General features: G+C 38.4%; 1 protein-coding gene and 1 pseudogene across 1 annotated transcript; both read right to left on the reverse strand.

Annotated features, from left to right (window-relative positions):
* Window positions 1-26,158: 26,158 nt before the first annotated feature.
* Window positions 26,159-27,803, reverse strand: LOC136392093 (phosphatidylethanolamine-binding protein 1-like; annotated as a pseudogene).
* Window positions 27,804-28,409: 606 nt separating this feature from the next.
* Window positions 28,410-30,478, reverse strand: KPLCE (KPRP N-terminal and LCE C-terminal like protein). The gene is made up of 2 exons (XM_066366120.1): window positions 30,459-30,478; window positions 28,410-29,389 (listed from the first exon to the last, which is right to left on the reverse strand). The coding sequence occupies exon 2, from the start codon at window positions 29,367-29,369 to the stop codon at window positions 28,551-28,553; it is 819 nt and encodes a 272-aa protein (XP_066222217.1). The 5' UTR covers window positions 29,370-29,389; window positions 30,459-30,478; the 3' UTR covers window positions 28,410-28,550.
* Window positions 30,479-72,089: the final 41,611 nt, after the last annotated feature.

The raw sequence follows: 72,089 nt of genomic DNA on the forward strand, positions 1-72,089 counted from the left end.
CATGGGTGCGGGGAGGTGGTGTTGCAGGTAAGACATCAAGGACAAAGAGCAGTGCTGCAAGAAGAAACTTTATTTTTCCGATGTGGAATTTAGGGATTGATGGTCCCATGGAGGTGTGCATGGGGTTAGGCTTATGTGAGGAACAGGGAGTTGTGCGGAGCTCTGTGAGAAGACATCAGTGTTTTGGTATCTCAAACTCCAGAACAAAAGAAAGGAAATAAAGAGAGGGAAAGTTCAGACAAATATACCCATTTTCTTTGGATCTTCCTATTGCTGCTCCTCTATGGGCAAGACCCAGCTCAGCAGCTGCCTCCAGAGCCATGGTAGCAGCTGGAGTCCCCCAAGGGTTCAGAGTCTCAGAAGTTGGGCTCTGGTGTTGGTGCCGGTGGAAGAGATGAGGTCTGTGATGGCTCAGGCAGCAGCCACCACCCCCAGAGCTGGAACCACAGAAGCCGCCAGAGCTACAGCAGGAAGAGACTAGTGGGAGACATGGAGCTGGGCACTGGAGTGGGCACTTTAGAGGGCACTTAGGTGGGCATTTGGGGTGCACTTGGGAGGGGACTGGCACTGCTGTTGGTTCTATTGACAGGACATGTCAGAAGTTCAGTCAACCTACGAGAAACAAAACAGAAATCAGTGTATATGCTCAATTCATTCTCATCATTGCCTTTCCCATGACTTTCAAAGAAGCCTGCCCTTCACAGCAAGCTGGTTTGTGAACTAAGTTCTACAATGGCATTTGGAAACTAATATGGAGGAAAACAAACTGTAGTAGCTATTCTCTGTTCCAGTCTACTTTGCTTTCATTATGTTTGCTGACCATCTCCCTACATAGGCTCAAAAGTCACCTTGTCATATATCTTCTTGTCCCCAATGGATACATGATAATGTAATCAATTTCTGACCCTTAATCTCAAGAATATCAGATAGATAAGATATATCCCAGAACATTTGTTTTCCAAAGAGTATATTAGGAGATGATAATACTAAGAACCAAGACCTATGCAAGTTGCAGGACCCTCCACATCTAACACCCAATGTTCTTACTTATAAAATCAATGGAAACCAAAATTATGTATTTTACAGCGTTGTGAGAAGCAGATGAGAATACAATTTAAGTTATGAATATGACACTTTTGGGAGAAACAAGGACTTTAAATGTATAGAATGGGAGAAATCAGAATTCTTGGACCATTATGCACTGTCATCATTGCTCCATGCATGACCCACATAATTATATATTTTGTTGGTCTATCTGTTCATTAATTAATTCATTTATAATTTTAATAATAAAAAGAACCAAGAACTCACTGAAGTAAGAGCTAAGATGTTGACAATATCTTATCTCTAATCCCATGTTCCTACCCCAACACAGCACACGCTGCTCCTTCCTACCCAAACTACCTACTATTCAAAAAAAGTTTTTCATCCATATCCCATTTTCAATTTCATGTAGTTTATTTTAAACCATATGTAAAATAGCTAAGACTATATAGTTCATTGCCTTTTAACTTATAAAAGGGTGTCTTGCTGCATGTAATGTTCTGGGAGGTGTTTTTTTCACTTATCTATGCATCATGTGAGGCTTCAGTCCATTCTTTGAAGTGCTGCATCACAAACACCATGTGTAAATGTCTAATAACATCTCACCTTCCAGAGAGAACATTTTGCTTGCTCCCAGGTTTTCTTTGTTGGGTACAGTACCAGCATTTTTTAAATCAATCACTTAATATTAGCACTTTGAAACATTATTATTGTTATTATTAATAAAAATAGAATAGATTAACAGATATAAATTTGGAGAAAACTCAAGTATTCCCACAGAGGTGAACATTCTCAAGAGGCAACTAGAAACCTAGAGTGGTCCTGTCTGCATGTAGAATGGGTCAACCAAGATCTCTCCAGGGCCATCCTGGGAGTATACACTGGCCAGCTGACATCCACTCCTGAGCAGGCTTCCCTCCCCCGGCAAGGCGGGGCTCCACTTGCTAACATGACTGTGGGATACTGCTGGTAAAAATAAGCAAGAAACAGGTAGGCTCAGTGAGGAAGGCTTTATTATTTTTAACTAGAAGAAAAAGGAGCCAGAAATATTTAGGGAAAAGCAGAAGGCTCCACTGGAAGATTTCAGCAGCCCCAACTGCAAGACACAGAGGAGAGAAAATGAAGGAGGAAGAGGAAGAGGTGAAGGAAGGTCTTAGCACTTCTGTTCTTCCATCCTTATTGTTGGAAGTCCTCCTGGTTAAGGTCAGCAGAAGCCCCCAGAGCAGCAGCCAGAGATCCCAGAGCCGTGGCAGTAGTCAGAGCACCCAGACTGCTGGTGACTGCCATTGCCAAAGCAGTCAGAGGTGTGATGTCCGCTGTAGTGACACCTATGGTGACTCAAGCAACAACCAACACCCCAGAGCTGGATCCACAGCAACCCCCCAACCTGGGACCACAACAGCCCCCAGAGCTGGAGCCACAGCAGGAAGATATTGGGGGTAGACATGGGGCTGGACATTGGAGTGGGCACTTAGGTAGACATTTGGGGGAACACTTAAGGGTAGTACACTTGCAAGGGGGGTGACATTGTTGCTGGCTTTGTTGGCAGGACATTTTAGACAGAAAATCAGCAAACCTAGGGAGAAAATTAAAAAACCATTGACACACAAGACATGAACAGATGTGTCATTTTCTCTGGATTTTAATGGCCTCTCATCCAAGAGAAGCTGCTTTGTGAACAAGATCTATAAGCAAAATCCGGAAATTGGTAGGAAGTAAAACTCACTTCAAAAAAAAAGCGCTCTCTCACTCTCTCTCTCTCTCTCCCTCTCTGTTTTTGCTGTTTCTCAGTCAAAGATACTCTTCTTCTCTGAACCCTAAAGTCATCCCTGGCTTTCCCAACCCTTGGAAACATCTTTGGCCTTAATTGAATATCCTTCCCATGATGAGTATGTTATTCTCAAGCACTTCCAGTGGATACGCTTCATCTCTGACCACTTGTTGGAGGGGGAGGCAAAGGAAAGACCTTGCCAGCCCAAACCTTTACAGTTCAGTCCATGTCTGCTGCTCTCTCTTCCTCTCATCTCCTTTTGTCCCATAGACCACAGTGCAGATCCCATTGAGATTCTCTCCTGAACCTATAGCACACCCAGCCCCATGGCTTCCTTCTTGCCAAGTACCTAGTTGACCAAAAGAAGCCAGGAGAGGATACCCTGACAAGCTCCATAGACAGCCTGCAGGTTACAGGACCCCTCACACTGTTCCTGCTCTGCCCCCTTCCTCCCAGTGACTCCTTTCTTCTCCCTGCCTTCTTCTGCCTCTCTGTCCTCACACTTCTGACCTCCCGGAGCCTCCTTAGTAAGCACTCACCTGGGCAGTGGAGGAGGCAGGATTTGTCACTGGCATAGCTGGGGACTGAGGAACCCAGTACTGGAGCCCTTTTATCCTGAGCCCAATGTCTTCTCAGAAGTTAGACACAGCCTGTGCATGCAGAGCAGTCACTTTCACAACCTGCGATGAGGTGACTCTCCTCACTCACAGCACAGGGCCACAAGTAACCCCGTCAGGCAGAGACTGCCCAGACGTCTGCTTCCAGCCTGCTGCAGGCTGGCCAACTGTCTGCATGCGTTTGCTCACTCAGTATCAGTAATTCAGGAAACATGCATTGTCTATCTTGGGCCCAGAATTTTGTAAGATAACAGTGACACAAAGATGATGCAGCTTGCTTTTAGGAGCTGATAGTCTCGGAGGATGACTTTGTAAGCAGTGAACTGTATGTTATGCATCATGTGATTTGATCTGTTGTTCACGTTCCTATTTGTTTGGACCTCAGTGAAGTCTCACAGTCTTTCTACATGTCTGTCTAAATTTGGAACCCTTTGGAAGCTTTACATGTTTTATACATCTCCCTACTTTCTGTGTGGTATAGCATCTGGCACAACTTAGGAAACTTAGGAAAGAGAAGGGTGAGTGTTTATGAGACACTGAGGCAACTCAGGCAGGCACATGGCAGCCTGATGGCCTCCAGGACCCTTTGTAGAAAGATGGTTCCCCAGGAAAGTGTGCATGATTTTTACTAATACCAGATCTTAGTTCCCAGACATATACGAAAACACAGTTCTGTGGAATTACGATCAGGTGGGCAGAATGCCGACTGTGAAGACTCTATAAGGGGCATGAGAAGTGTGGTGGTCCCTGAAGGGCAGGAGACACGAGGAGGGGATAGTGCTCTCATCAGAGGTTAGAGGGAACCTGAGATGCGAAGGAGCTTGAAAGTTCTAATAGACTTTTTTCTTCAAAACTGACAGCAGAGCTGGAAGTGCTTATGAACTACAATAACTGTGATATTGAGCGATGGTATTCTATAGGAACCACTTACAGAGAAGAGAAATAAAATCAGACATAAGTGGATTTTTTAAAATTGATATTATTTAAACAACTATTACTTAGCAAACATAGGATTAAACTGCTATGAATAAGGAATCACCACTAAGGTTAATGAGCTCACATCATAGTTGGAATATTTTTTTCAGAGAACAGAGAAATATTCTGAGAGGGGTTTGCCAGGGTTTACTACTCATACAAACATGGGTCTGCCTAACACAAACTGGATTGGTTCCTTGGTAATTAAACAACCACTTTAAGGTGGGTGAGTGGATAAGGCTGCTATGGGAGAGAGCATGCCGAAAAAGAAGAGAGACACATAGTGAAAAATAGAACTGGGCACAGAACTCTGGGCTAGTCCAACTTTTAATGGGTAGGCAAAGGAAATGTAAAAATTTAGTATTCTAAGAAGTTTAGAAAATAAATACAAAATGAAGTTTCAAAAAAGAAGAGGGTACCCATGTTGTCAAATCCTATAGATGACATCCATTAAATTTGGTGAGTTTTAGGGCACTGGTGATTTAGAAATAGTAGTTTTATTGGTGAGGGCTGAAATTATTTATAACTTAGGAAAGAAAAAGTAAAAAAAAAAAGAAATCACTATTTCAGCAAATGTAAGAAATAAATGATTAAGAAAGTGGAAAAATAACATGAGAAAACCACTACTGTAATACATAGCTGTCAAAATAAGATCATGAGGCCATAAGATGTATGGTGTTGATTCACCATACAGCAGTTCAAACAGAGGAGACCTTGATTTACATTGAAACTTTTTAAATGGTTTATTCAAAAACCAATGCTAATTAATGAAAGTGAAAACAATACTGAAGTTAATCAAACCTCCAGTCAAGATAGGCTAGAGCTGACACTGGAGAAACAGAGGGCTGTAAGAAGAGATGGTACTGACTAAAGATAAATAGAAGATGTTTTAGAGTATTTGTTGAAAAGGACAGTCTTGAAGTCAATATGTAAATTGGCATTCTCAACCATTCCATGGGCAAGCTGTGCCATCTTCAGCAAGTTATATTTTCTAAGCTACAGTTTCATTGTCTGGAAAATAGTGATCATAGTTTTTCTGCTCATCTGTAAGCAACAAATGAGATATCGCCTCTGAAGCTAAACATAGTACCACATGTGTGGCTGAAACTCAAAAACTTGTATCTACTTCTACAATTACTATTGCTAGTATTCTGATGAACATTATTATTTTACATGTTTTGGTATTTTAATAAACATTATGCTGCCTAGCGTGATTTTCTTGTCATTGAGGAAAACTGATATTGCAGACATTTTATTGTCCTATTTTAATTGTTGTACTTAACTGAGGCCATAGGTAGAAACTTCTGAAGATAAAGATGGAAGAAGAATGAGAGTTAGGTGTGTCTCATTCTGCACCACTTATTAAACCTGTTCAATGAGCAAAGTATTGCACCAGATGATAAGGTGGATCCAGAGCTATAGGAAACCAGTCTTATCTTCAAAGATGGACTTATAAAAACTTATCATCTAGAAGGCCCAATAGAGAAGTACTTCATAAACTTTAACATGAGGCAGACAGATACTATTATAAACAAGGCTAGTCTCTGTGAAACCAAGGTGTGACTATCTGAAGGTAGAGTTTGAGCAATGTACATGAACAAAGGTAGAGAAGGAAAAGGTTGATGCAGAAATGTAAAGCTTGTATTGACAGCTACAGTGTGTAAGAGTGAGGCATAGATATATGAAAAGTAAAAGGTATTTTGGAGTGAAAGTCTTCTATATACTTAGAGTAATAATAATATGAAAGTAATTCATTTTATAATAGAGAACAGGTGATGATATGGGGTGATGATAGATAAGAGATTTACAACTCTTTGCATTTAACATGAAACTAAAGGATCACATATTCTCTATTAAATTAATGTTGAGGGAGTTCAGAGAAAGAAATAATTATTTTGGTTAGAAAAATTAAATTTGTTTTTAAAATTATAACTAATGAAAAATACATTAGGATTTATATCAGTAGTGGTTAAATTTCCATAGGTCAATGGACTCAATCAGGTCAAGGATGGTATAAAATAAATTTAGACTAGCTTAAATAGTTTCTATTATTTCTTATTACAGTAAGGATTTATTTTTTTTACTAAAATATGTATTTGCCAAACTCACAATTAAAAGTGGAATTGTTACAAGAGAGAGCCCAAGTGAACCACTTAACTTCACACCTTAAGGAACTAGAAAAAGAAGAACAAAGACAACCCAAAACCAGCTGAAGAAAGGAAATAATAAAAATCAGAGCAGAAATAAATGAAATAGAGAACAGTAAAACTATAGAAAAAATTAATAGAACAAAGAGCTGGTTCTTTGAAAAGATCAATAAAATTGACAAACCCTTGGCAAGACTTACCAAGGAAAAAGGAGAAAGAACTCATATAAACAAAATCCAAAATGAAAGAGGAGAAATCACCACGGACACCATAGATATACAAAGAATTATTATAGAATACTATGAAAAACTTTATGCCACTAAATTCAACAATCTAGAAGAAATAGATAAATTTCTAGAACAATACAACCTTCCTAGACTGAGTCATGAAGAAGCAGAAAGCCTAAACAGACCTATTAGTAGAGAAGAAATAGAAAAAAACATTAAAAACCTCCCCAAAAATAAAAGTCCAGGCCCTGACGGCTATACCAGCGAATTTTATCAAACATTCAAAGAAGACTTGGTTCCTATTCTACTGAAAGTCTTCCAAAAAATTGAAGAAGAAGCAATACTTCCAAACACATTTTATGAGGCCAACATAACCCTCACACCAAAACCAGGCAAAGATGGCACAAAAAAAGAAAACTACAGACCAATATCTCTAATGAATACAGATGCTAAAATACTAAACAAAATACTAGCAAATCGAATACAACAACATATTAAAAAAATAATACATCATGATCAAGTGGGATTCATCCCAGAATCTCAAGAATGGTTCAACATACGTAAAACGGTTAACGTAATACACCATATCAACAAAACAAAGAACAAAAACCACGTGATCTTATCAATAGATGCAGAAAAGGCTTTTGATAAAATACAACACAATTTTATGTTTAAGACTCTCAACAAAATGGGTATAGAAGGAAAATATCTCAACATAATAAAGGCCATATATGATAAACCATCAGCTAACATCATATTAAATGGCACTAAACTGAAGGCTTTCCCCCTTAAATCAGGAACAAGACAGGGTTGTCCACTCTCTCCACTCTTATTTAATGTGGTACTAGAGGTTCTAGCCAGAGCAATCAGACAAGACAAAGAAATAAAAGGCATCCATATCGGAAAAGAAGAAGTAAAGGTATCACTTTTTGCAGATGATATGATCCTATACATCGAAAACCCCAAAGAATCCACAAAAAGACTACTAGAAACAATAAGCCAATACAGTAAGGTCACAGGATACAAAATTAACATACAGAAGTCAATAGCCTTTCTATATGCCAACAATGAAACAACTGAGAACAAACTCAAAAGAATAATCCCCTTCGCAATTGCAACAACAACAACAAAAATAAAATACTTAGGAATAAACATAACAAAGAATGTAAAGGACTTATATAATGAAAACTATAAACCCTTGTTAAGAGAAATCGAGAAAGATATAATGAGATGGAAGAATATTCCTTGTTCTTGGTTAGTAAGAATAAATATAATCAAGATGGCCATATTACCCAAAGCAATATACAAATTTAATGCAATTCCCATCAAAATTCCAATGACATTTTTTAAAGAAATAGAGCAAAAAATCATCAGATTTATATGGAACTATAAAAAACCCCGAATAGCCAAAGCAATCCTAAAGAAAAAGAATGAAGCTGGGGGCATTACAATACCTGACTTCAAACTATATTATAGGGCCATGACAATCAAAACAGCATGGTATTGGCAGAAAAACAGACACTCAGACCAATGGAACAGAATAGAAAGTCCAGAAATAAAACCACATATATATAGTCAAATAATTTTTGATAAAGGGGCCAAGAACATACAATGGAGAAAAGAAAGCCTCTTCAATAAATGGTGCTGGGAAAACTGGAAAGCCACATGCAAAAGAATGAAACTGGACTACAGTTTGTCACCCTGTACTAAAATTAACTCAAAATGGATCAAAGATCTAAACATAAGACCTGAAACAATAAAGTACATAGAAGAAGACATAGGTACTAAACTCATGGACCTGGGTTTTAAAGAGCATTTTATGAATTTGACTCCAATGGCAAGAGAAGTGAAGGCAAAAATTAATGAATGGGACTACATCAGACTAAGAAGTTTTTGCTCAGCAAGAGAAACTGATAACAAAATAAACAGACAGTCAACTAAATGGGAAATGATATTTTCAAACAACAGCTCAGATAAGGGCCTAATATCCAAAATATACAAAGAACTCATAAAACTCAACAACAAACAAACAAACAATCCAATAAAAAAAATGGGAAGAGGACATGAACAGACACTTCTCCCAGGAGGAAGTACAAATGGCCAACAGATATATGAAAAGATGTTCATCTTCATTAGTTATTAGAGAAATGCAAATCAAAACTGCAATGAGATACCACCTCACCCCTGTTAGATTAGCTATTATTAACAAGACAGGTAATAGCAAATGTTGGAGAGGCTGTGGAGAAAAAGGAACCCTCATACAGTGTTGGTGGGAATGTAAAGTAGTACAACCATTATGGAAGAAAGTATGGTGGTTCCTCAAAAAACTGAAAATAAAACTACCTTATGGCCCAGCAATCCCTCTACTGGGTATATACCCCAAAAACTCAGAAACATTGATACGTAAAGACACATGCAGCCCCATGTTCATTGCAGCATTGTTCACAGTGGCCAGGACATGGAAACAACCAAAAAGCCCGTCAATAGACGACTGGATAAAGAAGATGTGGCACATATACACTATGGAATACTACTCAGCCATAAGAAATGATGACATCGGATCATTTACAGCAAAATGGTGGGATCTTGATAACATTATACGAAGTGAAATAAGTAAATCAGAAAAAACCAGGAACTGCATTATTCCATACGTAGGTGGGACATAAAAGTGAAACTAAGAGACATTGATAAGAGTGTGGTGGTTACGGGGGGAGGGGGGAAAGGGAGAGGGAAAGGGGGAGGGGGAAGGACACAAAGAAAACTAGATAGAAGGTGACAGAGGACAATCTGACTTTGCGTGATGGGTATGCAACATAATTGAGAGACAAGATAACCTGGACTTGTTGATCTTTGAATATATGTAACCTGATTTATTGATGTTGCCCCATTAAAAAAATAAAATTATAATTTTAAAAAAAAGTGGAATTGTTCTTTTTAAATAATGATTTTAAAATACAATTTTTGATAGAACTTTATAATACATAAATTGGGTTTTCCTTATACAAGGAGACTTTACCTGCCCTTTTAAAGATATTTTATTATGTGTTAAAAAAGAGGTGAGAGTTTCTCTCCTCGCCCCATTCTGAACCATGAAGACACCTTTATTATTTTTAAGACATCTACAAGAATATGAATTTGTACCAAGGCACAGACATGAAGATGCAGGAGAATGAGTGAAAGAAGGACACTTTTACCTACTCCCTGTTCCAGAATCAGGTACCTCTTCTCACTGAGGACACATGGTCAAATAGCTCCACCCATTAATAAAGAATACAGTTACTTTTCCATAAATATTTTTATTCATGGGAAGACATTCATCATAAAAAAGAAAATGAGTGGGGAACAAAAAAACCTTTCTGATGTACCACTGTGGGCAATAAGTCTAAGAAGTGACAATTCGCAATAACCAAGGTATAAAAATGACCTAAGTGTCTATTAGTAGATAAACTTTAAAAAAGTATGATATATATGTATATATGTAATATTAAATGTATATATTACATATATACATATATATCACATATTATTCCAGTGTGTGTATGTGTGTATAGTGGAATAATATTTATTCCTTAAAAAGAAAAAAATTCTATCATTTGCAACCACATGGATGAACTTGGAGAACATTAAGCTATATAAAATAAGCCAGGCATAGAAAGCTAAATTCTGTATGATCTCACTTATATCAGAAGCTGAAAAAGTTGAACTGATAGAAACAGAGAATAGAATAGTTACCAGAGGCTAGGGATGAGGAAAATAAGAGGTGTTGGTCAAAGGTTATAAAGTTTCACTCATAAAATTCATAAATTTTAAATAAAATCATAAATAAGAGAGAAGACATTACAACTGATACCAAAGATTTATAAGAGATGACTATAAATAATCACACACTGACAAATTTGTCCACCTACTGAAATGGATAAATTTATAGACACATATGACCTACCAAGACTGAACCATAAAGACATGAAAAATCTGAACAGATCAATTACTAGCAGTGTCATTGAATCAGTAGTCAAAAATCTCCCAACAAACAAAAGTCCAGGACCAGATGGCTTACCTGGATTTCCAAAACATTCAAAGAAAAATAGTACCAATTTTTCTGAAACTCTTCTAAAATGTAGAAAAGGAGAAAACACTTTCAATATCATTTTGAGGCCATTGTTATCTGGGTACCAAAACCAGAAAGGACATCACAAGAAAAAAAAAATTATAGTCCAATATCCCTGATGAACTTAAAGGCAAAATTCTCAATAAATTAATAGCAAAATGAATTTTTTAATAAAGGATCATATACCACAATAAAGTGAGATTTATTCCAGAAATACAAAGATGGTTCAACATCCACAGATCAATGAGATACACAACATTTACAAAATAAAAGACACAATTCACATAATCATCTCAATAGATGCAGAAAAAGCATTTGACAAAATTCAATATTTATGATAAAAAAAACTCAGCAAATTGTATATAGAGGAAACATACCTCAACACAATAAAGGCCATACATGACAAGCCCACAGGTAACATACTTAATAATGAAAAGCAGAAAGCTTTTCCTCTGAAATTAGGAACAAGACAAGGATGCTTACTCTTGCCACTTTTATTCAACATAATATAAATAGTCCCCAGGTTATGAATGAGATAGGTTCTGTATGTTTGAAAATGTTTAAGTATTTATATGCACAGAACGGTAATAAATAAATACTTTGTTAAGTCAATCATGTCTAAATTGCATTTAACAGATAAATGTACTGTTTCAAATTACATACTAATTTAACTTAAAAAGAAACCTACAGAACCTACCATAACTCAGGAACTTCCTGTATTGGAAGTCCCAGCCAGAGAAATTAGATAAGAAAAAATAATAGAAGTCATCCAAATTGAAAAGAAAGAAATAAAATTGTCACTATTTGCGGATAACAAAAAATAACAAGTGTTGGGAGAATATGGCGAATAAGGAACCCTTGGCTGTTGTCAGCTAGAATGTAAATTGGTATAGCCACTATGGAAAACAGTATGGAGGTTCATTAAAAAATTAAAACTAGAACTACTATATCATCCAGTAATTCCACTTCTGGGTATACAGTATAGCTGAAGAAAATGCAAACACTAACTAAAAAAGATATATAAACCATTATGTTCATTTCAGCATTATTTACAATAGCCAAGATAGGAAACAACTTAAGTGTCCATTAACAGATGAATGGATAAAGACAATGTACTACATATATAAAGTGGAATATTATTTGGCCATAAAAAGAATTGTCATTTGCAACATATGAATGGACCTTGAGGGCATATTCTAAGTGAAACAAGTCAGACAGAGAAAGACAAATATAGCATGATCTTACTAAATGGGAATGAAAGAAAAAGAAAGAAAGAAAGAAAGAAAGAGAAAGAGAGAGAGAGAGAGAGGAAGGAAGGAAGGAAGGAAGGAAGGAAGGAAGGAAGGAAGGAAGGAAGGAAGGAAGGAAGGAAGGAAGGAAGGAAGGAAGGAAAGAAGAAGGAAGGAAGGAAGGAGAAAAAAAGAAAATAGGAAAGAAAGAAAGAAAGAAAGAAAGAAAGAAAGAAAGAAAGAAAGAAAGAAAGAAAGAAAGAAAGAAAGAAAGAGGGAGGAAGGGAGGAAGGGAGGAAAGGAAAAAAGAAAGAAAGAAAAGAAAGAAGGAAAGAAAAGAAAACCAAGTTCATAAATACTGACAACCTATTGGTAGTTGTCAGAGATGAAGGGATAAGGGAATTGAAACAAGTGAAGGGGGTCAAAGGTACCAAATTCCAGTTATAAAATAAACAACTCATGGGAATATAATGTACAACATGATAACTACACTTAATAATGCTGTAGTCTATATTTGAAAGTCACTAAGAAGTAAGTAGATCTTAAAAGTTCTCATCGCAAGAAAAAAAATGTTTGTTACTGTGTATGGTAATAAATGTTAACTAGACTTATTGAGGTGATCATTTTGCAACATATATAAATATTGAATTATTATGTTTACATGTAAAACTAATATAATACTACATGTCAATTATATCTCAATTTCTTAAAAAAGGAATAAAACGTTATCTTTAGGTAATGTTCACTGAACCAGCAGGCAGTACAGATAAACTTGTACTCTAGAAGCATTTGACTCCACAGCCTGTGCTCTCTCCACTCTACCACACTGAGGGGGACTTGCAGTGTCATCTGGGTCCGATACACTTCATATTACAAAGGGACTAGTATTTGGATACTTGGACTTGGGAGGGTACCTATCATTTGCCTTTTGTGGGGAATTTTGATTAATTATAATTGAGTTTAAACAATGGGAAACTCCTAGCCAATGCCCAACGCATAGTAGATACTCACTTTTTTTTTTCCAGCATCTATGATAAACATCAACAAATACTTTCACATCTGTGTCATGAGATGGCTCCATTAAACATCTAATGGCCCAGAAACAGCCCCAGTTGGTGAAACTGTGTGATAATTTAAAGGTCATAAGCATTGGCAATATGTGGGGGCTTTTTTGGATCTCTATTAGGTACTAGCTCAGATCTTTAAAGATGCAGCACTTTCTGAGGACACCACTTGGTGCTGTGATGTGGTGGTGGAAACAGGTATCCTCTTCTTGGGGAAACTCCTCCACAGTCCATGTGTTCAGTTCAGTATTTCTGTAAATGTATATGACACTGTTACACGCACACACACACACACACACGGTGAAGTTCTATAATCAAATTAGTTTAAAAACATGAAGTTTTATAAAGTAAAACTGCTTTCTCTGTAGCAAAACCTCAGACCTTTTAGTATGTAATCACAGACATGTAGCTCAGTACAATGCAATGTTTCCTAATGCAGTTACACATGGAAACCATTCTTTTTACTAAATTTTATGGAAATAGAATGTAGAAGACTCTTATCTAACCTTTGGGTTTCAATAATGGTGGACTATATTATTCTAATAAACTGCCCTAATAAAATAATTAAAACGATGACTAAAATCTATTTCTTTATATTCACATAGGTACATATATAGTCCTCAGTCTCACATGTACACACATACACATGTGATAACAATATAAATTACCAGGTGAAAACTATAGGAAAATGAAAGAAAATAAAAGTTAGAGAGATTATACCTGAGTAAGGAGTTGCTTTTGCCCTAAGGGTCAAAGCAACCTAACTGATGTTTCTTTTTGACTCTGTTCAGTGAGGAAGGCAAAAATCAGAGCCCAGGTGTCTCCAGGCTGGGAGCTCTGCTGGTGGGCAGGCTCAGGATAAGGCTGAGCCAGAGGGAACCAGCTGCACAGACTTGCTGCTATGCCCAAGCCCCTTCTTCCACGATGCCTCTGCATTCTTGGTTTTCAATTGTTCCTAAAAGTACATGTTTAGGTCAGTGACTGCCTCCTACCACTGCTCCCTCATTGGCTGAAGTCTTGCTCATCTCTGGCCTAAATTTTATAATAAACTTTTCATAGGTTGCCCTGACCCTAGCCTCCCCTGCCAAGCCAAGGTAAGTTGAGTGTCTTTCTTCTGTGCTCCCATAATGCCTTATTTATTATACTTATTATATTACCTTTGCTGTTTGATGTGCTGCCTCTTCCAAAAGTCTGTGAACCTCTCAAAGGCAGAGACCATGCCTTCTTCATCCCGTGTTCCCAGCACTTAGCACTGCTCCTGCACCCAACAGTGGGGATAGCCGATAGTGCTTATACAGTGAGTGAATGAAGCTTTTCTGAAGGTGTGGAAACAGCAGGGGAGAGGTCCAGGGTGTGACTAAGGCAGGTAATTGCCAGATGTAAGGCCCTCTGCTCTGCCTTGGCTTGCCGGAACCTCCTTGGTCTATCCGCAGCTTGTAGGTCTCAAATGTAGGGATGATGCAAATGTAGGCCTTTAAGAGGTTTGTCTTGGAAGGAATAAGCTTATTTTGAAGTACAGGAGAGTCAAGCAGGACAAGGAACAAAGGATGAGAAAATAAAAGAATATAGGAAAGAGGGAGACCCAAGTGAGCAACAGCTGTCATGAAAATGAGAATGAGATCTGTGTACAACACACCTGGTTGGCATCCTGCCCCTCCACACAGTAATCATCTGGATCAAGTAACTCAATCTCTCTGAGCCTCAGCCTCCTCATCTGTTCCATTGAAGTAATAATATCATAATATCAATCCTGTTATATGTAGCTGTTTTTTAAAATGAGATAATGGATTTAAAATTAATTTGTAATTTTTTAAAAAGGCTTGTAAATGCGATTTTTGCATTACAGTTTTTGAATGTTATTAACAGTGAAGTTTAAAAAGAGACCTGGAGAGCCTGACCTGTGGTGGCGCAGTGGATAAAGCGTCGACCTGGAATGCTGAGGTCGCTGGTTCAAAACCCTGGGCTTGCCCAGTCAAGGCACATATGGGAGTTGAAGCTTCCTGCTCCTCCCCTCCCTCTCTCCCCCCTTCTCTAAAATAAATAAATAAAATCTTTAAAAAGAGACCTGGAGAGCAGAGAAAGCTCAGAAGTGAAGTTGAAGACAAAAATACACTATGATAGAAGCAAATTCTCAACTGTCATAAAGGCACTGAAGCCCTCCATAAGTGGGAACTCAAGTTCTAGACTGGAGGGAAGAACCATGTACAGGCTCAGAACAAAGATTTTAAAGTAAGTCTAAGCAAAATCTAAGCTGCTGTTAGTGTGACTTTAGATCAGTTTTTTATTAGAAAACTCACTACCCTCAGATAGACAATGAGGACAAAACAATTGTATCTACCTTTTAGGTAATGGTGAGGATTAAATGAGATTTCATCCTTTTCCCAATAAATATGTATGAAATGTTATGTGCCAGACATTGTTCTTGGCACTGGGGGTACAGCTGTGAATGACATACAAAAGACCCTGCCTTCAGGGAGTTTTCAATCTAATGGGAAAACAAAACAATAAATAAATGAATGTATAATGTAGTATTCAGTAATTAAATGGTCTAGGAAAAAAAACAAAGCGGAGTAGGGTAAGGAGCCAGGACAGGGCAGTAGCTGAGACTGGCGGTTGGAGGTGTGATATGTGGAATGCTTAGCGTAAGATAGGCTCAGTGAGCAGCGGGTAGTATTTAGTTTGACATTTTTCTGATGGAGCAGTCCAGAGAATCTATGCCTATGAGTCTTCTCTAGTGTTCCCTAGGTAATCACAATGGATTCAAATGATTGAGCAAATTGGCATAGGATAGGCACATAAATAAGGAAGTTTCATTTTTTTATTTGACAAGAATATGTTGAGTTCCACCTTGTACCAAACTCTGGGGTCATAAAATTCAATGGGACCTAGTTCATAGATCCTACAGAGTGCCTGATCTAGTAGGTTAGGATGAACAGGTATCCCAGAAGACCATCTATGTGAGTTGAACATGAGGGCTGACCATGAAGATCTCTGAGATTATTAATCACTATCAATCTTTCTCATCACTTTGGTATTGTACACATTATTCCACCTCCTCTCTTTTCTCCTATGGCCCAGGCCCCTCCAACACCCACCTGCCTCACACAGATGCCTTGCTAATCAAGTTGTCAGAACCATCAGCTGGGTGGAGATGCTTACAACAATGGCAAGGAATGACATCTGATTGTGATATTTTCCCAGCCAACTCCTGTCTGAAGACCTGGCCTATATTTCCTTCTTGTGAAGCACTGAGCCTGAAAGAGGAGCTTTTCTCTTATCTGGGTCCCCAACTCTCTATGCCCATTGAAAGAATAGAACTAATTATCCATGAAACCATACCCTATTTTTATATTTTAGAAAGATGCTTCTATGAATTTTGAGGTAGAGCCAAAGAATTGAAAGTATAGACTGTCAGCAATATAAAACATCCTTAGTGATTGTCTTATCCAACTTCTTCATTTTATAGAGAAGAAAATCGAGGTCCAAAGAGGTGAAGCAGCTTATTCAATGTATGAAAAGAATTGTGGCACAACCTGAATAAGAACAGAGATGGGCTTGACCAGGCAATGATACAGTGGCTAGGGTGTTGGCCTAGGATTCTAAGGACCCAGGTTTGAAACTCTCAGGTCACTGGCTTGAGTGCAGGTTTACTAGCTTGAGTGTGGGGTCACTGGCTTGAGCATGGGATCATAGATATGACCTCATGGTCACTGGCTTGATGCCCAAGGTCGCTAGCTTGAGCCCAAAGTCGCTGGCTTGAACAAGGGGTCAATAGCTCAGCTGAAGCCCCCTCCCCCCAGTCAAGGCACGTATGAGAAAGTAATCAATGAACAACTAAGGTGCCGCAGCTATGTGTTGATGTTGCTTATCTCTCTCCCTTTCTGTCTGTCTGTCTGTCTCTGTTTCTCTTGCTAAGAAGAAGAAGAAGAAGAAGAAGAAGAAGAAGAAGAAGAAGAAGAAGAAGAAGAAGAAGAAGAAGAAGAAGAAGAAAAACAGAGATGAGAGAAGCTGGAGGACAATAGACATTTATAATGCTGAGTTACTTGTTTTTATAATTTTATCCACAAAGAAACCTTCTCCCATTACATTTTATTTTAGAACTATAAAAATTCAGACCATGAGAATCCTTTAATTCTTTTAATTTTATATTGTCACTCTCTTAACTTTTTAAGTTGCTTTTCAGGTTTATGAATAAAACCCTTCTAATCAGAAACATAAAAATGGCTTAATGTATTGTGAACCTAATATGCACTAGGTATATTTTAAGCAGTTTTATGAGACACTGTGCTCTGAGTGGAGAGATTATATAACTTTTTTTTTCTTAAGTGTAAGGCAGGAAGCCAGGGAGGCAAGGAGGCAGACAGACTCCCACATGCCTCAACTGGGATCCACCTGACAAGCCTCCTCCAGGGCAATGCTCTGCCCATATGGAGCCACAGCTGTGCTGCTTGGCAACTGAGCTATTTAAGCATCTAAGGCAAGGCAGTGAATCCATCCTCAGCACTGGAGGCCAACTTGCTCAAACCATTCAAGTCCTGGCTGTGGGAGGGGAAGAAAGAGAGAGGGAGGAGTGGAGAAGCAGAGAGTTGTTTTTCCTGTATGCCCTGACTGGGTATCAAATTTGGGACTTCCACATGCCAGGCCAATGCTCTACTGCTGAGCCAACCAGCCAGGGCCTGCATAACTTATCTAAATTCATAGGCTCAGGAGATTAAACTGTTTGACTTAAAAGCCCTGATTTATCACAACACTGGTGGTTGCTTCCCCCATACCTGCCTGGCCGTTTACATCAGTCATCATTGCTCAGATAAAAGAGTGTACAGTGACTTCAAAAAATAAGGGGTAATTTTATCTGCCTTCCCTTTAGGTGTCAAGAATAGATTTGAGTTATTTTTCTTATGGGCAATTAATAACATAGGCTATACATTCATCTACAACATAAACAATGTAAGATACAAAAATTTAGATGTATATGACTATATATATTTTGATTAATTGTGGAAAATATGAACTCTATCTCTATGTATTAACCTGCCTTTGTCAGTAATTTTTCCTAGGCATTTTCCTAAAAAAGAAAACATCATAAAAAATATCTAACACCGGGAAGTGAGGTTTAAATTCTATTCAGCAGATATTTCTATTCTAGAAAAATTGTGGTGTTTTCGAGTGATGTCACAGAAATGGTGGCATGAGAGGTACTCCCTATCTCTCCCCATGAAATTTCAACAAATTCAACAACTAAACACAGAGAAAAAAAACCTTAGGAGCACCTGAAGTTTGCACATACCAGACAAAGCTATCATTGGGTGAAAAAGTGGCTGAATATATAAGACGGAGGATGGGGCATTTCACTTTCTGCACCGATCTGAAGTACGGACACTTGTTTGAGCAGGACAAAGAGGCGGGCTGAACTAGTGGGGAAGGAGTTGAGTTAGGGAAGGCACCCAAACAAAAGAAAGAACACACCGGCTCTGCCTGAGATCACGGACACTGGGCGCACACAGAGGCAGAGGGATCCACCTAAAATTATCAGCACAGGGTGCCTGCATGGACCAGCATCTTTGTGTATTCCCAGCTCCAAGAACACCGGTGCAGCACTAGTGGCTGCACCTAGTATCACCAGCACAAGGAGCCAGAGTGAGCAGGAGCATGTGCACGGGCCAAGGTGCTTAGCCTGAGATTATCGATGTTAGGCACCTGTGTGAGCACCAGTGTCTTCAGGCACTCTCAGCTCCACAATCCCCAGCACGGGGCGTGCGCAGGGACCAAAGTACTTAGCCCAAGATTGTCAATGCTGGGTTCCAACAAGATCAAATAAAAACAAGAATAATCTGTGACAACAAAAAAGTGGAGAAGACAAAAAATTAGAAGTAACAAAGGAGGATGGAGTGCAGAAGCACTCATAAGATAATGGACTAGAATGAATATAATATATATTCTTTTAATTACCTAATGGTAATCACCTCTAAAAATACCACTACTGAAACACATGGATTAAAAAAAGAAGAAACAGAGGAAAGAAATATGAAATACAACAACAAAAAAATTACAGAAAAACAAAAGAGAAGAACAAAACAAGAAATACAGCTATTAGAAAGCATTATATATAATGGCAATAAAAAACCCTCAAGTGTCAATAATTACATTAAATGTAAATAGATTGAATTCACCAATAAAAAGACACAGAGTAGCCAAGTGTATCAAAAAAGAAAATCCAACTGTATACTGCCTTTAAGAAACACATCTAAGCTACAAGGATAAAAACAGACTCAAAGTGAAAGGCTGGAAAATGATTTTCTAAGCAAATAATACCAAAAGAAAAGCAGGTGTAACTATATGCATATCTAACAATGCTGACTACAAGAAAACAAAGGTAATCAGAAACAAAGATGGTCATTTCATAATGATAAAAGAGACATTGAATCAAGAAGATATAACACTTCTTAATATATATGCACCAAACCAAGGAGCACCAAAGTATAGAAGACATCTACTAACTGATCTAAAAATAAAAACTGACAAAAATACAATCATACTTGGAGACCTCAATACACCACTGATGGCTCTAGATCATTCATCCAAACAGAAAACAAATAAAGAAATATTAACCTTAAACAAAACACTAGAACAGTTGAATATGATAGCCATCTATAGGACATTTCATCTCAAAATGTCAGAGTATACATTGTCTCCAGTGTACATAATACATTCTCAAGAATTGGCCATATTTTGGGACACAAAGCTAACATCAACAAATTTGGAAAGATTGAAATTATACCAAGCATATTCTCTGATCATAGAGCATCTATTGATAGGATAATATGGTTTTTGTGACATAGAAGACCTTGGAGTATGTCAATTTGGGTTTAGGTAACTCGGTGTTCAGTTTGCTTCTTGGATTCAAGACTCTATATCTTTTCACAAGCTTGGGAAATTCTCATTGATTATTTATTTTAATATGTTCTCCATTCCTTTTTTCTCTGTTCTCCTTCTAATATACCCATTATTCTTATATTGATCTTTTTAATGGAATCTGACAATTCTTGTAAGGCTTTCTCATTTTTAAAAAAATTTGTGAGTTCCTCTCTTCTTCTTTCTGTAGTATCTCTAGTTTCCTGTCTTCTAGTTTCAATTCTTTGAAACTAGAATTCAACTTCAAAAAAGAAGTAAACAAACCCCACAAAAATGTAGAAATTAAACAATGTACTTTCAAAAAATGAGTGAGTCAAAGAAGAAATAAAAACAAAGAACAAAAGATATATACAGACAAAAGAAAATGATAACACGACATATCAGAATCTCTGGAATGCAGCAAAAGCAGTAATAAGAGAAAAGTTCATATCATTACAGGTTTATATGAACAAACAAGAGGGAGCCCAAGGAAACAACTTAACATCACACCTTAAGGAACTAGAAAAAGAAGAATAAAGGCAACCCAAAACCAGCAGAAGAAAGGAAATAATAAAAATCAGAACAGAAACAAATGAAATAAAGAATAGAAAAACTATAAAAAGTATCAATAAAACAAGGAGCTGGTTCTTTGAAAAGATCAGCAAAATTGATAAACCCTTGGCAAAAATCACTAAGGAAAAAAGAGAAAGGACTTATATAAACAAAATCCAAAATGAAAGAGGAGAAATGATCACAGATATCATAGATATACAAAGGATTATTATAAAATACTATGAAAAACTATATGCTACCAAATTCAACAATCTAGATGAAATGGATAAATTCCTAGAATAATATAATCTTCCTAGACTGAATCATGAAGAAGTAGAAAGCCTAAACAGACCCATAAGCAGGGAGGAAAGAAAAACAACTATTAAAAACCTTCCAAAATATAAAAGTCCAGGGCCAGACAGCTATACTAGTGAATTCTAGTATAGACATTCAAAGAAGATTTTATTCCTCTCCTACTCAAAGTCTTCCAAAAAATTGAAAAAGAAGCCATACTTTCAAACACATTTTATGAGGCCAACATAACCCTCATACAAAGACATGGCAAGGACAACACAAAAAAAGAAAACTACAGACCAATATCTCTAATGAATACAGATGCAGAAATCCTAAACAAAATACTAGCAAACCAAATACAACAACACATTAAAAAAAATTATTCACCATGATTAAGTGGGATTCATCCCAGAATCACAAGGATGGTTCAACATACATAAAACAATTAATGTAATACACTATATCGACAAAACAAAGAACAAAAACCATATTATGCTATCAATAGATGCAGAAAAGGCATTCCATAAAATACATCATTTTATGTTTAAAACACTCAACAAAATGGGTATAGAGGAAAAATATCTCAACATAATAAAGGCCATTTATGACAGACCATTAGCTAACATCATATTAAATGGCAAAAAACTGAAAACTTTTCCTCTAAAATCAGGAACAAGTCAAGGCTTCCCACTCTCTTTACTCCTATTCAATGTAGTGATGGAAGTCTTAGCCAGAGCAATTAGACAAGAGAAAGAAATAAAAGGCATTCATATATGGAAAGAAGAAGTAACGGTTTCACTCTTTGCGGATAATATTATCCTGTATATGGAAAACCCCAAGGACTCCACAGAAAGTCTATTAGAAACAATAAAACCAATACAATAACGTTGAAGGATACAAAATTAACATACAGAAGTCTATTGCTTTCTTATACGCCAACAATAAAACTTCAGAAAATGAACTCAAAAAAATACTCCCTTTTATAGTTGCAACAACAACAAAAAATACCTGGGAATAAACATAACAAAGAATGTAAAGGACCTATATAATGAAAACTACAAAGAACTGTTAAAGGAAATCAAAAAAGACACAATGAAATGGAAAAATATTCCTTGTTCTTGAATAAGAAGAATAAATATAGTAAAAATGACCATATTACCCAAGGCAATATACAAATTTAATGCAATTTCTATTAAAATTTCAATGTCGTTTTTTAAAGAAATGGAACAAAAAATCATCAGGTTTATATGGAACCATAAAAAATCTGAATAGCCAAAGTAATCCTAAGTAAAAAAAAAAAAAATGAAATAAACCCACAGCTCTATGGACAACTGATATTTGACAAAGGAGATAAGGGCATACAATGGAGTAAAGGCAGCCTCTTTAATAAATGGTGTTGGAAAAATTGGACAGCTACCTGCAAAAAAATGAAACTAGACCACCAACTTACACCATTCACAAAAATAAACTCAAAATGGATAAAAGACTTAATGTAAGCCATGAAACCATAAGCATCTTAGAAGAAAACATAAGCAGTAAGCTCTCCGACATCTCTCACAGCAATATATTTGCTGATTTATCTCCACAGGCAAATGAAATAAAAGACAGGATAAACAAATGGGACTATATCAAACGAAAAAGCTTTTGCACAGCGAAAGACAATAGGAACAGAATAAAAAGACAAACTACACAATGGGAGAATATATTTGACAATATGTCTGATAAGGAGTTAATAACCAAAATTTATAAAGAACTTGTAAATCTCAACACCAGGAAGACAAACAATCCAATAAAAAAAAATGGGCAAAAGAAATGAATAGACACTTCTCCAAAGGGGACATACAGATGGCCAATAGGCATATGAAAAAATGCTCAACATCACTAATCATTAGAGAAAAGCAAATTAAAACCAGAATGAGATATCACCTCACACCAGTCAGAATGGCGCTCATCAACAAAACAACACAGAATAAGTGCTGGTGAGGATGTGGAGAAAAGGGAACCCTCCTGCACTGCTGGTGGGAATGCAGACTGGTGCAGCCTCTGTGGAAAACAGTATGGAGATTCCTCAAAATCTGAAAATCGAACTGCCTTTTGACCCAGCTATCCCACTTTTAGGAATATAACCTAAGAATACCATAGAACTGTTCCAAAAGGAGAAATGCACCCCCATGTTTATGGCAGCATTGTTCACAATAGCGAAGATCTGGAAACAGCCCAAGTGTCTGTCAGTGGACGAGTGGATTAAAAAGCTTTGGTACATATATACTATGGAATACTACTCAGCCATAAGAAATGATGACATCGGATTATTTACAACAACATGGATGGACCTTGATAACATTATATGGAGTAAAATAAGTAAATCAGAAAAAACTAAGAACTATATGAATCCATACATAGATGGGACATAAAATTGAGACTCAGAGACATGGACAAGAATGTGATGGTAATGGGTGGGGCAAGGAAGGAGAGAGAGGGAGTAGGGGGAAGGGAGGGGCACAAAGAAAACCAGATAGAAAGTGATGGAAGACAATTTGACTTTGGGTAAGGGGTATGCAACATAATCAAATGTCAAAATAATCTGGAGATGTTTTCTCGGAACATATGGACCCTGATTTATCAATGTCACTGCATTAAAATTAATAAAAATAAGATAAAAAATGATCTGGAGATGTTTTCTTGAAATCTATGTGCTCTAGTTGACCAATATCACCCCATTAAAATTAATTGTCTAAATAAAACTATTTAAAAAAGAGAAAAACAAGAAAAATTGTGCAGAAACAGACACATCCTAGATCCAAGGAGATCATTACCTCAGCCTTTTTATGCAAACTCTACCCAACCCTCCAAGGGGTTGGTGCCATGGTCTGGACTTGCCATTCTCTTTAAATCATTCATAGTATGTCCTATATTAATATTGTAGAGAGACAAGGAGTCAGGAAATCTGGATTGTTTTACATAAGAAATGACAATTAATATTTTTAACGTAATAACATACAGCCTGTGGTGGAATTTTGATTGTCCTAAAAGCCTCCTGAAATTGAATACTCTGAAGGCCATTTTATAACCAAAAATTTTAAACATAGAAGTGTCAGCACCAAGCAACCATATGCAGGTGCCTGTATTGGGAGGCAAAGATTACTAAACGTTGACACTTGAAGGCACCATACTCACTATATTGTCCAAGTTGTCATTTTATAGCTATGCCCACTAGACCCAGAAACAAGTTACACATAATAGGGCTGGGAGAGAACCAGGTAAATGAATACTACTGGGCAATTGTTTTAAATTATTCCTTAAATGATCTAAAAATATTAATTTTTTTCTGCAGAGAAAAACAGACTTTAATAGGCTCAAGTTATATGGTTTCAACTGACTGCTTGCAATCTTGCAATGGTTTGACTCTGTGGACACCATTTGTAGCAGGACCTCTGGGCTCTCCTGACCTCTCTCTGCTTCTTATTCTGTCCGTCTCCCTCCTCCTATGGAGCCCTGTCTGTGCTCTTGCCTCTGTCTGGAAAAGTCTTCCTTCACTGCTCCATAGCTAACTCCCACTCAGCCTTGGCATCAGGCTGCACTTTCTCAGGGAATTCTTGTCTGATCTCCCTGATCAGGTCAAAGGTGCGTACACAAACTATCAGGACACCTCGTGACCTTTCTTCATAGTTCCAGTCACAGATGTATCTTAACATTTGTTTTCTAGATTATTCTACTGTATATTCTCCCTACCTGCTGTAAACGCCAACATAGTAAAGATGGCACCTAGAACAAAATTGATGAATGAATGGAAATGAGATGTAAGAGTTACTTCCAGACTTTCCAGACTGTTAGGTTCATCAGGGCTTCTAGAGTCCTGGTTTCAGGCTGCTCAGTCTCCTATAGCCAGTGTAATACCCGCCCCCTCTCTAGACAGCATCAGTAGAATGGGTTAGAGAGAGATTAATAACAGCTGAAGAAAAAAGAGTGGTTCTTGTTCCTGGGTCAATTCCTCTGAAATGAAATCCCAGGATTGGGTAAAGAATGGAAAAAAACTAACAAAGGAGCCAAATGAACTCAGGCTACACAACCGGACCAGAGCTAAATCAGGTGGGGAGGAGAGAGAAGGGGAGTGAAGAAAGAAAGAGATAGAAAAAGACACAATGTCAAGATGTTAGACAGCATTTGGGGCCATATAGTGAGAGGATGCTGAGTGACTGTGGGGTATGAGAGAAATGAAGAGGAGAGAAATGGGGTTTTAGAAGTATATTATGGCCTGACCTGTGGTGGCGCAGTGGATAAAGCGTTGACCTGGAATGCTGAGGTCACCAGTTCAAAACCCTGGGCTTGCCTGGTCAAGGCACATATGGGAGTTGATGCTTCCTGCTCCTCCCTCCCCCTTCTCTCTCTCTTTCATTCTCTCTCCTCTCTAAAAATTAATAAAAGAAAATTTTTAAAAAAGCAAAGAATAAAAAAAAAGTATATTATGGGTTATGAACTGGATTCTTTACAATATTTTTAAAATCTTTATGTATTGATTTATGATTCCCTCCCCAATGAAGAAAGGAGAGGGAAAGAGAGACAGGAACATTGATCCATTCCAGTGTGTGCCCTCACCGGGGATCAAACCAGCAACCTCTGTACTTTGAGCTGATGCTCTAAGCAACAGAGCTACCAGGCCAGAGCCAATCTTACAATATCTTTTTATCCACATAATGTTTTATTTTTATTCAACTATAAATCAACCAGTAGAAATAAGACAACATTCAGCAACTCCAGACTGGCATTTGTTATACCAATGAAGAGTGATCAATTTAACAGACACAGACTCAGGATTTCTGATAACCCCTAATCTAGACGCCTATGCCTGAAAACGAAAACGACTCTACTTCTTTTCCCAGTACTGCTCTTTGACGGAGCCAAAGCAGGATACTGACACCTAGTAACCAATCCGAGATGAACCATGTTGGCGGTTAGTGGCTGTGCCAGCCTTTGTTGTCCGGTGGGAAACCGGGGTATAAAAACATCTAGAATATGCCTCCATGCACATTTCTGGAGTCAGGCTCATAAACACAGAGGCAATGAATCTTTTCTTTTCTTAATCTCCTTTAAAGATTTTTTTTGATGCTCTGCACTATTACTATAGGCCTGTTCTTCTTACCTAAGCTTTTTTTCCTTTAAATTCTGTGTTGCTATTCTTATATTAACAATCTGATGGCCACATCATTTACCAAAACAGCCCCCAAAATGTAGCTCAAATTTGATCAAAACATAAACCAGGGTGCGTGACCCTGTACAATTATAAAGGACAGGCAGAAGGTAAAGTCACCCTACAGCACTACCTGCTCAGGTCTCGCCTGTGAGGATGGGAACAGGGAAGAAGAGACATCTACATGCATCACTGAACTTGAGAATTCTGCTTGGGGCCCCTGGGTGATGTCTGTCTCCTGGCTTCCCCTACTTCCCAGACAGCTGCTCATAGAGCTTAGACACATAGTCGTCCCATTCTGCCTGGTAACACGTGTTGGCCACTGGGGACCCGAGCTCGTGCATTTTGTGGAAAGATGCCACCTTGAATTCATCACGGTGGTCTCCAGACCGGTTGCTGAGAATGGGCTCGTCACATTTCAGCGGCTTGCCCTGCTCGTAAACCAGTCAGACGTAGCGGTGGAGGCCTGTGCCCTTAGGAGGCCCAGAGCCCACATAATCGGAGCGGACTGTGCCACTGCTGATTGTCATTGCCCTTCATGCTGACCGCCAGGAAATGGTGCCATTTCCTATATTTAGGGTCCTTCTTGCTTGGAGCATCTGGGTCTGTCAAGACCAAGGTGTAGAGTTTACTTGAATCAAGGCCATCCCATGTAATACCGGTGGGCTGATTCTTCACCTCGGTGGGCATCAGCACTTTGTCCAGCTCATTTATCTCCGCCCCGGCATATTTGACCTGCAGTGAGTGCTAAGGCTGTTCATCCACTTCTTGCAGGCTCAAGGGCTCGGACCACTGGCTGATGTTCCCTGGCACTGCGGGCCGAGTGGTAGGACAACCGGGAAAGAGATGCGAGAGTCCTGGACTTACAATATATTTTGATAAGACTGCTAGGCTAGGTTTCTAGGATGCCATTCTCTGCAAAAAATTGTACCACTTCAGGAATTTTTCAGTTCTGTGTGCTTTATATATATATAAGCGACTCCTAGACCAAGATATAGACAGATATAATCCAAACTCAATGTGGTTATCCCTGGAAAAGGGTGTGGAACTGGAAGTCAAAAGGTAACTTTTAATTTTTATCCATAAATGTTTTTACTATTTTAAGTTCATGCCACTTACCTAATTTTTTTTAAATAACAAATATAAACATCATTTCATGCTCATGTTAATTGCAGACTAAGCAGCACTTGACTTCCTACAATTATGGTTCCAAGCAAGGCTGTTCCCAGCTCTGAGTGGGTGTCTAGGGGCTGGGCTGCAAATTCATGAGATTCGAGAGAGGGACAGAGTCTGATTTATGGTGCCACAGGTGGATTTAGACATTCAAAGGCAGCATAGCAGTCAAGATGACTTTCTGCATATGTCCCAGGGTGTCTCAACAGAGCTTGCTTAGAGGCAAACATGCAATTGCCTGCACTTGTTCATCCATATGTTTATGCATTTGCCAAGCATTTTATCTCTTGTTTTCATGCCCCAGGCCTTGTGGGGTTGCTTTGAATAGCAGTTATCCCTCTTTCTATATTTTTAAGGTGTGTTTTTATAGTATCTAGTTGTAAAAATCCACCCCAAAGCCTCTAGAGTTAGCAAAGTAATGGAAAAGGACATGCTTCTATGGAAGGATGATTGGCATTGGGATCCAGATGCTCCTCCCACGAGGCTCAACTTCCTCCAGGAGACCTCTCACTATCAGGGCCATTTCCCCAGGGCTGACATGGGGAATATCTACCTGCTTCAGGGAGCCCTAGCTTCTTCCCTCAGGCCTTTACCCTATGGCCTCAGGAGGGCATGCCTATCAGATGAGAAAATGTAACCCATAAAGCCACTATGGAGTCAAGCCCCTAGCACAGTAGCAGGGACATCGTTCAGTGACACTCCTGAGCCAATCTGATTTCACACTTCCTTCAACATCCAGAAAGATGACCTCTGAGTTTAATTATATTCAGAGAACACACTACCGTCAAGATCCTGTCATTGCCAAAACTTCTCCTCAAACTAATCAGAGGGTAAAAAAGAAGTATCCTTCAGCCTCCAAATCTCCACACTCAGATCCTGCTAACTTGCAGAGGGAAGCTTAGTCACATCATTCTAGAATGCATAGGAACCCCACGCTGGGATTGCACCAGCTCCGTCTGTTTGTTTGCATCTATATGGCCCTTTCCTCTAATTGAGAAGCAAGAGTAAGAGAGGAAGGCAGAAGAGTTTCTGATGGAAAAACATGGGCCAAATGAACAGACAGGAAGTCACTGAATTGCATTCAAAACTTTATTCTTGCCAAAGTTTCGGGGCTGCGCTAACTCTGACAGGCTGCCTTGATAAAGAAGCAAAGTGCAGAGATGAACCAGTGAGGTTCTCCATCACTGGGAAGACAGGGAGGGGCAGGGCTGGTACAATTCCAGAAGGTAGAGCAGGCAGGGAATTTGGGAGCAGAGCTGTTTTTCTGCATTTAACAGCAGCAGTCATCGTCACAGTCATCCTCACATCTTTCACAGCACGCAGGGCCTCGGGACCTCATGGGAATAATACCCAAACAGCCGCACCCAGAGCAGCAGCACCCATGGCTGCAGCACCCAGAGCTGCAGCACCCGGAGCTGCAGCACCCAGAACTCTCACAGCAGCCAGCAGATCCTGAGCTGCAGTTCTGGGGCCGCTGGACCCAGCGTCTCAGGGGACTCACCCCGAAGGTTCGGGGAGCCAGGCAGCTGTAGCTGATGGAACAGGGAGCAGAGCATGGATCAGGGACGCAGGCCTGGGTGGCCGAGCCACTTGCAGGAGCCTGAACATAGTAGGTCTGGCAGGGAGAAGGACACTGGACATAGCACGTCTGTGTCTGGCAGGGAGTTGGGCATTTCACAGAGGTTGTCTGGCATGGAGCTGGGCACTTCACATACGTCTGGCAGGGAGGTGGGCATTTCACGCAGGTCGTCTGGCATGGAGCTGGGCACTTCACATATGTCTGGCAGGGAGGTGGGCATTTCACGTAGGTCATCTGGCATGGAGCTGGGCACTTCACATACGTCTGGCAGGGAGGTGGGCATTTCACGTAGGTCATCTGGCATGGAGCTGGGCACTTCACATACGTAGGGCAGGGTGCCGGACACTTCACACAGGCTTGAGGTGGACATGGAGTTGGGCATTTCACACAGGTTTGAGGTGGGCACGGAGCCGGGCATTTCACAGAGGTAACGGTACTTTGCACATCCCCCAATCCTGAACCTTTCACACAAGATAGAGGGAACTGTACCTGCTTTTGCTGTTCACACATCTTTCTTTGGTTCTGAAAATCTGAAAAGAAAGATTTCATCAGAACAAGGAAGATTTCAAGGGGCACTTGCAGCATCCCCTTTAGATAGAGTAAGCAGTAGCCTTTTAAGAAGGTCACAGATACCCAGAAGCTGTCAACCAGTGTTAAGGCAGACTCAGCCATCCTCAGCTCTCTTACTCCTTTATCTGGCTGTGACTTGGGATAAATTACCACTTACTACTGAACCTCAGTTTTCACAATGGAAAATGAAGCACTTAAAAAGGTGATGTGTGCATTTCTACCCAACTCTGTAAGCCTCCTCTTCCCTTACTCACTTCACTGTCTCCATTGAATTCTTCTTAGGAAATTGCTGTTTCCCACTGATTTAAATGAGTTATTTTTGACTTTTTTTTTTAAATTTTTTTATTTATTTTATTTATTCATTTTAGAGAGGAGAGGGAGAGACAGAGAGAGAGGAGAGACAGAGAGAAAGAAGGGGGGAGGAGCTGGAAACATCAACTCCCATATGTGCCTTGACCAGGCAAGCCCAGGGTTTCGAACCGGCGACCTCAGCATTTCCAGGTCGACGCTTTATCCACTGCGCCACCACAGGTCAGGCTGTTTCCCACTGATTTTACCTTGCCATCAATTCATTCAAGAATGCTTTCCTTCCTTCTGCCCAGCCAGGCATACTCAGGGAAGGCAAATTCATGTCAATAGACCTCAAGCCAACAAACATGAGCCTCAAGCTGAGCCTGGCAGAGCCCAACAAAGCCAAATTTGAGTGTGTTTTCACCATTTGCTCTTTGGATCAGCTAGTATCACTTCACCTCATTAATGGACACAAGAATGGACTGTACCACTGCATTCAGAGAAAAAGGACAGTGACCTAGTTCCCTGAAAATCCCTTCTGCCGTAGGCCTAATGGCTCAGCTCATATGCCTTTATCCCACCAATCCTCCAGGCTCATTTCCTCCCTGCTACTGCCTCAGCTCCCTCCAGTGGCTTCCCTCAGCACCCAGGCCTGAGTCTCCTGTCCCACAGCTCACCATGCCAGCTTCATCAAGCTCTCTTTTGTACTGTGTCATTATCCCTAGTGCAGAGACTTACCCTCTTTGCTGACAGGAGCGAGACTGGGAGAAGCCAGTGATCTTAGAAACTGGTAGCAGGGGAGACCTTTTATAGTGCAGCAGTGAGGTACTTTAATGGCATCTGAATGAAGCACCAGTGATCATGAGGACAAGGGCTGACATTGCATTGGTAAGATTCCTCCCCAGTATGCCTGGCCATTCAGTCACAGGGCATGTCTCTGCTTGACACTGAATTTTCCTAAATACGAGATAAATGATTCCTTTTACCTTCTTCATGAAACAAGTCAGTCTTCTTTTACTAGAAGTTAGAAAAGATGCCTATGAGATCTATCCCTATGAAGCTGTTTCTAGCTCACTTGAGTCTTTAAGGACTTGTCCAAGATGCGGTTAGTGGCTCAAATTTTCACACCGAACCAAAAGCTACTCTGCATTTTCCAAGCCTAACTGGTGTGTTCTTTCTAAGGGCTTCCATGGTGGCTCCTGCTGACCTAAGTTGCTGCACATTAAGAGTTTGACTCAGTGGTCTCTGCCTCAATATGGTACCAAGGTCATCAAGAAATGGTTTGTTCTATGAACTGACAGGTCACCTCTCATGCCTATGACCTCCTCATCCTCAACTTTCTGAGCCTCTTTACCATGCCTAGATCCCCAAGAGCCCAGCACAGGGGAAATTCCAGTCAAACGAACCCTATGTGATAGCAATAATAGTAGAATCTAACATTCAGTTTAATTTTGTTTATGTGCCAAAGAGTTCATGAAACACATACACTCACAGATGGCCCTGTCACTGAGGTCTTGAAAGACTAAGGAAGTTACTCATTGTCATAAGCAAGTAAGTAGAGAAGCTAGAATTTAAATGCAGGCAGTTGGATTTCATAAGCCATGATCTTTATCACAATAATACAGTTGCTTTTTATCTCTGGACATAGTATTGTCCCTGAATTTCTGCTTCCTTTCCTTTCCTCAGTGCAGTGTATGTAGGAAGAGAGGTAGAATTAATATGTCTTGAGAACTTACTAAGTCCTAAATAATGTCCTACTGCTTTATCTCTGTTACTTCATTTGATCTTCACAATAATCCTGTCATGTAGGCTGGGTTTGCACTAATTTTACCAGAGAGGAAACTAAGATCCAAAGTCCTAATTTATTTCACCAAGGTCATCCCATTCGTAGGCAGTGGGGTATCATTCAAACCCAACCTATCTAGTCTCAAAGCCCACACTCTTCTCACCAAGGCATGCTGAATTTTCCAATATAGAAGGCTATCTTTTTCCTGTACCTAATGCTGGTTCCAAATAACCACATCCTCAAATCAGCCAGCCCAGGCCCCACCATGGCTTCAATGACCTCTTAGGTTAAAAGGTGCTTCTGCATTTGTCCATAATGGATCCCCAAATTCCCTAGGACCCATAAGCCTAAGACTCCAATATTTCCTAAATAATAATAACAATAACAACACAACACAAACTTCCATTACTTCATAGACACTTTCCACTCCAACCCAGGTCTCTCAAGATCTGTCCCTGAACAATTTGCAGGATGCAAAAAAGGTGATTCTGCCCTAGGTCTGGGAAGTTTCCTGTTTCCTACTGCCATTAGTGCTTCTAGTGGGTTTATAACACTCCTTAGCTTCCTTTGTGAAGTCCATCAATTCTTCTCCCGAGGGAATGGTGTAAGCGGGGAGGGATGGCTTTTCCACTCTAAAATAAAGTTAAATGAGGCCCCTCCTGGGATAGTCTATGATTTCAGAAGTCTGTTCTATAGGGAACTGTACCAGCCATCCATGGAGTTATTCCCACCAGTTATTCTATGCATTGATAATTATGGACACATTCACTGTATATCACCTGCCTCTAGTACAGGACCTGGGAACACTGACTAGACAAATATATAAATGGATGAATGAATAGGGATACTTTACACTAACAGTACAGCCTAGACAAACTTCCTTCCTCCATGTGTGAGAGCCCAACCTGCTATTATCCAATCTGTGTGTCTCATGCCATTTGTGAATTCTGATTGGCTCACTTCCTGTTCTGTGGAGTCAGGCTCTCACTAATGGATTTGACATCTTCAGACAGCACTAACATCCTTAGTGAGAGATGCTGTTTCCATGTGCCACCAAAACAGGTGGGTGGGTTGTACCCCACCCATTTTATAAGCTGGGAAGGCAAGACATGGCAAAGTTAGATGACTAGTACAAGTGCCAGGGTGACTCACAGCATTATCTTCAAAACTATCTTTCTCTTTGGATTCAAGTTCCTAGAACCAGAGACCTGTGAACTCATGCAATAGTAGTCCAGTAGACTCACACTGTTATAGGGACAGAGAATCATTAATTTATAGAATCAGAATCCTGGCATCTCTGAGATAGAGGGGATTAACACGAGTCATCAGTCTGGGCCCTGCCAAGAAAGACAGGTCATCTGACCTGGTGAGTTGTTCTTCTTAGGAAGATCTTCTATCTTTAAAAGTTTTCTGCAGTCTCTCTGTTTATCTCATTTCAAGACATACTACCATCTTCATAGTTAGGAACTGTATGCTAGATTATCTCTAAGGTCCTTTATAACACCAGCATCTGCAAGTCCTGTGATTGATTACATGTCTGAAGCTATGCTCTTCAGTGCATGAACCAAACTGAGATTTTAACTAAATGATACCACCGGCCCCAATCAGGAGTTCAGAGCAGGAGGTGCCCAACTTGACATGCTGCTCCCTGAGGGCAGGGCCTGGGTCTCTGCTCATCCTGGGAGCTTCCTTTGACCAGGGACTGGAGATGCTCTGAAAGAGAAAAGAAAGTAATAAAAAAAGAAAGAGAAAAAAAGAAAAGATAAGGAAAGAAAAGAAAAAAGAAAAAGAAAAGGAAGGCCCTGGCTGATTTGTTCAGTGTATAGAGCATCGGCCCGGTGTGCAGATGTTCCGGGTTCAATCCCCAGTCAGAGCACACATGAGAAGCGATCATCTGCTTCTCTTCCCCTCATTCTCCCCCTTTTCTCTCTCTTCCCCTCTCACAGCCAGTGGCTCAGTTGGTCTAAGCATCAGCCTTAGGAGCTGAGGATAGCTCAGTTGAGTCAAGCATTGGGCCCAGACAGGGATTCGGGGTAGATCTCAGTCAGGGCTCATGTGAGAAGTCTGGCTCCCTACCTCCTCTCCTCTTACTTAAAAATAAAATGAATCCTTCCCTTTTTTGTGAAAAAATAAGTGGAAGGAAGTAAAAAGCCACACATCTAGGAGCGAGAGTACACAGGAACATTATATCCAGTTTATAATGGTTGCTGTCATTTCAAAAAGTAAGAAATCTCACTTCTGTGTCTGAGACTAGAGGATAGTGCAGAGGCCCCTCCCTTAAAGCCCATGCCTGTGTGTGTCTCTGCTCTGGGTTCAGCTTTGAGACTTGCCACAGAGCCCCTGCACCATTATTTCAGGAATAATCAGGGGTTTCTTCTAGATTATCAAGACATATCCTAGAAGCACAGAATGGCTGGCTGACAAGGACCTTTACTGGCATAGGGCACAACCCTTATATTGTAACAGACCCACAAGAGTACTTGCTCAGAGCCACACAACCAGGTAGGAGCAGACTCCAGAGAGGAATTTTTAATCCCATTCAGGGCACATTCCTTTTCAACACATGGTCAATGGACAGGCTTGCTAAGAAGCGCCGTCACCTGACTGCCTCCTTGCCTCTGTCCCCACCCCCCAAACCCATCATAACTATCACAAGAAGAGCTAATAAAAATTCTCTTCCTCTGCAGAGTGGAGATTGTTTCACATATGTGGGGCAGGGTCACAAGGGACTCCTGTGTGCACATGTGAGTCATTGGAACATGAGAACCTTAGCAATACCTGGCTCAGAGTTCCCTGGACTGCATCTGAGACAAGGACATGGGTAAGATATCACCAAGGCCCTCTTGATTGCAGAATTCAGAGCATTGGAATCCAAAAATTCCTTTTTCTTCTGGAATGGCTGATTTCCTTGATCTTCTGTCATCCCTTCCCTAACCCATTTATTCTTTTATAACATACACAAGGTAACAGTCTCTCAGGTTCACCTACCATTATGTAGGGCTGTTTTGTTGCATTTGATATTACAACTACCTCCTGAAAACTTTATTTAAACTGGCTCATCTTTGCATTTCAGGATGCAGACAGATACAGGGGAATCAACGTTCCCCAATATATTCCTGCAGATAAAAACCATTGAATCATGTCTCCTCTTGGACCCCTCCCTCCCTCCCAACCATTCCATCCATCTGTCCAGTGCAAATAGCATATTCTATCCTTTATCTCAGTCCCTTCAAGACCTCCACACAAAGGGCAAATAACAACCCTATTAATTTGACCTGACCTGTGGAGGTGCAGTGGATAAGCATTGACCTGGAAACGTTGAGGTCACCGGTTCAAAACCTAGGGCTTGCCTGGTCAAGACACATATGGGAGTTGATGCTTTCTGCTCTTCTCCCTTCTCTCTCTCTCTATTCTCTCTCTAAACTGAATAACATTTAAAAACAAAAACAAAAAAAAACCCCAATCATATTAATTTATGCTCTTTCCTCTCAGAGGATATCGGTTCTCATCACACCTCTGCCAATTCCCAACTGTATAACCTTAGATAATTTGCTGAACTTTCTGAACCTCAGTTTTCTTATCTACAAAATGAAGACATTAATAGGCATATTGCAGAAAATATTTTTTGTGACAGAGACAGAGAGAGATACAGAGACAGAGACAGATGAGACAGACAGATAGGAAAGGAGAGAGATGAGAAGCATCAATCCTTTGGTGTGGCTCCTTAGTCATTCACTGATTGCTTTCTCATATTTGCCTTGACTGGGGAGCTCCAGCAGAGCAAGTGACCCCTTGCCCAAGACAGTGACCTTGTGCTCAAGCTAGCGACCATGGGGTCACATCTATGATCCCACACTCAAAACCAGTAACCACGTGCTCAAGCCAAATGAGCCCATGCTCAAGTCAGCAAACTCAGGGTTTCAAACCTTGGACCTCTGTGTCCCAGTCCAATGCTCTATCCACTGCACCATCACCTGGTCAGACTAATGACTTCTTATTTATTAATAATAAAAACCAAAGTCTTTACAATCACTTCCAAAAGGAAACAGAGACTGGACCTCAAGTCCCCACTTCTTACTTCCCTGACTTCATTTCTCACACAGTCTACCTCATCAGTCTCGCTCCTCCACACTGACCTCCTTGCAGCCCCCCTGACACTCCAGGCTCACTCCTGCTTCAGGGAACTTTGCTCTTGCTCTTTTCTCTACCCAGAACAATCTCACTTCCTTCAAGTCTTTGTTCAAATATGACCTCAGAGAGGCCAGGTGGTGACCCTGTTGAAAATGATAATGCATACCTACTAGTACATGCAGTCACTATTCTAAGCTGTTTTTCTCCATAGGGTTTATAACCATCTAACATATTACATATTTTATTCATGTATGTGTTTTTCTATTTTCTCCCATCAGAATGTAAGTTCTCTGCCATTACCGCTTGGTTCAGTGGTAGAGTGTTGGCCCGGTGTGTGGAAGTTCCAGGTTTGAGTTTTAGTAAGGACACAAAGGAGAAGTGACCATCTGCTTCTCCACTTCTTCCCCTTCTTTCTCTCTTCCCCTCTCACAGCCATGGCTCAAGTGGTTTGAACAAGTTGGCCCCATGTGCTGAGGATGGCTCCATGGCTTCTGCCTCAGGTGCTAAAATGGCTTGGTTGCAAGCAAAGGAGCAATGTCCCAGATGGGCAAAGCATCACTCCCTAGTGGGCTTGCTGGGTGGATCCCGGTTGAGGTACAACAGGAGTCTGTCTCTGCCTTCCCACCTCTCACATAATAAAAAAGTAGATGATAGATGATAGATGATAGATAGATAGATAGATAGATAGATAGATAGATAGATAGATAGATAGATAAGTAAATAAATAAAAAGAACATAAGTTCTCTCAGGTAAATACCTTCATCTCTTGTGTTTGCTGTTCTATCCACAGTGCCATACTCAAGCACTGGGAAAACTCAAAACATTTCTGTTGAGTGAGTGGGCGATATATATTTTTCTTATTAAGTTTTTGCCTTCTGTCTTTTTTTTATTAGAACAAGTTTAATGAGGAGGAAATTATCTGTTTTGTTCACATCCATATCTTTAGATCTTAAACTGCTCTTAAAGCATAGTAAATAACAAATAACTAATAAATGCCTTTTAAGCAAATATTAATGTGTGATAAGGTATATGCCTAACATGTGAGCAAGTATTAACTGTTGGTTAGTTTTGCTAGTACATCTATCCTGTTTTCAATCATATGCAATAATCACAGTTGTGTTCAGTCCTGAGCAAAAAGACTGAAGGCAGATGAACAGGGTAAGAAATAAGGCTTTTCTTTTTCTTTTTTTTTTGTGTGACAGAAACAAAGAGACAGAGAGAGAGACAGATAGGGACAGACAAGAAGGGAGAGAGATGAGAATCATCAATTCTTTGTTGCGGCACCTTAGTTGTTTATTGATTGCTTTCTCATATGTGCCTTGACCGAGGGGCCTTCAGCAGACCGAGTGACCCCTTACTCAAGCCAATGACCTTTTCATCCTTTCTGAAAAGTACTGGACCATTACCATCTCTCTCTTCTTTTCCCTTCTTTCTTCCTCAATATGCCTTTCTCTCATGCATGCATGTACATGTGCACGAATACATACACATGGCCATACATACAATGTGGTAATATGCAAAAAAGTGACTTTTTTTTAACATATAACACTATGATTTGACTTTGAATGATGGGCACATAACACAATCAACAGTTCAAATGCTATAGGGATGTTCATCTGAAACCTATGTACTCTTATTGATCAATGTCACCCCATTAAATTTAATTTCAAGATGAAAATTATATATATAAGATATATTTTTTGCTTTACTCAATAATTAAATTTAAATATCATAAAAAGAATACAAGCACAAAAAAAGAATTCTTCTTACAAATAAAAACCAAGTCATTTTATTTTAAAGGCATAAAGCCCACAAAAACAAAAACACTTCCTTTGGTCCCAGACCATAGACACCTAGGATGAGAAAATTTAGTGCTGGATATTCCCACTTATGGAAAGTTCCCTCTGGTAGACAACTCTTTTTATATATTTTATAAGATATAATTTCTTATTCATCTTCTCATGAGGAACTTCTAGAAACCCCTCTCTTAGAAAATGGATATCTAAAATGACAAAGTTCATGCTGGTGTTGGTGATGAAGTTAACAAAGAGAAGAAAAATGACTAATTTCCAAGCTTACATACCCTCTTTTGAAGGACCAGGAACTAACTGCTTTAATGACAACTTCTGCTACCAACTCATTGGAGTAAGGGTGGGAAAAGAGTTTCCTGGCAAGTGTTTCTTTTTTTTTTAATCTTATTTTTATTAATTTTAATGCAGTGACATTGATAAATCAGGGTACATATGTTCCAAGAAAACATCTCCAGATTATTTTGACCTTTGATTATGCTGCATACCCCTCACTCAAAGTCAAATCGTCCTCCGTCACCTTCTATCTGGTTTTCTTTGTGCCCCTCCCCTCCCCCACTCCCTCCCTCTCCTTCCTTGCCCCTTCCCCACCCCTCCACCCCACTCCCTGTTACCATCACATTCTTGTCCATGTCTCTGAGTCTCATTTTTGTATCTCATCTATGCATGGGTTCATATAGTTCTTAGTTTTTTTCTGATTTACTTATTTCACTCTGTATAATGTTATCAAGGTCCATCCATGTTATTGTAAATGATCCGATGTCATCATTTCTTATGACTGAGTAGTGTTCCATAGTATATATGTACCAAAGCTTTTTAATCCACTCGTCCTCTGACAGACACTTGGGCAGCAAAGTGGGAATACAGGGAACATACCTCAACATGATAAAAGCCATCTATGACAAACCCACAGCCAACATCACAGTCAATGGGCAAAAAATAAAAGCAATCCCCTTAAGATCAGGAACAAGGCAGGGGTGCCCCCTTTCACCACTCTTATTCAACATAGTCCTGGAAGTCCTAGCCACAGCAATCAGACAAGAAGAAGAAATAAAAGGCATTCAAGTTGGAAAAAAAGAAGTAAAGCTATCATTATTTGCAGATGATATGATATTGTATATAGAAAATCCTAAAGTCTCAGTCAAAAAACTACTGGACCTGATAAATGAATTCAGCAAGGTGGCAGGATATAAAATTAATACTCAGAAATCAGAGGCATTTTTATACACCAACAATGAACAATCAGAAAGAGAAATTAAGGAAACAATCCCCTTCACTATTACAACCAAAAAAATAAAGTACCTAGGAATAAACTTAGCCAAGAAGACTAAAGACTTGTACTCGAAAAATTACAAAGCATTGATAAAAGAAATCAAGGAAGATACAAACAAGTGGAAGCATATACCATACTCATAGTTAGGAAGAATAAACATCATTAAAATGTCTATATTACCCAAAGTAATTTATAAATTCAATGCAATACCAATTAAAATACCAATGACATACTTCAAAGATATAGATCACATATTCCAAAAATTTATATGGAACCAAAAGAGAACACGAATAGCTTCAGCAATCTTAAAAAAGAAGAATAAAGCGGGAGGTATCACACTTCCTGATATCAAGCTATACTACATGGCCATTGTACTCAAAACAGTCTGGTGCTGGCATAAGAACAGGCACATAGATCAATGGAACAGAACAGAGAACCCAGAAATAAACCCGCAGCTCTATGGACAACTGATATTTGACAAAGGAGGTAAGGAAATACAATGGAGTAAAGACAGCCTCTTCAACAAATGGTGTTGGGAAAATTGGACAGCAACCTGCAAAAAAATGAAACTAGACCACCAACTTACACCATTCACAAAAATAAACTCAAAATGGATAAAAGACTTAAATGTAAGGTGTGAAACCATAAGCATCTTAGAATGGTAAGTGTTTCTTATGTCCTCCTGTCACCTCATCTCTCCCCACTAATCCAATGTCCCAATTATGGCACTCAAAACTTGAATGAGAGTCTCATTGAAATAGAGATGAGATCATGGGCTACAGAAACAGTTATCATAGCAAACACCCTCAATCACAGCCGGGCCTTTCATCTGTGACCAACACTGCCCCAGTCCTGTTAAAAAAGAGACAAATAAACTTTAGCTTCTGCCCCCACTGAGCTCACAATTGAATTGGAGAGAGAAGCAGAGACACCTGAGGAGTTAGACAGTAATGCTGACCCTCAACACAAAAGAAATCAGAAGACAAGACATGAATGAAGGCAAATCCAAGGGTCCACACCATATTTCTCAGGGGGCATCCTTTTAAAATGCTGCCAGACCACCATAGTAGAGCAATTGATTCTGAATTCCTGAGTATTTTCACATGAGTATTTTTGCTTAAAGGATAACTAGTTGATTGTATGCACAATCAGAATTAAAAGGCAATGATCATTCTGCATGTAGAGGAAGAGATCCATGTTAGGTGAAGAAATTTGTTAAGGCTTCATGAAAGAGGTAAGCTGGGTACTAAAGGGTGTATAAGAATGAGTGCCATGGTTGTCCAATTATGTTCCTGTAGGGGATTAGCATCACAGGTACATAGTCAAACTTTCTGTTTTTTAAGAAAATGAACAGATAACAGTCCTTTCGTTTTGCAATTCACAAAATTATTAATGCTCAACATGCTCTTAGTTGTGTTACATATATTTTTATTTAAAGCTTTAGCATTCATTAATGTCTGCACAAATAAGCATCATAAACAAAATAACTAATGAAAGGAAAAATAAAAAAACTCAAGAATGTGATAACTTGTACACATGATTGTTCCAGAGTTTGGATGATATTTAACCAGGTTAAGCCTCTGGTGTAGCCTGACCAGGTGGTGGCACAGTGGACAGAGTGTTGGACTGGGATGCAAAGGACCCAGGTTCAAAACCCCAGTGTCACTGGCTTGAACATGGGTTCATCTGGTTTGAGCACAACTCACCAGCTTAACCCAAGATTGCTGGCTTGAGCAAGGAAGGGGTCACTCAATCTGCTGTAGCCCCCTAGTCAAGGCACATATGAGAAAGCAATCAATGAACAGCGAAGTTTCCGCAATGAAGAACTGATGCTTCTCATCTCTCTCACTTCCTGTCTGTCCCTCCCTCTGTCTCTGTCACCAAAAAAAAAGAAAGAAAAAAAAAGACTCTGGTGTAGATTTAATTTGCAAATAATACAATTATAGACTTAGAAAGTAAAAAACATAATAATTTATTTGAAAATAATTAGAATTAGAAAATTCTCTGAATTGATCACAGGCTATATATAAGCAAACTCTGGGTTGAATTTATAAGTAGAAATTGCCTTTTACATAAGAACTACTAAACATGAAATATTTGTAAATTACCTGAATAAAAATTATTCAGAACCCATATAAATAAAACTACAAAATGAATGGTATTACAAAATACTGCGAGAGAGTTGAATTATAAAAAATCATGCCATTCTCTTTGAAGGGAAGAAAAATTTACATAATAAATAAAACACTAAACAAAATTTGTAGGACTGCTGAAAACATTAATTACTAAACTACCCAAGTCAATCACTTTGAAATCTTACGTAATCAATAAGAAAATATTGATATCTTAGAAATCAATGGGAAATAGTTTTTTAAATTACAAAGTACAAAATTCAAAGCAATAAATATTTGGAAAAATAAAGAATAGCAATTGTAAACAATAAAATATAATTTTATATTCATCATTGATTTTTTTAAAGAGCAACTATCCAATTTCAGATTAGATGCATTAAAACTACCCTCATATATTTCTGTTGCAGTTTTACAACCAATTTTAAATCTGGAGATTTAATTTTAGATAATATTTTAAAATTTAAACAAAACTTTAGAAATGTAAGATGTTAATTATTGTGTTATTTATAACCATAAGCATACAAACTCTAGAAACAAATATAAAATAATAAAATGTTGATTAAATGTGTGGTGTAAGTCTATATTTAACTTCATTGGAAAGCAGTCATGATCTAGGACAGTGTTTCCCAACCTTTTTTGTGCCATGCCCCACCTTAACCTATCTAAAATTTTTATGTCCCCCCCATGTAACATACATAATTTTTAACATTAAAAAATTGATTTGTTCACTTAATAAACATAAATGATAGGTTCTAGGAAGAAATCACTATGAAATTGTTAAGAAAACACAGTAAGTAAAATTTCAAAACATATAATGAAAAACAGAAATTTAAATTCCAAATAATTTTAATACAGATTTTTCTATATTAATTTATTATTTTAATTTAGTGTGATCCTTGCGCTTGATGCTTGCTGCACAGAGATTTTATATTAGGTTCCAATTTGGTTAGCTTTAGTCTCAAGTCTCCTCGTTGTGTTATATCCAGCCGATTTCTTTTTTTTACCAGTAAATCATTTACAGCACTAAATCCACATTCAGCTAAAAATGAAGATGGAAACGGTAGCAATAGTTTTCTTGCACATTTGGTTGAATTTGGGTATTTGATTTCTGTTTCCTCACAAAGCCATGCCATCGCTCCTTTGATATTAAATAAAGCTTTAACTGACTCATCATTTTGCAATTCTGCAAGTTCTTCTTGATACTGCATATTTGATATATCAGACAAATCCACTAACATTGGCTGCATCATCCATGTTGGGAAATCAATTTGTTTTAAATCAGAAAATCTTTCTTTTAAATCAGCCTATAGAATATTCAAATGATTGACAATAACAAGTAAAGCGGTATCAGTTACTTCACATTTTTGGAGCCAATGAAACTGTTTAAAGTTTTTGTTGTTAATGTTTCTGACCTAACTCAATATTGGTAATGAAACCAAATATCTTTGCTTTTGCATCGACAAGAGTTTTATTTGTTCCTTGAAGTTGCTTATTTAATATATTTAGTTTTTCAAAGATATCGGCTAAATAACTCACAAATGCTTTACCATCTATTGTTAACAGATACTTCATTTCAGGTTTGTCGCTTAAAAAATCACTAAGAGTATCAAACAGTTCCATAAATCTTTTCAAACAGTTTCCTTTAGATAGCCATCTGACTTCAGTATGAAGTAAAAGTCTCACATGGTCTTCATTTTGTTCTTAACAAAATAGTTTGAAAAGACGCTCACATTTGGCACTAGCTTTAATAGCATTAACATACTTTATTACTGTATGTAATACTTCATTCAGAACAGGCGAGATGTTTTTAGCTACCAAGTTTTCCCTATGAATAACACAATGCACAAGAATCATTTCTGGATTTGCATCTTTCATCAATTTTAAGCAGCCATTTTTCTTGCCCATCATATTGGGAGCACCATCTGCAGCACAAGATGTTATATTTTTCATTGGTATATCATTGACATCTAAGTAGTTTTTTAGCTTATTATATATATCTTTGGAGGTAGTGGTGCTTTCTAATCTTTTACAGAACAACATTTCTTCAGCAAAATGTCCTTTATCAATATATCTTACGTAAGTTATCAATACTGCCTCACTGTCTCTCAAAGTTGATTCATCCATTGCAAGGAGAATTTTCTTGTTTTCAGCTTTTCAATAAGTTGTTTTTCAATATCCTCACTCATTTTGTCTATTCTTCTGCTAACAGAATTGTTACTGAGTGGCATAGTTTTTACATCTTTGTCATCTTTTTCAAGAACCATTTTAAGACATGCTGATATTGACGGTTTTATTAAATTCTCTCCTATAGTGTGATTTTCTCCAGTTTTAGCGATGAATAAAGAAATTTGATAACTAGCCTCAAGAACATGATTATTAGTTGAAGTATGAGCAGTAAATAGAGACTTTAATGTTGTTCTTTTTTCAAAAATTTTCTTTAAAGTTTTAAAGTAACTCAAATCTGAATTAATATGAGCACTATGTTTCGCCTTCAAATGCACCTCAAGATGACCTCATTTCATTGATTCGTTGGTCAAGCATTGCTGGCATAAAAGACAAAAAGGAATCCGCTCATCATGAACAGCAGGTATGAACCCAAATTTTAAATATTCCTCCGAATATTGACGAGTTTTTTTCTTGCTTGCACCACTCATTTTACTATGGGCTATAATAAAAATAAGATCAATTAAAAACTAATATTAAAATATGTGTTAAAATATATTCAATGTGACATAGAGTAAATGTATACTAAAAATTCATATTTATTTAAATGTATATAACACATTTACTACACTACCACCACAAATCAAAAGGTATCTATATTTTTTCCACTTGACAAAATTTTCTGGAAAGTTATGCTTCTAAAATTAAAATTGTCGTGCATGCACTATTATAGCCCCAATAATATTTATAAAATATTATTGCTTTCTAGCCCCAATGCAAGAAGTACTTAATAAAGAGTTTAATATTGATAAAAATAAAATCAAATACTTACCAATTATATCTATACAATATATATATGTGTATATTTATTAAATCAACGAGCTTTTACAACAGTTTTGACTGACACTTATTTCAAATTAACACCAACAGAAGTTGTGATGGGCCAATTAGGTGAGAATAACTGCGTTGTTTAGCGAGTTTTTAAAACGTCCAGGGTTCCCCGCAGCAGATGGCATGCTCTGCGGTGAACCCAGGACGAAGTTTACTTGACGATGCCAATCACCCAGTTGATATTTTGGTCTCGTCAAACGAAATTATACTTAATAATTATTTACCGCAATTATTTAAGAATTGCATTTTTTGTTAAATTTGGCACCGATATCTAGCATTGCATTTAAATGGCCCTGGGCAAAAGAGTTAAAGTCGTGTCAAGTCCATTTTCAAATTGCCCCTCTTAACTATCGAATTGCCCCCCTGTGGGGCGTGGGCCCCACATTGGGAAACACCGATCTAGGAGGTAATATCTAGGAGACTTGTGAAGGTTCCAATCTGCCCCTTTGTGTCTGAATCTACCTACTCATACCTGTCCCCCTGTCCTGACTGATGGGTCCCTATCACACTTTTGCTGCTGCAGCTCTAAATTGAAGAAGGAGCTGATTTTTTGTTTGCTTCACACCATGATGGAAGAGGTCTACTAAATTAAAGGTCTAATTATAAATAGATTCCAAGGACTACAGTTCTGAAAAGGACCTTAAATATGATGACATGAAACCCAATTCAATCATAAAATTTGAGCTTTATTGTTGAATAAGGTTCATAAGAGCAGGAGCAAATCTGGCTCCATAGTAAACTTTAGGGAATGAAAATCAACTGAGAATTTTAGCTAGGAAATCATCATACATAAAGCATGATGAACCCAGATGGCACAGGACAAAATGGCAGGGAAGAGAAAGGATCATCAGACTGGGGCAGGGCTATGAATATTTATTTGGTATTTGTTTCCTCTTTTGTTGCTCTTGGGTGGTCCTCAGGGCACAGCTCAGAAGCAGCTTCCAGAGCCCCACTCCCACCCTCACCTCAAGGGCTCCTAGTCATAGCAGCCTGTGCTATGGGGTCAGAGCCAGTAGAAGAGGATGTGGCCTGTGGTGCCTCAGGCAGCAACTGCTATTCCAGGAGCTGGGACCACAGCAGGAGATTGGAGGAGGACATGGCGCTGGGCACTGGGGTGGATAGTTGGGAAGGCATTTGGGTGTGCACTTGGGAGGTGGCTGGCACTGTCGCTGGTTCTGCTGACAGGACATCTTAGCAGAAGTTCATTCCTTAGAGTTGAGAAAGAATAAAATATATTTTGTTATTTATTAAATAAAAGTAGTATTAGTCCCACTCCATGGGTGCATTTTTCCACATGAAAATGATGAGTTAACCTTAGAAATATATAAAAATCCTTAATTTTTAATAAACTTCATGTTGATCCATGTACTTTAAAAAAATGGTATTTCATTCCACTTCCCAGGTGAATTCTGCGTCGTCTGCAGGAAATCCATAGGTGAAAGTGGTGCTGACCTTTCCAGACTCCATGGGAGCCAGTACTTATGTGTAAAAGAGCACCCAGAGACCAGGCTCTAGGAAGCCGGGTACTAGAGCCCAGCTCAGGGCAAAGTTGACAGACTCCAGTAAAGCTGTTCTTACCTATCTGGTAACAGGGCCAGCTCCAGAGGAGGCTCTTGACAAATGTCACCTAGAAACATTATACTTCTGCATTCCTCTATCAAAATAAAATAAATCCATTTTGCATATTTCTTCAATTATCGCCCTTTTTGTGGTTGTCTGATTCTTCCACCCAGTCCTCCTATGAAAATCTACCAGCTCTGTCTCTGCCCCGCTCAGTTTCACCTGGCCTCTCTAAACACTCACCTTAATTATAGACCCAGCACAGACAAGTGGACAGGCATCAGGTCAGTCAGAGTGGGTGAAGAGCCAGCCAATCCTAGGGACAACTTTTATGCAATCCAGCACTGAGTTGTGGCCCTGGGAAGGGCAGGTGGCTGTGTCACACAACTAGAGAAAGCACTGGGTCATTCCCAACTTCTGTGTTCTATTTCTACTATAGTCCTTCATCCCATTGTTTGGAGGCCATGGGGTCTCTCAGCTGCTCCCTGCTGGGAGCAGGATTCATTTCTTAGGATCAAATCCCATAGACTACGGTCTGTTTTTACAGGTCACTGTGATCCTGTGTCTAGTGTCACATGCCATGGTCATGTGACTAGCAGTTCTGAACTGGGTTATGTGAGGACACAAAGCAGATGCATAGCTGTGCGTAGGCAAAATACTATATCATGAGAACAGAGTCATTTCTCTTAGTGGATTATTGTCAGATTAAGGTTCAAAACTGTCATAAAATCATTGGCAATAACACATTCTTGCTGGCTAAAAGATAAAATTTAGTCTTCCAGTTGAACGGTCCCCTACCATAAAAACACTGCAGTAAGCTGCTCTGAGAAAACAGGAAAAGGCAGTCAAATTTAGACTCCTGGGACATTCAGGGTGGGCCCTCTCCATTTCAGCTGTTGTCTTTCCTCCCCCTGCACTAGTCACCGTAAACTTGGTTCTCTGACTGTTGCTTCCTTTCCCCTGAGGGGCTTATTGAAGCCTCCCTCCCGTATGGATGACTGGCCATGAGTAGGGGTGGGGGGTGAAGAGAACAGTAACCCTGAGCTCTCACGGTCAGTTTTCTCTCACTGATAAGACCAACTCAAGGTGTCTGTCTCCCGGAGCAACAGAGCATGCTGAAGTGCCAGAGTTTGTCAGATTTCATAAATGCCTTTTGAGACCCCCCCAGCCTGGATGCCAAACCTGCTCTACCCCTCAGATTAGGCTCAGAGCCCCTGGCCTCTGCCCATGGAAGTGGCACAGTGGGTACAAATGTATGAATTCTTATTCTGGAAGTCACCCTTCCAAGTGTACTGGAGCAGAGCTGATGAGGCTGTCCTCCTAGGGGATCCAACCATCTTATTTATTTATTTTTTTTGTATTTTTCTGAAATGAGAAGTGGGGAGGCAGAAAGACAGACTCCCTCATGTGCCCAACTGGAATCCACCTGGCAAGTCCACTAGGGGGCAATGCTGTGCCCATCTGGGGCATTGCTCCACTACAACCAAAGCCATTCTAGCACCTGAGGTGGAGGCCATGGCGCCATCCTCAGTGCCGTGGAGCTGTTCTTAGCACCTTGGCCAACTTTGCTCCAATGGAGCCTTGGCTGCTGGAGGGGAAGAGAGAGATAAAGAGGAAGGAGAGAGGGAAGGGTGGAGAAGCAGATGGGTGCTTCTCCTATGTGCCCTGCCCAAGAATCAAACCCAGAACTTCTGCATGCCGGGCTGATGTTCTACCACTGAGCTAACCGCCTAGGGCCCAACCATCTTTTCTAAAAGAGAAAGAGGCAAAATAAAAGAGTGATTAGATGCCTGGACTGGAGCCAGACTGTGTAAGCTTGATTCCCTACCACAGAGCAGCTGTGTGGTCTTGAGCTAGTTACTTAACTTCTCTGTTCCTTAGTTTCTGCATCACTAAAATGGAGATTACATTACTTTTTTCAAAGGATTGTTATGGAAATAAAATAAATATTGAAAAAGTAATTAAAACATTGTCTGTTGCATAGTACTATAAAAGCATTTGATAAATATATACACAAATGAAATTACTACTTTCAAACTTAATAACTATTTTCTCTAACATACAGAACCCTGTCTTTCTGGGTTAGCAACATGCTCAACTAAAGAACTATATATTACAGAAGTAGAAAGATGGCGATGGAGTAGGCAGACATTCCAACTGCCATCTCCCAGGCCCAAATTGAATTACAACTTAATTTAAGAACAATCATCATGAAAAACCAACTTTGAACTAAACCAAGAAGAATCTATAACCAAGGATCACTGAAGAAGCCATATTGAGACTGGTAGGAAGGGCAGAGACATAGAAAGGGCTGTCCCGCTCCCAGGAGTAAGCAGCAGCCCGGAGGCACTCTCACAGTGCGGAGGTGTGGAAGTGGGGGGGTGAGGGGTGAGGGAGGGTTTCCCTGAGAAGTGTGAGTCCTCAGCTTCAGGCCCAGATCCCCATCCTAGAAGAGGCGCCCAGACAGCACTTAGCTGTGAAAAGAATCAAGTTTCTGTCCATGAGAAAGAGACACCTCTCAGACGCAGACTCAATTTTACAAGGCCTGCGAAGAAAACCTCATTCACAGCCACTTACCTGGGGCTCTGGTGGGGGAGAAAGAGAGGACTGGAGTTGCAGGAGAAGAGTGTAAAGTTGGAGGCCCATGGACAGACACTGTGGGGGACAGACCCCAGAATCCCTGTGCTGAATTATTCTCCAGTACTGCAGTTGCCATCTTTTTTGGGCAGAGCAATCCCCTCTGAGTGGCATCAGCTTGAAGAAAAGCAGCTGCTCTGCCCTCAGGAGCTGCTTTACTCCAGGGATGGCCCTCAGAAGCTGCTCTACCCCAGGGATGGCAAAGGGTCATTCTGAGAGGCCAGGTAGCAGAGCAGGGGGTGTCAGTGACTCAGTTGTCTGGTGTTGAGAGTAGAGATACCCCCACACTCTCCCAAATCTATGATTGGTGCTTCCACCTCACAAGAGACTTAGCTAAAACTGTCTAGAGAAGAGGTAGACCACAGCTCTGGGTCTCAGAGGCCATACCCACCAGACTCCTGGAGCCACATACTACTGAGGTCTGTGAAAAAAGTCTGATCAGACTGACACCTGTGGCCAAAGGGCATAGCCACACCCAACACCATTCCTAATCTCTGAATTGCCATAGGCTCTAAACTCTAGCAGAGGTATTTTCAGTGGCTGAGCCCATCAAGCTGCCAGGAAACAGGCTGAAGGAGGCGAGACTCAAGGACACTTGGCCATTTGAGTGGATTTTCCCCCAGGCCAGCCTAGGAGTGCAGTTTTGTATTTCTATGTACACCTGGGCCCAGCAGAGGCAGCCATAAACACTGAATTACTTGTAGCTCCAAGAAAGTTGCTGAGGGCCAGTCATGGGCAGTGTCTCTCATTTGTCTGTGCTGGGTTCCTGCCCAGGGTTGGCACATCCAGGAGCCAGCTGCAGAAAGCAGTGGTTCAGGACCTAAAAACCCTTGCTAGAGTGGTATCCAAAGAAAAAGCTCTTCACACCAGGCCAAGCTGAGGTAATATCCACTATCACTGATCAGCACTGGCACAGAAGCTCATATTCATTGGATAGAGTGGAGCTTCACAGTCAGCTAGCCTGGGTGCTGGATATTCTGTCCTACTAGGCTAGACTCCACAGGGGGAAGGGAGAGAGGCTTGGAGCATGGACATTTAAAGTATGGGTCCCTGTGAGTCTATTGTTGGATCTGGTTGAGGGGCTTAGCCACTTTAGGGAGGGGTACAGTCAGACCCAGGAGAGAAATCTCTGTCTTCCTCCCTGAGACCATGATCTCCAACAGCTGAAAAAACTTCTGAAGAGAGGACTGTTGGCCACACTTGATCTGAACCTGCTGCTCACATTGTTGGGGAGAGATTAAGGCTGAGGGATCAAGCTCTGGAGTAGGGGACACATTTTCCATACTGAGCTCCTGACAAAGAGACTTCTGAAGTAGAGTGTCCCACAAATATTGTATTCCACATCACAGCTGCCCTAAACCACCAAGCATGCAACCTGTAGAGGGGTTGGTTGCGTGAGGCCAATTTGAGCCCACACTACAGTCTTACTACAGAAGATTCTGTGGGAAGACCTGGCAGCTACAAGAGGAAGAGGAGCAGCTAAAAAGTACAAACAAATATCACAGAGCTTAGGGCTTTTATGGAGCTGTTGACATCTCTAAGCAGGAGAAAGCTGATCCTTATACAAATGTTGGTCCCTCCCAAAGTACTCAGACACAGAAAATGAAGGCACAAATAGCAAAAAGTACAGTAGCTGCAGACTGGTAACCCACAGCGGGTAACAAACAACAGCTGATGCACACCAAAGAAGAACTAGAGTCCACACTACTGGTGGTGGGTAGCAGACAGCACCAACCCTAGACTCAGCTACCTACACAAGCAGCACACCCAAAGGTGGAGTCTAGCAGGCACCAGACACTGTGGATAATAAATACACCTAACAGGACAGATTTTGCACAGTGGGTAATATACATAATCAAGTTGACTCTTAGAGCCAGCCAGCCTGAAGGGATAAATGTACCCACAAAAAGACCAACTTCATCTAATACTCACATATAACAAAACGGAAAATAGAACCCTCAATAAGCATTCCTAGAACAAGAACAAGTGGCCTGGAGGTTAATACCATTGAGCCCATCTTCTTTATAAAGACCACACAAAAATTTCAAAGTCAGAAAGCGCTACTTAATACACAGACAAAATAGGCAGACAGAGAAATGCAATCCAAATGAGTCAACAAGACAAATCCCCAGAAAAAGAACTGAATGAGATGGAAATAACCAAAATACCAGATGCAGAGTTTAAAACAATGATTTTTAGTATGCTCAAGGCTCTTAGAGAAACAATGGATGGATAATGAGCACCTAAATAAAGAGATAGCAAGTATCAAAAAGGACATTGAAATCATAAAAAAGAACCAGTCAGAAATGACAAATACAATAGCAGAAATAAAGACTGCACTAAAAGGAATTAATAGCATGCTGGACAAAGCAGAGGATCAAATCAGCGATTTAGAGGACAAGATAAAGGAAAGCTCAGAAACAGAGAAGCAAAAAGAAAAGAGGTTCAAAAATCTGAGGAAACTCTAAAAGAGTTCTGTGACAACATGAAGAGAAACAACATCCATATCATAGGAGTTCCTGAAGGAGAAAAGAATAAACTAAGAATAGAGAACCTGTTTGAAGAAATCATAGCTGAAAACTTCCCTAAACTGATGAAGAAAAAAGTCATACAAGTACAAGAAGCACAGAGAGTTCCATTCAAAATGGCCTACAGCAAGACACATCATAATTAAAGTGTCAAAGTTAAGAGACAAAGAAAGAATACTAAAAGTTACAAGAGAAAAGCAGTTAATTACCTACAGAGGAGCCCCCATAAGGTTGACATCGACTTTTCAACAGAAACACTTGAGGCCAAAAGGGATTGACAAGAAATATTCAAAATGATGCAAAGCAAGAACCTACAACCAAGACTTCTTTTTCTAGCAAGGCTATCATGTAAAATTGAAGGAGAAATAAAAAGCTTTCCAACAAAAAGAAACTCAATAAATTAAATACAACTAAACCAGAACTGTAAGAAATGTTAAAAGGCCTGCTGTTAAAAGAGCAAAGGAAAAAAAATCGAGAAAAAGATGATGGTAGATTTAAAGAATAAAATGGCAATAAACAACTACATATCAATAATAACCTTAAATGAAAATAAATTAAATACTCCAATCCATAGACATGGGGTAGCTGCATGGATAAGAAAACAGAATCCGTACATATGCTGTCTACAAGAGATCCACCTCAGAACAAAAGATACACACGAACTAAAAGTGAAGAAATGGAACAAAGTATTTCACGCTAATGAAAATGAATAAAAAGCTGGGGTAGCTGTAGCTTCATGTGACAAAATAGATTTTAATACAAACACTATAGTAAGGGATAAAGAAAGTCACTACATAATGATAAAGGGAGCAATCCAACAGGAGGATATAACCATTGTAAATATCTATGTACCTAATATAGGAGCACCTAAATATATAAAGCAGATTTTTATGGACATAAAGGGCAAGATCAACAGTAATACTATAATAGTAGGGAATTTAAATACTCCAATAACATCACTAGATAGATCCTCAAGAAAGAAAATTAACAAAGAAACAGTGACCTTAAATGGCACACTAGATCAACTGGATTTAATTGATATCTTCAGAACCTTTCACCCAAAGCAGCAGAATATATCATACATTCTTTCAAGTGCTCATGGTACAGTCTCTAGGATAGACCACACGTTAGGACACAAAACAAGTCTCAATAAATTTAAGAAGATTGAAATCGTATCAAGCATCTTCTCTGGTCACAATGGCATGAAACTAGAAATCAATTACAATAGAAAAACTGAAAAACACTCAAACACTTGGAAACTAAATAGCATATTATTAAATAATGAATGAGTTAACAATGAAATCAAGGAAGAAATTTAAAACTTTTTTGAAGCAAATGAAAATGAACATATAACAACTCAAAATTTATGGGACACAACAAAAGCAGTCCTGAGGGGGAAGTTCATAGCATTAAAAGCATACCTTAAGAAGTTAAAAAAAAGCTCAAATAAACAACGTAACCTGGCATCTAAAATAACTAAGAAAAGAACAACAAATAAAGCCTAGAGGAAGTACTGCATAAGGAAGGAAATAATAAAGATCAGAGTGGAAAAAAATGACATTGAGGCTAAAAAAAAAAAAAATACAGAAGATCAATGAAACCAAGAGCTGCTTTTTTGAAAAGATAAACAAAAATTGGTGAACCTTTAACCAGACTCACCAAGAAAAAAAGAGAAAAAACTTAAATAAATAAATTTAGAAATGAAAGAGAAGTAACAACTGACACAGCAGAAATATATACAAATGATTTTAAGAAAATAATATGAAGATCTGTATGCCAAAAAATTGGACAACCTAGGTGAAATGGATAAATTCTTAGACACATATAATCTTTCAAAACTCAATCTAAATGAATTAGAAAATCTAAACAGACTGATTACAGCAAATGAAATTGAAACAGTTATCAAAATACTCCCAAGAAACAAAAGTCCTGGGCCAGATGGCTTTACAGGTTAATTTTACCAAATATTCAAAGAACTAACACCTATCCTTCTCAAGCTATTTCAAAAAATTCAAGAGAAAGGAAGACTTCCAAGTTCCTTTTATGAGGCAAGCATAATCCTCATTCTAAAACCAGGTAAAGACACTACAAAGAAAGAAAACCATAGGCCAATATCCCTGATCAACTTAGATGCTAAAATTCTCAACAAAATATTAGCAAACCAGATCCAGCAATCCATGAAAAAAAATCATACATCATGATCAAGTAAGATTTTTTCTGGGGGGAGGCAAGGCTGGTATAATATTCACAAATCAATCCATGTGATTCATCACATAAACAAAAGTAAGAATAAAACTGATGTGATAATATCAATAGATGCAGAAAAAGCATTTGATAAAATCCAGCACTCATTTATGATCAAAACTCTCAGCAAAGTGGGAATACAGGGAACATACCTCAACATGATAAAGGCCATTTATGACAAACCCACAGTCAACATTATATTCAATGGGCAAAAATTTAAAACAATCCCCTTAAGATCAGGAACAAGGCAGGGGTGCCCCTTTCATCACTCTTATTCAACATAGTTCTGGAAGTCCTAGCCACAGCAATCAGAAAACAAAAAATAAAAGGCATCCAAATTAGAAAAGAAGAAGTAAAACTATCATTATTTGCTGATGACATGACACTGTACATAGAAAACCCTAAAGTCTTAGTCAACAAACTACTAGACCTAATAAAATTAATTTGGCAAGGTGGCAGGATATAAAATTAATATTCAGAAATCAGAGGCATTTTTATACACCACCAATGAACTGTCTGAAAGAGAAATTAAGGAAACAATTCCCTTCACTACTGCAACAACAACAAAAAAATAAAGTACCTAGGAGTAAATTTATCCAAGGATATAAAGGACTTGTACTCAGAAATTTATAAAATTCTGATAAAAGAAATCAAGGAAGATACAAACAAGTGGAAGCACATACAGTGTTCATGTATAGGAAGAGTAAACATCATTAAGATGTCTATATTACCCAAAGCAATCTATAAATTTAATGAAATTTCTATTAAAATATCAATGGCATATATCTAAGATATAGGACAAATATTCCAAAAATTTATATGGAACCAAAAAGAACACAAAAAGCCTCAGCAATCTTGAAAAAGAAGAACAAACTAGCCTAACTGTTCCCCATCCTGTCTTTCTTTTCCCACAGAAAAAACAGTAAAGATGGTAGCCTATATTTTTCCCTCATTCCTGCTGCTGCCTCCAAAAACCTGGTGCTTCCACAAGTGGCCCTATGCAGTATGGCATATCTCCTACTCTTAAGAAATGTTAAGTAATAAATTCTTACAGTTGCAATGGCCTCTCCGTATTTTCACCTTTATAAAAAAATTAAGATTCAGGCACAGATTAACTGAAAGCTCCTTGTTCACAATAAGAAACTGTCTTCTGTTAGGTCTTTAGTAATCAAATATTTATTTAGCTAATGCATAAATTTTAGTTTCCTACTTAAGATGATTTTGATGCTACTGGTGCTAGTGACAATAAAGATGATGATGTTAACATAATGACAAAGATATATGATGGAATTTCTGGATCATCTTCTGAAACCTCATGAGAACCAGTGACTGCTTGGCATGCTCACATCAATCACCATCATCTGCAAATGCTGTGATGGAGGAAAATGAAATAGCCTTGGCCATGTGCCCTAAACCCTTCTCCCCACTCTTTCTCTCTTTCTTCCTCTTGCTTCCCAATGTATGACATTTCATACCACAGTTTATTTATGCATCTATAAGGTAGTTATCTTATGCCCTATAAGATAGTTACCAAATGTTCATAAAAATAGAAGTCCATGAGCATATGTACAAATATGTTTCTAGGGAAGATAACACCAATGAAGCTATTTGGACATAGACTATTAACTTTTAGCTTTAATTGAATATGCAAATTGACCACTAAATGATCATACCAATTTACACTCCCAATAAGAGTCTGAGAGAATAATATTTTTCCTATCCTGGTCTACACATTATTATCCATTTAAAAGTTTTGCCAATTGGATGACTGAAAGGGTCATCCTATTGTTGGTTTATGTGCATTTCTCTGATGATCAGTAAGAATGAAAATTGTTGTTTTGTTTTGATTAAAACCATTTTGGCTTTCTTTCATATTTTACTATGTTTCTTTATGATAGACTTCTAAAAGTGGGTTTGCTGAGTCAAAGGGTAAAAGCATGTCTTTTCTTCATATTTTCTATTCTTATTTCATGACATTTTCTTCCCTATTTTAGAGACTCTTCCTATATTCAGATCATTAACATTTTTTTGTGATTCGAGTTGCAAATCATTCTTCAGTTTCACATTTGTCTTCTTACTTAATTATATACAGTGTTATTTTGCCTGCAATTAAAAATATTTTTTCATAGTTGAATTTATTAGTTGTGGTATAAGAATCATATTTGGTCTTTGTTCCTAGTTTCTGACACAAACCTTCCAAAACCCTTGGAATATCCTAAGTGATGGGAGTGTATTTTGTTACACTTAGAAGCACACTTGAAATTATGCTAATTAGATTACTTATGGTGGGGCTCCTAGAATCCCAGGATGAGTCCAGTCACCAGGAAAAAAAAAAAAACAAGCAATTAAAAGGTTGGAATTTTTAGAAGACTAGATATTAGGTTCTATAAAAACTTTTGAGGCCTGACCTGTGGTGGTGCAGTGGATAAAGCGTCGACCTGGAACACTGCAGTTGCCAATTCAAAACCCTGCACTTGTCTGGTCAAGGCAAATATGGGAGTTGATGCTTCCTGCTCCTTCCCTCTCTTTCTCTCTCTCTCTAAAATAAATAAAAAATAAAAAATTAAATAGCAGTAAAAAATAAAAATAAAAACTTTTGAACAACAAGATTTAATGAGTTTTCAAATTTATGAACTCAACCACATACTGCGTGGGTGATGCAACCCAGCCCCTGGGACCCCAGCCCACAGGGCCATACCTGACCCTTGCTGTATGTACTTCTTCATTTGGCTATTCATATGTATCTTTTATATTGTACTTTATTTAAAAATTGGTAAATGTAAGTAAACATTTCTTTGAGTTCCATGAGCCATTCTAGCAAATGAACCCAATCCAAGGGTGTGTCTTGGGAACCTCTAGTTCATAGAAGCATAGGTGACAATGTAAACTTAAAATTGGCACCTGAAGTGGGGGCAGGGACAGTCTTGAGAGACTGAGGCTTTAACCTGTGGGACGCTATCTCCAGCTAGATAATGTCAGAAATATTTGTAAGACACCTAGTAAGTGTCTGCTGAGAATTGTTTGGTGGTTTTGGAAAATATATGTTGTAACAATATTTTTTTCTTTTTTGAATCTGGATTTAAATCATAAATAGGAAAAGTTTTTCTACTCTTAGTTTTCAGAAAATTAAATCTAGTACTTGTATGATTTCATTTTTACATTTGTGTCTCTGATGTATTTGGAATTTTTCTTGATCAATAGCATAAGGCATAGATCTAAATTTTATATTTTCCCATATAGATGATCAATGATCTCAACAACATTTACTGAAAAAACCATATTTCCCCAACTTATTTCTTTATTGAACACTAAATTTCATATGCAGGTGGGCCAATGATTGGATTTTCTTCTTTTCCTTTGGTCTGTCTATTCATGTACATATACCATTAGTACATTATTTTAATTTTATAAGATTTGTAATATGTGTTAATATCTGATAAGGCTCACATTCTTTTCCCTTTTTATTTTTACCAGCTTTGTTTTATATACTCTACTGTTTATTCTTCAAAATGAAATTTTTATAATCAATATGCCTACCTATAGGAAAAACCTGATGACATCTTTATTAGAGTTGGAACTGCATTAAATTAGAAATTAGTGAGGACTCATCTCTTTTTAACATTGTCTTCCTATTCTATGTTATGTCTTTCACTTATCCATGGGTATCTTTGCATCTTTCAAGAATGTGTTTATAGTTTTTCTCATTTAGGTTTTGAATATTTTATTGAATTTAAACTATATGGATTTTTTTTATCATAAAAAGATTTTTACTTTTTGTGGTTTCTACCTTGTTTTTGTTTGCATGAAAGCTGTTTATTTCATAACCTGATATTTTGCTAACTCCTCTGTTTGTATTAGTGCTATTGACTTTTTAGGGTTTTCTAGATGTATCATTATATTATTTTCAGAGTTAATTTTATCTCTTTTTTCCAAATTCTTATGCCTCTAATTGCTTTATTTTGTCTAATTTCATTGGCTAATCTCTTAAATACAATATTAAAAGACATTGAAGACAGAAAGCATCATTTGTCTTTTTTTCTGAATTTAATAAGAAAGTCTCTAGTTTTCTCCCCATTCTATTCTGGATTTTGGCTTAAACTATATAAATTGAAGATATATAGTTATATCATCAATTTTATATATATACATATATGTATATATATTAAACTCACAAATGAAAGAGTCTCTTGGTTTTCTTATTTTCTAAATGATCTCTGAGTTATTTCATCATATTCAGAGAACGTTACATGTACTCTGAGATTTTTTTAGGTAATCTTTGTGGACTTATACTGATCATGTTTTTTGTGAATGTTCACAAACACTTGAAAACTAGATGTATTTTCAATTGTCAATGAATGCAAATGCATTCCAGGATAGGGCAAAAGTAGATCGACAATTGTGGATACAAAAAAATTGACAATTTTTTTTTCAGAGACAGAGTGAGAGTCAGAGAGAGGGATAGATAAGGACAGACAGACAGGAATGGAGAGAGATGAGAAGCATCAATCATCAGTTTTTTGTTGTGGCACTTTAATTATTCATTGATTGCTTTTTCATATGTGCCTTGACCATGGGGCTACAGCAGACTGAATAACCCCTTGCTCAAGCCAGCAACCTTGGGTCCAAGCTGGTGAGCTTTTGCTCAAATCAGATGAGCCCGCACTCAAGCTGGCGACCTCAGGGTCTCAAACCTGGGTCCTCTGCATCCCAGTCCGATGCTCTATCCACTGCACCACCGCCTGGTCAGGTAGAATTTATTCTTGTATTACTATTTATTAATTGTATTATTTTTATATAAACAACTATAAACCTATTTTTGCTCCACCCTGTACATATACATGTATTAGTCCTACTTTACTAATGTTTAGATCCTGGACATTGTACTTAAATGTGATATTTTGTATTTCTCCTCTTATATCCTATAATTTCTGTTTAGTAAAAGTTTCTATTATATCACAGTGCATATAATTATGATATTTTGATGTCAATTATTTCCAAATTATTTCCCCCCAAATAACCTCTTTGTCTTTTAAATATATTGAAGCTTTAATTATAATTTGTCTAATAGTCAGATAATAACCCTTATTTGCTTGTTGTTTACATGTACTTGGTATACATTTAGCCCTTTATTTTTCACTTTCAGAATTACTTGGTTTTAGATGTGTTTCCTGGATTCAATATAGAGCTGAATTATTTTGTGAGCTTATCCAAATTATTCAATTATTTTTCAGGTGAATTGGTTTTGCATATATTTTTATGATATGATGATGGTAGTCTTAGGTCAGTCATATTATTTTACAAAAATGCTTAGTTTTTATCTTTATTACCTTCAACTTTGATTATGTCCTCAATATGTTGATTATAGTTTACCCCAGTCCTCTTGATGAAGTTTTCCCTAGTATTACTTATTGTGTTAGTGGTCATCTTCTGATTATTTCCTCAGGAAGAGTTCCTCAAGCCAAAATCACTGAGCTCCTGCAAATTCAAAACTGTTTTCTATTGCTTTCTAGTTGGAGAACAGCTGAATTGGATCAAACTCCTTGTTTCATACTCTGTCCCTGAAATACTTTGTGGGTAATATATACAACATTTTCTTCTGGCATTGACCTTTGCTGATTTTCTTTCCCTTCCAGTGACTTGACCTTTTTATCTGGCCGACCAGGATTTCTTGTCCATTTTGAAAGTGTGATAATTTTACTAGGCTATGTCTCACTACCTTCACAGGGTGTGCTCATTCAAACTAAGGAGTGATATCCTCTTATATACAGAACAGATGTTCTGAATAATAGTGGAAAATATTTGTTCTCTTTTTTTCGCTTTTTTGAATATTCTAACTACATATATGCTAGATTTCTTTTTCTTGTCTTCTCTATCATTTCTCTACAATCTTTTTAAAATAATTTTTCTATTTCTGGTATATTAATAAAATTCCTACTCTGAATATTACTTATTTCCCTTTCTATTATTTCTGTCCTCTTTTGTGTCCTTTTCCATCTTGTGTTTATTTCTGAAATAGTTTTGTTTTCTCTGTCTTTCTTTTTTTCTTTCTTTCTTTTTTCATTTCTTTTTATCTTTCTTTTTTATTTTGATCCTGAGTTCTACAGAGTTCTGTTTCACTTTTCCTTTCTGGCGATGTCTTCCCTAAGTTGTTGGCATTACTGTTGCTGTTGTTATCTGTGGTTTTTCTTCATGGTGTCGATTGTCTTAGGAAAAATTTAATATTCACATTCAAATGGCATTCTTTTCATCATCTTTGCTGAAACATTTTTCTCCTGTGTGTTTTTGTAAGAACAGACTTCTAGTTCACTTTTTACAATTTTTATAATGCCTTATAGCTTCTTAATTTATGTCTATTTTGTTATATATATCTACAAAATTGGATTTTCCTGGACCACCTTTTAGTGGAGGTTTCTGTGGAGAGAGGTGAGGAAGAACGTGGTAAGTACAGGTTTCTAGTTCTGTCTGCACAAGGGCTCCCCCTTCTGTCGTTACAGTGAGGGACTTGGTAGTCATCGGACCTGGACTGATCTGATGTGGTTCAAGAGGGGTCTGAAGCCAGACCTGAGTCCCCATCCCCCTCCAAGCCCAGGCCCCACTCCATATCTCCATTGGCCACTGTGGCCAGGGGACCCACTCTGCATTCCAAGAGGTTCCATTCCCTTTGCTAAATTGCTGCTACTGAGATCTGCTGCTCCAGGCTACCTTGAGCAAATTGTGGTGCTTCGCAGACATCCCCAGGTCCCTCTTTGTTCTGTTTATAGGTGTTACCAGGGAGTTAAGTTTTACAGATGATTTCTGAAAACTGCCATTACTATGCCCCTTTATCTTGTCCTTGCAGTTTTCCGTGGCCTTATCACAGCTGTCTGTGCAAGTATAGTATGTGTGTGTGTTTATGTGTATATGTTTTATGTTTCTTTTTTGCCTTATATAACTTCCTGGAGGAAGATTAATTAAGGTTTAAAGTACTTTTCTATCATGTTTCATAGGAATAAAAACTGCTGTTAATAAAAAATTGGTACAGGGCAAAGTAGAATATTGCATCTATCTTATAATCACAGCTACATAAAAGTACAAATTGAAGGAGAACAATAGCCCTTAGATTAAACAGTAACTTTGAATTGCTGCTGGTATTTCTATTCAACCTATTGAAGGCACAATTCTTTCTTTATAATAAGACAAGAAGAACATTTACATACTACACACACACACACACACACACACACACACACACACACACGAGGCTACTCTGATGGCAAAGAAAATGAATTAGAGGTGGGAATGTCTGCAATGCAAGACAAGTCTGTTGGCTATTTCCTTCAGATGAGCAAAGTGAGAGTGTTTCCTGGGCTGATTGACATGTGATTCCAACATCCATAGAGTTTTTTCTAATCTTCCTGACTCTCAGTCCCAATCCCCTACATAAAAACTGTTTTGCTAGGCCATGCTTTTTATTGAACCTGCCTTTACCTGGAATGCACTATATCTTCCCTTCCTCATGGGCCATCCAAGTTCCCCTGGCCCTGGTCCATCTGCACCTATCTGATGGTCCCCTCCCAGTGCTGGTGGGGGATCACTGCTCCTGAAACTTCCTCCTGCCAGGACTCTCCCAACTGGCCCAACTCAGCGTATTCTCTCACTCTCTGACAATGATTTTTCATGCCAATTATAAGCTCCTACTTCCTTTCTTATTTCATATTTTTGGAACAATTATATGGCTGATTTTTAAGGAAATGATGGGGAGAAAATGTTTGAATTTTAATTAACAGAAGCATAAATATAATCCTGGAAATGGTCATAAAAGACAATAAGTTTTATGGCCAACACACCTAAAGCCAGTTCTATAAGCAAAAATTGGACTTTTGGAAAATTGGTATTAAGTGACTTTTATTTTTTTTAATGTGAGGGCCAAGGGAGGGATTTATAACATCTTAAGTTTTTATTGCAAAGCATAATTTAGGTCTTTTAAATCTCCTTAATAGCAGATAGTTCCAGCTAAAGGCTATTTAGATAGAGAAACTGAAAAGTATAACTTCGTCAGGAAGTGTTCTTCTCTCCCCCCACCCCAATTACCCAGAGACCTGGGTATAAATGGGATGAGGGAGGGAAAGGTATATGTGATTCTTCATTGTCTGACTGAGAGATGAAGACACTCCCCCCTATGAGTGACAGGATGGGTGCAGAGCAGCTCTAGCCCTTGAGGCTGTGGGTGGATAGAGGTACAAAGCAGTCTGATAATGGAGCCACAGCAGGCCTGACATGAGTGTGAAATCTAGAAGCCACACACTGTGTCCTATATGTCAGCCCCTTCTCCCCGGGCAGGGGACTGTCATCTGTGAGCAGGATCTCCATGCTGAGATTTAGTCAACCTAGAACAGACTACAAACATTTTCCAGGTACATCCAGCCTGTGCTGCTGTTTCTCTGTGATTAAAAAGAATTAATTAACATGGAAATGTTAAATAATGTTTAAAAATAATATTTTAGAAAGCATTTCTTCTGTTTCAGAAATTTGATCTAAAAAACGTTTTCCTAACCTATTCCCCTTTCATCTGTGTGTATTTAAGCTCTGACGTGTGCACAAGGAATTAAGATGAAGGAGAGGTGTGTGCTGCATGCTCTTTCCAGACTCATAAGGGATTGGTACTCAGACTGAAGGCAAACTCCAGCAGCTAGACAGCCATTCCTCGGAGTCAGGCTACAGACCCACTATGGGTGCTGATTTCCACCTACCCCCACACCCTGGAAAAGATGACAAGCACACAGAAAACTCAAAAGTGTTTGTAAATGTACGTAATTCATGGGTACCCTGTTGCTATTGATTTTCTTTCTGGAGTGGCCAGGTTTCATTTCAGAAACAATTTGAACAAACCTAATTTACAGTAATATTCTATTCCTCCTATGCCAATCTTCTCCTTCTAGAACACCCAGCCTCTTTCTCTTCAAGTGCCCTTTTCTCCTCCTGCTCAGAGCCTCTTACTTCTTCCTACAACACCTTCATCTGGTTTCACTCCTGGCTGCAAACTCATCTTTGGGGGTTGGCATGAATGACAAGACAGCAAGCATGCCTCCTTGGGGTTGGAGGAATTCCAGGACAAGCCACTATAGCTCCGACAAGAACAAGAGATGGCCCTTGCACAGTGTGATGTTAGGTCACTGTCAGCATTCCCTGTCTTCTTTGCTATCTCCAACAAGAAGACCATGGGCTAAATAGCCTCAGCAATCTTTAGAAAGAAAAACAAAGTTGGAGGTATCACAACACCTGACATAAAATTATATCACAAAGCTATAGTAATCAAAATACCATGGTACTGGCATAAGAACAGGCATATAGATCAATAAAACAGAATAAAGAGCACAAAAGTAATCCCATGCCTTTATGATCAATAAATACTTGATAAAGAAGGCAAGAGCATACAATTGAGTTAAAATAGTCCCTTTATTAAATAATACTGGAAAAATTGGGCAGAAAAATACAAAAAGATGAAAATAGACCACCAAATTACACCATAAAAATGAATAAACTCAAAATACATTAAAGACTCAAACGTAAGTTGCAAAACCATAAAAATCCTAGAAGAAAACAGGCAATAGAATTTCAGATATTTCTCATAGAAATATTTTTGCTGATGAAGTTCCTAGGGCAAGAAAAACAAAGAAAAAATTAACAAATATGACTACAGGAAATTAAAAGCTTTTTCACAGCTAAGGAAACCATCAACAAAATGAAAAGGTAACCCATTGAATGATAGAATATATTCACCAGTGATACACCTAATAAGGGGTTAAGTTCCAAAATATATAAAGAACTTATATGACACAACACCAAGGAAACAAACAATCCAGTTAAAAAATGGGCAAAGGGCCTGACCCTGTGGTGGTGCAGTGGATAGAGCATTGGACTGGGATGTGGAGGACCCAGGTTCGAGACCCCGAGGTCGCCAGCTTGAGCGCAAGCTCAACAGCTTGAGCGCAAGGTTGCTGGCTCGAGCAACCTTGTGGTGGCGCAGCGGATAGAGCGTTGGACTGGGATGTGGAGGACCCAGGTTCGAGACCCCGAGGTCGCCAGCTTGAGCGTGAGCTCAACAGCTTGAGCGTAAGGTTGCTGGCTCGAGCACTCAGTCTGCTGTAGCCTCCCAGTCAAGGCACATGGCACATATGAGAAATCAATCAATCAACAACTAAATAGTCATAACGAAAAATTGATGTTTCTCATCTCTCTCCCTTCCTGTCTGTCTGTCCCTATAGGTCTCTCTCTCTCTCTGATTCTCTTTGTCTCTGTCACAAAAAAAAATAAGGGCAAAAGATCTGAATAAAGGGCAAATGATCTGAATAGACACTTCTCCAAAGCGAACATACAGATGGATAATAAACACATGAAAAGATGCTCAATGTCACTAATCATTAGAGAGATGCAAATTAAAACCACAATGAGATATCAGCTCATACCTGGTAGAATGGTTTTCATCAATAAATCAACAAACAACAAGTGCTGGCAGGAATGTGGAGAAAAGGGAATCCTCCTGCACTGCTGGTGGGAATGCAGACTGGTATAGCCACTGTCAAAAACAGTATGGAGTTTCCTCAAAAAATTAAAAATAAAACTGCCTTTTAACCCAACAATTTTACTTTTGAAAATATATTCTAATAATCCCGAAATACTGATTCAAAAAAATGTATGCACCCATATGTTCATTGCAGCATTCTTTACAATAGCTGAGACCTAGAAACAGCCCAAGTGCCCATCAGCAGATGACTGTATTAAGAAGTTGTGATACATTTATATAATAGAATACTCTACAGCCATAAAAAGTATGGAAATCTTACCTTTTGCAACAGCATAGATGGACCTGGAGAACATTAAACTAAGTAAAATAAGCCAATCAGAAAAAGATAAATATCATATGATCTCACTTGTATGTGGAATGTAATGAACAAAATAATTTAACAAACAAAATAGAAACTGAAGCATAGACACATAGAACAGATTGACAACTGGTGGGGTGGTGTGGTTGGGAGCTAGGCAGAATTCAAATAAATCAAGTAAAAATATGTATATACATATATTATATTTAGCATGGAACAAAAATAAGTTTACAGTTATGAATACACAAAACAGAGCTTATTTTTGTATTATTATGTATTAATTACACTGGGGAACAAATTTTTTTTTCATGTTCTGTTGCATGAGGTTTTAGAACTATTTATATTTATATATAGTTCTGCATCGCTGATTCAAAATCTGAAATCCGTTGTTTGGTGCATGTTCTAGTTTTTATGCAATTTTAATTTCTTTTTTTTACAATTAATGGAATGCATTGGTTTTTAAATTAGAGTTAAAGGGCAATGACTCTTGGATTGAACATGACCACAAGGCAATTAAAGTTTTAAAAACATCACTATTACATAATTATAATTGTTTTTAAATGTAAAAAATTATTATCTGATAAAAACACCCTCTTATTTTGTTTTAAGATGGAATCATGGCTTATTTGAGTAGGCATAAATGTAAGAATAGTCCTGATACCTGTTATAAATGTGGCTGTTACACACTTAAACATCAAAGGCTAAATATTTCATCATTTGTGAACACGTGCATATATTGCCTATTTTCAAATTTCCCTTGGTGATCAAGACAAGAATTTAGCTCCTCATATTGTGTGTCATAATTTTGAGGAAATGCTTTGTGACTGGACAAAAGGAAAACACAAAGGAATGCCTTTTGGTATTCCCATGGTTTGGGGTGAACCTAAGGACCACAGCAGTGACTGTTATTTCTGTCTGATCCATACAAAGGGCTTAGGCAAGAAAAAATGACGTGTGATCACATATCCTAATATTCCTTCAGAAATACGACCTATTTCACACTCTGAGACACTCCCAGTTCCATTTTCCAATGGTTTTATTTCTTCCAGGGATGAAGAAAATGAACATGGTGTTCAAATGTATTTTGATAAGATGCATGAGGAAATGGTTGTAGAATCTGAAGGGTCTTCTTCTGATGCCAAGCAGCCATTAACCCCTCAGCAGTTTAGCCAACATGAATGGAGTAACTTAGTAAGTGATTTGCACCTATCAAAGAAAGCAGCTATTAGCCTCCAGGCTTCAAGAAAAGAATGTACTTCCCTGGTCAGCAAAAGTATCTCATTTCAAGTAGCATGAACAAATTTTTGCGGACCTTTTTTCCAAAGACAGTTTGTTTACTGTCATGATATCAGCAGTCTTCTCAGCCAGCTAGGTGTTACCACTTACAGTCCAACAGAATGGCAGCTATTTCTTGACAGCTCTAAACGGAGTCTGAAATGTGTTCTCCTACACAATGATAATGTTTATGCAGTGGTTCCAATTGGTTATTCAACTCATCTGTGAGAAGATTATAATGACATAAAAATTGTCCTCGACTTTCTGAAGTATGAGGAGCATAACTGGATCATTTGTGTGGATCTTAAAATGGTAAATTTTCTGCTAGGACAACAGAGAGATTTTATGAAGTATCCTTGCTTTCTATGTTTGTGGGACAGCCAAGCTCAGGAGAAACACTGGACACAGAAGGAGTGGCCGACACATGAAGCTCTGGAAGTTGGATGCAAAATATTGTGAATGAATCTGTAGTTAATTGAGACAGGATCATTTTTTCTCCACTTCACATCAAACTTGGCTTAATGAAGCAGTTTGTTCAGGCTTTGAATAGAGAAAGTGAGTGCTTTCAACATATTATTTCTGCTTTTCCTGCCTTGTCTTTTGAGAAGATAAAACCAGGTGTATTCGATGGACCCCAAATTCTAACCTTCATACGTGATGAAGAATTTGCCAGGAAAATGAGTAAGGAGGAGAAAGCAGCATGGCAGTCTTTTGTGGCAGTTACAAAAAACTTCCTTGGCAACAAAAAAGCAGAAAATTATGAACTCCTGGTACAAAGGATGCTGTTGGCTTTCCGTGACATTTGATGTAACATGAGTGTTAAGATTCACTTTCTGAACAATCACCTTGATAAGTTCCCCGAAAATCTTGGAGCTGTTAGTGATAGCAGGGAAAACGCTTTCATCAAGATCTAAAGATGATTGAAGAGCATTATCAGGGGCAATGGGACAGAAATATAATGCCATACTACTGCTGGAGCATCAAACAAGATTGTCCTCAACAAGTACACAAATGCAAGAGCTACAAATGCAAATTTTTGCCTGAATAGAATTTAAATAAGTTTTGCACAAATGTTATGATTAAAGTAAGTGTTTTAATATGTTCTATTTTGAAATTGTAGGCAAATTCTGATGCAATCATATCTTTTAATGTATTAGTTTATTTACTGCATTATATAAATTATTATATTTTCACAAAGATGGATGCCCAATAAGACATTCTACTTCATTATGTTAAACTAAATGTTGAAAATTTTACAATAAGATAAAAACCTAAAATCTTGAATTGAAAAAAAACTGTAGCTTACAGAGGAAAACTAATGTCAGATTTGAGATCAGCCCATCGAATTAGGTAAGAACAAGTGTTTTTGTGGATGCAACAAAAATTTTGTTCCCCAGTGTTATTGTTTTATTTTCCATACAAACAACTGTAAACCTACTTTTGCCTGACCATATATATACTGCTCACAAAAATTAGGGGATCTTTCAAAATAACTATAAAGCAATAAAAAAAGAAGCATTTTATTTTTTTTATTAAACAAGAACATCAGAAAAGCAAACAAGTCAAAGAAAGTTGTTTGATTATGCTAATAAGATGCAAAACGGACTTTTATTTTATTGGTGAAAATGCACTATACAATAGGGTAAAAGTACCAGGGTATCTGCATGTTCCCTGATCTTGAAAGTGCATTTTGAAATATGCCCTAATTTTTGTGAGCAATGTTTATACTAACTTCATAATATTTAATTTTTATATATTCATGGGTCTGTTTCCATGTTGTATTTTGTTTCACTGATGCATTAGTCTGATATTTGATTTATAGCAATTCCAAACAGTTGTAATTATTAAAAAATTTTAATTCATTTATTTCGGCCCTGGCCAGTTGGCTCCGTGGATAGAACATCGGCTCCCTGTGTGGACTTTCTGGATTCAATCCCAGGTCAGGGCACACATGAGAAAGGACCATCTGCTTTTCTTCCTTTCCCTCTCTCCCTTCTGTCTCTCTTTCCTTCTCTAGCCAATGGCTCAATTGGTTTGAGAGTCAATCCTGGGTACTAAGGATAGTTTGGTTGGTCCAATCATCAGCCCCAGACAGGAGTTGTGGGGGGAGGGGATCCCAGTAGGGGTGCATGTGGGAATCTATCTCTCTATCCCCCCCCTCCTCTCACATAAATAAATATATACATTTTTAAAACCTGGTAAATAAAGATTTTAATTCTATTTTTCAAAAATACTCTGGCAATTCAATTTTGGCATTGAAATTAAGAAAATAAATATAAAGCAAAAGAATTAAAAACAACAAACAACTTTCGTTAAATTAGATAATTTGACCGTATATATTAAAAAAAACATAGACAATTAAAATTGAATTTATTGTTTGTGTATATGTAATGTAGCAAAAGCTTTTTAAAATTTTATTTATATAATTGTTTAAAAATAAAGCACTTTAAAAAACCTAACCTCTATAATTAAAGACTTGCAAGATACTTTTTTAAACAAGTGTAAAATTTTGAAAGACATTAAAGATTTAAGTAAATAAATATATCAGGCTTGGCCTGACCGGGAGGTGGCGTGGTGGATAGAGCATCGAACTGGGATGTGGCAGACCCAAGTTCGAGACCCCGAGGTCGCCAGCTTGAACGTGGGCTCATCTAGTTTGAGCAAAGCTCACCAGCTTGGACCCAAGGTCGCTGGCTCAAGTAAGGGGTTACTCGGTCCCCTGTAGCCCCATGGTCAAGGCACATATGAGAAAGCAATCAATGAACAGCTAAGATGTTGCAACAAAAAAACTAATGATTGATGCTTCTCATCTCTCTCCATTCCTGTCTGTCTGTCCCTATCTATCCCTCTCTCTGACTCTGTCTCTGTAAACACACACACACACACACACACACTAGCTGTACCTGGCCATGCATTGCTGTGGCTCAGTCTGGTTAAAAGGAAAAGAAAGAAAAGAGAAAGCGCATGTTTCTAATATGTTTAATTTCACAATGCTTGTGGGTATACAATATTTTTTGTTGTTTCATTGTCTGTGCAGATATAGAGATTGTCTGGTTTGCCAAGTCTAGAACATATAACATATAATGGTCCATGTGAGAAGCAATCCGTGTGTAGATCTAAAGTGCACAATTCTAAAGATTGGCCCTGAGCTTTGTTGAAAGTGATTGCAAACGCCAATTGAATTGGGAATTGCAGTCTCTTAAATTGAAATGGCATATCTGTTGGAATCATAGAAATGTGAGGAATGAGGACATCTTCACCTTTGAAAGGTCCTGTCAAGATCGTTGCTTCTATGACATTGCTCATTAATATTTTACAGCGCATAGACCCAAACACTTCATGTTTTACCGTGAAATCCATCAGCGAATTCAGTTTCTGTCTGAAAAACTGTGCTGTGATGTCATGCCTATCCACAGGTGATTGGTCAGAAAGTAAGAGCTGTTGTATATCATCCCAAGCTGGATTGCCTGTGAATGTAATGAATGGGTCTGGACACCCATAGTAACAAACATATGCAATTTTATATTTTTTTTAAATTAATTTTTATGGGATCGCATTAATAAATCAGGATACATATGTTCAAAGAAAACATCTCCAGGCCCTGGCCGGTTGGCTCAGTGGTAGAGCATCGGCCTGGTGTGCGGAAGTCCTGGGTTTGATTCCCGGCCAGGGCACACAAAAGAAGCACCCATCTGCTTCTCCACCCCTTCCCCTCTTTTTCCTCTCTGTCTCTCTCTTCCCCTCCCACAGCGAGGCTCCATTGGAGCAAAGATGGCCCGGGCACTGGGGATGGCTCCTTGGCCTCTGCCCCAGGCGCTAGAGTGGCTCTGGTCACAACAGAGCGACACCCCGGAGGGGCAGAGCATCGCCCCCTGGTGGGCGTGCCGGGTGGATCCCGGTCGGGCGCATGAGGGAGTCTGTCTGACTGTCTCTCCCCATTTCCAGCTTAAAAAAATACAAAAAAGAAAAAAAAGAAAACTTCTCCAGATTATTTTGACCTTTGATTATGTTGCATACCCCCACCCAAAGTCAAATTGATTTCGTCACCTTCAATCTGGTTTTTTGTTTGTTTGTTTGTTTGATTTTTGTTTTTTGTTTCAAGGCTTACTAATGACTTGCTGAAATTAGCATTTTCAATGTTCTTTTTTTATCCCAGTTCTATTTATTTATTTTTAATTAATTTTAATGGGGTGAAATTGATAAATCAGGGTACATAAATTCAGAAAAAACATCTCTACATTATTTTGACATTGATTATGCTGCATTCCCATCACCCAAAGTCCAATTGTCCTTCTAACTGGTTTTCTTTTTTTTTTTTTTTTTTTCTTTTTTTTTTTTTTTAATTTTATTTATTCATTTTTAGAGAGGAGAGAGAGAGAGAAACAGAAAGAGAGAAGGGGGAGGAGCAGGAAGCATCAACTCCCATATGTGCCTTGACCAGGCAAGCCCAGGGTTTCGAACCAGCGACCTCAGCATTTCCAGGTCGACGCTTTGTCCACTGTGCCACCACAGGTCAGGCTCTAACTGGTTTTCTTTGTGCCCCTCCCCTCCCCCAAACCCCTATCTCTTCTCTCCCCCACCCCGTAACACCCACACTCCTGTCCATGTCTCTGAGTCTCATTTTTATGTCCCACCTCTGTATGGAATCATTCAGTTCTTAGTTTTTTCTGATTTACTTATTTTGCTCAGTATAATGTTATCAAGGCCCATCCATGTTGTTGTAAAAGATCCAATGTCATCATTTTTTATGGTTGAGTAGTATTTCATAGTATATATGTATCAAAGCTTTTAAATCCACTCGTCCACTGATGGACACTTGGGCTGTTTCCAGATCTTCTCTATTGTGAACAAAGCTGCCATAAACATGGGGGTGCATTTCTTCTTTTGAAACAGTGCTATGGTGTTCTTGGGGTATATTCCTAACAGTGGTATAGCTGGATCAAAAGGCAGTTCGATTTTTAATTTCTTGAGAAATCTCCATACCGTTTTCTACAGTGCCTGCACCAGTCTGCATTCCCACCAGCAGTGCAGGAGGGTTCACATCCTCACCAGCATTTATTCTGTGTTGTTTTATTGATGAGCGCCATTCTGACTGGTGTGAGGTGATATCTCATTGTGGTTTTAATTTGCATTTCTCTAATAATTAGTGATGTAGAGCATTTTTTCATATGCCTATTGGCCATCTGTATGTCCTCTTTGGAGATGTGTCTATTCATTTCTTTTGCTCATTTTTTTGATAGATTGTTTGTTTTTCTGGTGTTGAGTTTTACTAGTTCTTTATAAATTTTGGTTATTAACTCCTTATCAGACGTATTGTCAAATATATTCTCCCATTGTGTTGTTTGTATTTTTATTCTGTTATTACTGTCTTTAGCTGTGCAGACACCTTTTATTTATACTTTGAAATAGTCCCATTTGTTTATTCTGTCTTTTAATTCACTTGCCCGTGGAGATAAATCGGCAAATATTATATATTGCTGCAAGAGATGTCAGAGAGCTTACTGCCTATGTTTTCTTCTAAGATGCTTATGGTTTCACGGCTTACATTTAAGTCTTTTATCCATTTTGAGTTTATTTTTTTGAATGGTATAAGTTGGTGGTCCAATTTTCCCAACACCATTTATTAAAGAGGCTGTCTTAACTCCATTGTATGCTCTTACCTCCTTTGTCAAATATCAGTTGTCCATAGAGCTGTGGGTTTATTTCTAAGTTCTCTGTTCTGTTCCATTGATCTATATGCCTGTTCTTATGCCAGTACCAAGCTGTTTTGAGTACAATGGCCTTGTAGTATAACTTGATATCAGGAAATGTGATACTCCCCACTTTATTCTACCTTTTCAAGATTGCTGAGGCTATTCGTGTTCTCTTTTGGTTCCATATAAAGTTTTGGAATATGTGTTTTATATCTTTGAAGAAAGTCATTGGTATTTTAATTGGTATTGCATTGAATTTATAAATTGCTTTGGGTAATATACACATTTTTTTGACATGATTTTTTTATTTATTGATTTTTAGAGAGAGAGCAGTGAGAGAGAAAGAGAGAGAGAGAGAGAGAGAGAGAGAAGGGGGAGGAGCAGGAAGCATCAACTCCCATATGTGCCTTGACCAGGCAAGCCCAGGGTTTCGAACCGGCAACCTCAGTGTTCCAGGTCGACGCTTTATCCCAGTGTGCCACCACAGGTCAGGCACACATTTTAATGATGTATATTCTTCCTAACCATGAGCATGATATATGCTTCCACTTGTATGTTTTTTCCCTGATTTTCTTTATCAATGTTTTATAATTTTCCGAGTACAAGTTTTTAATCTCCCTGGTTAAATTTATTCTTAGGTACTTTATTTTTTTGGTTGCAATAGAAAAGGGTTTGCTTCCTTAATTTCTCTTTTTTACAGTTCATTGTTAGTGTATAAAAATACCTTTGATTTCTGAGTGTTAATTTTATATCCTGCCACCTTGCTGAATTCATTTATCAGGCCTAGTAGTTTTTAGATTGAGAGTTTAGGGTTTTCTGTATACAATATCATATCATCTGCAAATAATGATAGTTTTACTTCTTTTCCAATTTGGATGCCTTTTATTTCTTCTTCTTGTCTGATTGCTGTGGCTAGGACTTCCAGAATTATGTTGAATAAGAGTGGTGACAGGGGGCACCCCTGCCTTGTTCCAGATCTTAAGGGGATTGCTTTTAATTTTTGCCCATTAAGTATGATGTTGGCTGTGGGTCTGTCATAAATGGCCTTTATCATGTTGAGGTATGTTCCCTGTATTCCCACTTTGCTGAGAGTTTTGATCATGAATGGGTGCTGGATTTTATCAAATGCTTTTTCTGCATCTATTAAAATTATCATGTGGTTTTTCTCCTTCCTTTTGTTTATGTGATGAATCACATTGATTGATTTGCAAATATTGTACCATCCTTGCCTCCCAAGAATAAATACCACTTGATCATGGTGTTTGATTTTTTTCATATATTGCTGGATCCGGTTTGCTAATATTTTGTTGAGGATTTTAGCATCTAAATTCATCAGGGATATTGGCCTATAATTTTCTTTCTTTGTGTTGTCTTTGCATGGTTTTG

The sequence above is a fragment of the Saccopteryx leptura genome, chromosome 2, assembly GCF_036850995.1.
Source record: "Saccopteryx leptura isolate mSacLep1 chromosome 2, mSacLep1_pri_phased_curated, whole genome shotgun sequence".
Classification (NCBI taxonomy): domain Eukaryota; kingdom Metazoa; phylum Chordata; class Mammalia; order Chiroptera; family Emballonuridae; genus Saccopteryx; species Saccopteryx leptura.

What these genes read in the sequence shown, in the direction of transcription:
- KPLCE (XM_066366120.1), bottom strand. Translation starts at nt 29,369, where the DNA reads ATGTGTGAACAGCAAAAGCAGGTACAGTTCCCTCTATCTTGTGTGAAA.